The sequence below is a fragment of the Elaeis guineensis genome, chromosome 6 (assembly GCF_000442705.2).
Source record: "Elaeis guineensis isolate ETL-2024a chromosome 6, EG11, whole genome shotgun sequence".
NCBI classification, from domain to species: domain Eukaryota; kingdom Viridiplantae; phylum Streptophyta; class Magnoliopsida; order Arecales; family Arecaceae; genus Elaeis; species Elaeis guineensis.
The window spans coordinates 103309603-103381691 of NC_025998.2; the positions used below are offsets into that span (position 1 = coordinate 103309603).

The 72089-nt window shown below is 37.0% G+C and overlaps 1 protein-coding gene and 1 long non-coding RNA gene across 2 annotated transcripts; both read left to right on the plus strand.

The window, feature by feature from the left end:
- Window positions 1-19956: 19956 nt before the first annotated feature.
- Window positions 19957-21555, plus strand: LOC105032298 (uncharacterized). The gene is made up of 2 exons (XR_829782.4): window positions 19957-20240; window positions 21079-21555. It is a non-coding gene; the product is annotated as an uncharacterized lncRNA (long non-coding RNA).
- A 7455-nt stretch (window positions 21556-29010) lies between these two features.
- Window positions 29011-34692, plus strand: LOC140858872 (uncharacterized). Its single transcript, XM_073260151.1, has 2 exons — window positions 29011-32915; window positions 33003-34692. Exons 1-2 carry the CDS (start codon window positions 32445-32447, stop codon window positions 33168-33170), a joined length of 639 nt encoding a protein of 212 aa, XP_073116252.1. The 5' UTR covers window positions 29011-32444; the 3' UTR covers window positions 33171-34692.
- Window positions 34693-72089: the final 37397 nt, after the last annotated feature.

Sequence of the window (72089 nt, forward strand, 5' to 3'; positions counted from 1 at the left end):
ACATTACTCTAGAATAAAAATAATTATCTATTTTAATAATTTTAATTAATCAAGTATAAAAATATATCTTGAAATTAATACAATGTGTCAGTCAATAATTAACTTTTTAGATCATACATCCAATAGTTCCTACCACACCGTATGAGATATGGCATGGTAAGAAACTGAGTCTTGATTATCTCAAGGTCTAAGGATGTCTAGCCCATGTCAAACGATAGCAGTCCGACAAATTAGAGGCTAAGTCCTTTAAAGCTTATTTTTTAAGATATCCTAAGAAATCTATGGGATACTATTTTTATCTTCCAAAGGATCACAATATGATTGTGAACTGTCATACTATTTTTTAAAAAAAATATTATATCCAAGATGGAGGTGGTAAGAGAAAAGTTGAGCTCGAAGAGAAAGTCTCTGAAAAGCAACGAACTGTAGAATCCATCGAACCCACTAACAATGAGTCAGTAGTTCTGCCTCCACCTCATAGATCAAGAAAGGTCTGCCATCCTCCTGAAAGGTACTTGGGTATGCTTGCTAAAGATGTAGAGAAAATATTTTTCATTGGAGATGAGGGTCATGGAGATGATTCCAAAATCTATGATGAGGTGATGTCAGACATCGACTCTGAGAAATGGTTGAGTGCTATGAAGTCAGAAATTGACTTAATATATTCGAACCAAGTATTGATCTTAATAGATCCACCAGAGGATATAGCATCCATTGGATGTAAATGGATCTACAAAAAAAATAGATATAGATGGTAAGGTAGAGACCTATCAAGCTAGGCTCGTGGTAAAAAGTTATAATCAATGCGAATGTATTGACTATCAGGATACCTTTTCACCTATAGCTATGCTTAAATCCATCTGCACACTACTTGTTGTTGCATCTTTTTATGATTATGAGATATGGCAGATGGACGTGAAAAGTATATTTTTGAATGGATATCTTGAGAAAAATATCTATATGGAGTAGAATTGAACCCTGGATTAATTTTGATAATAACAATAGTATTTGAGTATAAATTATTAAGCTACTAATATTATTTATGAGGATATATAGTTTCAAATATTAGATGTATATCCTAAAAGCTAATATGGCTGACACATTGTAATAAATTTAGGATATAATTTTATACTTAATACATTGATTTGATCAATAAAAAAGATAAATTTATTTTTTATTCGAGTGTGATGTGTCTTTGAATCATTCATGAAATTAATTTTTGATACATATTATCATGGAGTTGAGAATTAGAGACATATATTTAATTCCTAAATACTTCTGATCATAGGATCATCATGAGGATGGTGATCGATCTAAATAGACTGGCGCATAGATCACTTCTTTCGGGATAGATGGGTCTCTAGTTTACAGTGTAGAGATACTAGACGATGAGTGTAGATAGTTGTTAGAAAACAACTAGTACTGAGCATGACAATATGAGAAATTACTTGAATTTCTACTCGATCGTCAATGATCATCTCGATGCTATAGTTGTGTGACTGATCCTTTGATCTGAGATAGTACTGCTGCTCGTAGTGAGACTGTTGGAGTTTAATTGATATATAAACATAAGTCTCAATGAGCCTTTGTAGTAGATGTTGACGACAGTTGATCCACTGTAAGAGTAGGGTGCGTATCAAGATGAGATCTATCGATCTTGATAGAAAAGAGTAGTCTTATAAAATTTGAGAGGCTAAGTTCGAAAATTTGTGGTCACAGTAGTGTGATTGATAGAAAAGAGTTTTCATAAGAATCATATTTGGACTTGAGCTAATCGAATCTATCATATGACTGATGTTGAGGTTTGACGATTTATCCATGACCTGCCAGCTAGTTGAAACTTACGATAGAGAGACTGAATCACATGTTAACTATATCTAGAAGTTCATTTCAGTTCTACTAGATTGTCACTACATACTACTAGGTGTCACTGATAGATTGTGAGAGCTCACTAAGATTGTTATGGATCAACAATCTGTGATGAGTTAGAGTAGAATTATTCTAATATATTGAAAAGAGTTTCAATGATACTTTGATAGAGATCATTGTATATCTCACTACCAGATAAAATTGAACCTATGGGGTTACACAATAAAGAGATTAGACCTAAAATTAGCAATTAAGCTTACGAAGTGTCAATTAGATTTAGAGAAACCTGATTGGATTCAAGGTAACCTTGCTAGCACATGGTTGATCCAATTTCTTTTTTCGTTTGAATTTTTTATTTGATAAGATAATTCAAACTTAATTATCTACTAATAATCTAAATAAATAAGATTTATTAGACTCAAATTATTGGGCATCTAAGATTTTGGATCAATTGAATTAAGGGTGCAAGTCTCTAATTAATATTCCTTGATAGTTATTATAGGGTGCCACCTTGATTGGATCAAGCTGGATGTGTCCCATGATTAGAGGGTCTTTTGATTTTATAAGAGGCATCTCTTGGGTGCAAAAGAGGGTGTGAATAATTGGGTGCAAGGGCTCCAAGTGTTGGAGCACGATCTCAGCTCCTCCCACAGATCTTGGGTGCAGCAGAATCAGCAACGAACAAATCTGGAGACTTCTGGACTCGATTGAAGGCCCTTGACAAAATCAGCCTGGTTGTTGTCTTCTTCGTCAGCCTTTCATTTTAGATGAAGAATGCCTCTAAGATCACCTCTAAAAAATTCAAGATCTGGTACCCAACTATATCAGGCCTAGATTGAGGTCTTCCAATTTATAGATCTCAAATCGGGGTATTCTATATAGGGAAGAAGATAGATAGAACCAGACCTTATAGATCTGTCCTGCTGCAGCCTTTCCTGTAGATCTATTGATGGAGATCTCACCCGTACCTCAAACGATCTCAGATTAACTCCAGATCTGAGAGAAACTTGTACCAACCTCATAGCAAGAGATTTCAAGTCTTGGACCTGATGTTTGGATGGCTGCAAGAGAGGGAGAAGAGAGAGAGTTGGTGGCACAAAGGGGGAGGGGCTAGCGCCTCCCCTTGCTTCTCCTGCCTTTTTGGGACCTGGCGACAAGAAACCCTAGGGTTTCTTGCTCCTGGGGTATGGAGACTAGTTGGAGAGAGAGGGAAAAGAGAGAGAGAGACTTGGGAGAAAGAGTTTTCGTATTCCTTGGCTTCATCAAACCTATACAATGCATGTATATATAAACACAGGGTCAAGTGACCCAAACCCAAAACTCCCTTGACCAACTCTATGGGAGATCAGGTTAATCCAAGCCCATGTACACCCATGACTCGACCTAATCTCACCTATCCTGGGCCTAGACCTGGTCCATAAAGAGTTGGTCCCTTAAGGCCCACATAACCTAGACCTCAAGAACCCGAAAGGCCCACAACTTTTCAACCTAGGGCCCAACTAGCCCTAGAGCCTCTATGAAGCCCTCATGAATGATGGACCTTGGCCTTAGCCTTGGTCCCCTGGGCCTTGGGCACACCACCTGGGTCACAACAACTTGGTGTCCCAAGGCCTCAACCAGCTCCACTCTGTCCATCAGCCGAATTAGCTCAACACATCTCTGAAAGCTGTCCCGTGGAAGTACCTTCGTAAGTGCATCAGCTGGGTTCTCCTTGGTGTGTACCTTTATCAGCTCCACCTTGCCATCCTCTACAAGCTCTCTAATCCGATGATACCGAATATCGATGTGCTTTGTCCTTGCATGATAGACTGAGTTCTGTGCTAATAGAAGTGCACTCTGGCTGTCACAGTGCACTCTAATGGCCTCCTGAGTAAGGCCCATCTCCGTCAACAAACCCATTAGCCAAATTGCCTCCTTAGCTACTTTTGTCAGCCCAATGTACTCTACCTCTGTAGTGGATAGGACCGTGATAGGCTGCAGACTCGATCTCCAAGAAATAGGACCTCCATACAGGCTAAAGATAAAGCCTGTCGTAGACCTCCGGGTATCCACATCTCCACCAAAGTCTGCATCTACATAACCGTCAATCAGTCTCTGAGCCTCTCTGGACATGTCAGAGTATCCCACTGCACCTCCTCGCTGTCCGTAGCAGATGCCAACTCCAACTGAACCTGCCAGGTATCTGAATATCCACTTCAGAGCTCTCCAGTGCTCCTTGCCAGGCTGCATCATGAACCTGCTAACCTGACTCATTGCATGAGCGATGTCTGGCCTACAACAGACCATCGCATACATCAAGCTCCCAATTCCTGAAGCATAAGAAACTGTCTCCATCTCCTGAGCCTCCACCTCAGTCTGTGGCGCCATAGTCTTCGAGAGTCTGAAGTGACCGACAAGTGGCAACTCCATCAGCTTTGCTCCCTTCATCCTGAACCTCTCTAAGACCTTCTGTATGTAGCCCCCCTGAGATAGATGCAGCACCCTCCGGGCTTGATCTCTGAAAATCTCCATGCCTAGGATCTTCCTTGCACAACCTTCCTACTCTTGCATGCTATAAGCATGTCATCCACATACAAGAGTAGGAACATCCTAGAACCATCCTCAAGAGACTGAACATAAACACAGGGATCAAACTCGCACTTGGAAAGTCCAATGCTGTGCATATAGGAGTCGAATCGCTTGTACCATTGCCTCGGTGACTGCTTCAGCCCGTACAGTGACTTCTGCAACAAACAAACCTTTTCCTCTGATCCTGGATCCCTGAAATCGGGTGGCTGCTCCATGTAAATCCTCTCCTCCAAATGCCCATGGAGGAATGCCGTCTTGACATCCATCTGCTCCAGCTCTAAATCCTGAGCTGCTACAATGCTCAGCAATACTCTGATGGAAGTATGTCTGATGATGGGAGAGAAGACCTCGTTGAAGTCGATGCCTTCCTTCTGAGAGTATCCCTTTGCCACTAACCTCGCCTTGAATCTGATACCTCCCTGCTCTGAAGGCCCTTCCTTACGACTGTAGACCCATTTGCAGCCAATGGGCCTCTTCTCCTGTGGCAACTGCACCAATCGCCACGTCTGGTTCTGATGGAGAGACTGCATCTCCTCGGACATCGCCTGGATCCACCGCTCTCTATCCTGGCTCTCAATAGCCTCTTGATACATATATGGGTCTCCATTCACTGACACCAAGGCATATGATAGCATCTCCTCGAAGTCATATCGGTCCGGTTGTCTGATGGTCCTCTTGGGCTTGTGTAGGACAACACCGATATCAGTCCTCGATCCAGCTCGCTCCTGTTGGACCTCTCCACCTCGATCATCCGTCTGAGTCCTCTCCACCTGTGGAGACACCTTAGGTAGGTGTTCCACCTGAATGTCATATCCTCCAGTAGTACCTGCAAGAGGTAAAATCAAAGAGGTAAGCTGTCCAGCAGCATCCTGCTGGACCTCCTCCTGCTCCTGCTGCTCCTCCATGTCTGCTCGCCTCCGTAGGACTGACTCCTCATCAAAAGTCACATCCCGACTAATGATGATCTTCTTTTCCAAGGGATCCCACAGCCTGTATCCCTTAACTCCTCGCGGATAGTCTAGAAACACCATCTTGCGTGATCTGACGTCTAGCTTGCTTCGCTCACTAGCTCCAATGTGCACATAGGCCGTGCACCCAAATACCCGTAGATGGCCCAGCCCAATTGTCCTCCCAGACCACACCTCCTATGAAAGCCTACCATCCAATCTGGTGTGAAGTGATCGATTGACCAAGTAACCCGCTGCGTCAACTGTGTCAACCCAGAACATTTTTGGAAGCCCTACCTACAGCCTCATGCATCGTGCCTTTTTTAGAAGTGTTCTGTTCATCCTCTCGGCCACCCCATTCTGCTGTGGAGTCTCCTTAATTGAGAAGTGTCTCCTGATCCCACACTCCTCACAGTAGTCCTGGAACTCTCTGCTGGTGTACTCCCCACTATTGTCTGACCTCAGACACTTCACGCTCCTCCCCAGTTCCTTCTCCACCTCAGCTCTCCAGATCTTGAACTTGGTGAAGACCTCTGACTTCTCTCTCATGAAGTAAATCCAGAGTTTTCTTGAGAAATCGTCAATCAGGGTCATGAAGTATCTGGCCCCATTCCTAGCTGAAACTGGGGCTGGTCCCCACACATCCGTGTGTACTAACTCCAGAGGGGCTGCACTGTGGGTTGTACTGATGTTGAACTGAACTCTCCTCTGCTTTCCTATCTAGCAAGGCTCACAGATCTCTCCTGTAGCACCATCCTTCAGATCAGAGATGAGTCCTCTCCTTCTCAACTCCCTCAGCCCCTTGTCACCCATGTGGCCTAGGCGGTAGTGCCACATCCTGTAAGCCCCCTGTTGGTCCTGTGCTGCAGCTGCTGCATCAGACTCTCCAATCACCACAGATCCCTCCATGCGATAGAGGTTATTGTCCAACCTCCTACCTCTCATCACCACCATAGCTCCATTGGAGATATTTAATACTCCGCTTCTAGCCCTACTGCTGAAGCTGTATCCACTGCACTCCAAGTAGCCTAGTGACACCAGATTCTTTTCCAGCTCCAGGACATACTTTACATTTGTCAATGTCCTCACAATCCCATCAAACATCCTCACCCTGACTGTCCCTATCCCAGCCACCTTGCAAGGATGATTGTCGCCTAGAGTCACTGATCCCTCATCTGTCTTGGTGTATGTCGCAAACCAAGACCTGTGTGGTGTGTAGTGATGTGAGCACGCAGAGTCTAGTGTCCACTCCTCTGTGTAATGCCTGTGACCATCTGATACCACAAGTAGATCATCCTCCACCTGCTGCCCAGCAACTGCACTCACTGATTCTGAGCCACTTCTTTCTCCCTTCTTGCTCTTCCATAGTGGACATTCTCACTTGAAGTGCCCGAACTCGTTGCACTTGAAGCATTTCATCTCTTTCTTTCCCTTCCTGGACTTGGACCGCCCCCTGGACTTGCTTCTGCCTCTGCCTCTACCTGTCCTCTCCCCTACTGCCAAACCCTCCTGGAGAGCCCGATCTCTGGTCAACTTTTTCCTTTGCTCATTAGATCTCAGCACCGAGACCATATCCTCATATTCCAGAGTCTCCTTACCGTAGAGCAGTGTAGTCACCAAAGAGTCATATGATCCTGGCAGCGAACACAAAAGCAACAGGGACTTGTCCTCCTCATCCAGCTTCACCCCGATATTCATCAACTCCATGCATAACTAGTCGAACCTCTGAATATGGCCAATCACATCAGATCCCTCCTGCATCTGAAGACTGTACAACCTCTTCTTCAGCATCAGCTTGTTGCACATATTCTTTCCCAAATACATGGTGTGCAACTTCGACCAAAGGCCCTTCGGGGTCTTTTCTTCCAGCACTAAATACAACACCGCATCCGCCAAACATCCTCTGATCATCGAGCATGCTTTCTTCTCCAATGATGCCCACTGTCTATCTGTCATTCCCTCAGACTTCTCATCCAAAACCTGATCCAGATCTGCTTGCACCAGAAGATCCTCTATCCAGATTTTTCACATGAAAAAATTTTTCTTGCCATCAAACTTCTCAAGATCGACCTTCATATTACTACCCATGACTGGATCCAAGCCAAACAAGCAATATAAAATCAAGAAGTATAGAATATACCTTGATGGTACCTTGCTGAAAATTTTCAGCACTTGGGATCTTCAACTTCTCATGCTTGGAATCGCTTTCTCACAATCGTGGCTTTGATACCAACTATTGGAGCATGATTTTGGCTCCTCCCATGGACCTTGGGTGCACCAAAACTAGCAACAAATAAATTTGGAGACTTCTGGACTCGATTGAAGGCCCTTGACGAAATCAGCCTGGTTGCTGTCTTCTTCGTCAGCCTTTCATTCTAGATGAAGAATGCCTCTAAAATCACCTCTAAAAAATTGAAGATCTAGTACCAAACCAGATCAGGCCTAAACCAAGGTTTTTCAATTCATAGATCTCAAATCAGAGTATTCTAGATAGGGAAAAAGGTAGATAAAACCAGACCTTGCAGACCTGTCCTGCTGCAGCCTTTCCTGTAGATCTGTTGATGGAGATCTCACCCGTGCCTCAAACAACCTCAGATCAACTCCAGATCTGAGAAAAACTTGTACCAACCTCATAGCAAGAGATTCCAAGTCTTGGACCTGATGTTTGGATGGCTGCAAGAGAGGGATAAGAGAGAGAGTTGGCGGCACAAAGGGGGAGGGGCTAGCGCCTCCCCTTGCTTCTCCTGCCTTTTTGGGACCTGGCAGCAAGAAACCCTAGGGTTTCTTGCTTCTGGGGCATGAAGAATAGCTGGAGAGAGAGGGAGAAGAGAGAGAGAGACTTGGAAGAAAGAGTTTTTGTATTCTTTGGTTTCATCAAACCTATACAATGCATGTATATATAAACACAAGTTCAAGTGACCCAAACCCAAAACTCCCTTGACCAACTCTATGGGAGATTAGGTTAACCCAAGCCCATGTACACCCATGACTCAACCTAATCTCATCTATCTTGGGCCCAGACCTGGCCCATAAAGAGTTGGTCCCTTGAGGCCCACATAACCTAGACCTCAAGAATCCGAAAGGCCCACAGCTTTTCAACCTAGGGCCCTACTAGCCCTAGAGCCTCCATGAAGCCCTCATGAATGATGGACCTTGGCTTTAGCCTTGGTCCCCTGGGCCTTGGGCACACCACCTGGATCACAACACCAAGAGTTGGCACCTAATAGGATTCCTAATGTAAGTTTAATAACTTAAGTTTATAGAAAACCCAATACAAGTAGAACTTATATTATGAGATTGAATAGGATTTAATCCTCATATCTATTTAAATGGACCTCCCCTAAGGTTCCTATAACATCCAACCAGCAAGCCCCACACCACAAAGAGATCCCCCCATGCCCTCTCTTCCTCTCCCTTCTCCTTCTCCCTTGGCGTCCCACACACCCCACCCTTTGGGGCGTCCTACTTCTCTATCACCCCCAAGCTGTTGGGCATTCCCTCCTTGCTGGTTTCTAGTGTTTGGTAGTAGCACAAAGCAAGAGAGAAAGGCAAGAGAAAAAGAGAAGAAGAAGATCAAGAAAAGAGATCAAGTGTTGATCACGATCCAAGCTTCGTTCAGATTCAGCAAGCTGAATTTTCTTAGAGAAGAAAATTTAACTTGAAGAGGACTGTTCTAGATTGATCCTGAGTAGATACCCATAGAGACCAGATATTTATTGATAAGTGATATATTTTTACATTTATTATAGATATTTTTGATAATTTATGGTGCTAATATCTTCTTAAAAACCTTAATTTTATGAATTTAATGAATTTTCTTAAAAAATAAGTGATTTTAAAAAAAAATGAAATTAGATATATTTATAAAAAAATAGATGTTAATTTAATTGAGCAATTTAAAAATCAAAATGAAAATTTTTTTTTGAAAAATTTAATGCATATTTTTTTTAATTTTTTAGATAAAAATCAGAGCAAAAATGGAGCTAAAATACTCTAAAAAATAAAGAAAATAGCCTTCGGTGTACGGTGGACCGGCCGCTTGGTCCACAAAGCCAGGGTGCGGTCCACCGAAAATGCTACGCGATCCACAGGCGTGGTCTACGGGTAGCGAAAGCTATTTTGCGCCATCCAATGGTTGAGATTTAATCTGAAGATTGATCCAACGACTGCTGTTCGTTGTTGGTTTATAAGAGAATTTTTTGCGCAATCGGACGGCCAAAAATGAATCCATCATAAGATCCGACAGTTGAGGATGCTCCCGACTGAGAATAAGAGATTATTAGTACGATTCGATGGTCCAAAACCAATCCCAGGTGCGATCGGATGGCTATGGTTCGATCTGACTTTGATAAGGATTAAAATTATGGATTTTGATCAGATCTGGACGGTTCAAGCTCCATCCGACGGTCAGGAATATTCCTAAGGAGATTAATATAATTTCTAAGAGTTTTAAGACTCCTTTCCCTATCAAAAAATTATGAAAAATTTATTTATAAATAGAAGGTCCAAAAATAAGCTTTGTGAGTAGAAAAATTGAGTAGAAAGTATAGAAAAAATAAAAAAAAAAATTAAATAGCTTTAGGGATCCAAGAAAAAGAAGGAGAGAAGTCGATTCGCTCTATAGAGTATGACGGAGAGGTCATCAGCCATCTTTTCAATGAAGCTTGGCTGATCAACTTCAGATCCTTATTATAGTTTTATTTTTATTTTATTTTATTATTTTTTTAAAATTTTTTATACTTAAATTTTAATTTCAATTAATCCAAAATTTATTTTTCTATATTTTAAATTTTTGTCTTTTATTTTTTGCACATAGATGCTAGGATCCAATTAGTAGATCTTAGTACCAATTTATTTTTATACTTTTTAAATTTTTATTATTTATTTTTATTGCAAGTAGATGCTAGGATCTAGTTAGTAGATCTTAGTATCCGATTTATTTTTTGCACTTTTAATTTTTATTTTCTGACTTAAATTACTTTCTTTAAAATTTTATTTTCTTTTTATAAAATTAAAGATTTCAAATCAAAATTCTGCCTTCTCTGTGGATTCGATTAGACTCACTACTTTCTGCATGTTTTTAATTTTTATTGAAGTCAGAATTTGATTGATAATCACAGTGTCCTAACGACAGCATCTTGACCCTATCAAATTTTTGGCACCGTTATCGGAGAAGGCACTAATTTTAATGTTTGATTTCTTTGGTTTTTTTATGACTATTACTTACTAACTTTTTTATATTTTTGCAGAAAAAAATTCAAAAATTTAAAAAAAAAAGGGGAGATAGAAAGCTTCCAAGTTGGTGAGATCAATCCTAACCCTAGCCTTAACTATTTTTTTTAGTATTAATTACTATTTTTTTAATTAACCTAAAATTCATCCACATAAACCTAATAAAAATTGCATGACAAGAGTAGAAACTTAATTTTTAAGAGCATTCATCATTGTAGATTTATTTTTGGTGATCGCTGGAGACAAGGTAAGCTTTCAAGTTTTATTAGTTTCATGCATCTAATTTAGTTACATAGAACCTCTTATTTGAAATTGATTGTGCATATTCATCTCAAATCAATTTAAGGGCAACACCCATAACAAGATAAGATGGAGATTTCATCATCCTCTCTTGGCCCAAAAACAACCCACCAGCATCCCACATTAACCCTAGCCTAACTAAAATCAAGTAGACATTGGCCCCTAGTATTAATCGAGTTAAGTTATGAGTATTGTAGTCAAGTCAAGTGCAAAGTAAGTCCGAACTCACTCCTGAAACTGGTGTCTAAGGCTAAAGGTTATAAAGGCTCAGCCTAAGTAGATTTATGGTTATTTAATTGGTTCCGTTAGCTTATCTAGCCAATTCAATTGGTGTCTAAGACAAGCAACGGAGGGACCCCCACGACCCCACCTCTTACCTGGCTAGTTGAAGGAAGTGAGAACAAACTCAAATTGTATCTAAACTAAGCCACTCTACATCAAACTATTAGGTCTAAAAAATCCATAGGTGTCTAGGTTTAACTGTTTGCTAACTTGATTATAATTAACACTTAACCACAACTAATTCTTCTCATCTTACGTCTTTAAGTCTAAGACTTTTCTTAAGGATCTCACCTTTAAAACTTTTCTCTTCTTTTTCTCCTCCTTCTTCTTAAAAAAAAAAAAAATCTTAACAACACACATAATAGGATTTGCACTAATACATGCATGGTATAATTTTTTCTGATCTAGTTAAACCTAATCCTAAAATTGAACGACTGATCCATGCTAAACATGATAATCAAATAGCTAGAAATTCTAAGAACCACCTAGGCAGATGAAAGAATATTTTATTCTTTCCACCTATAATCCATCGATATTTCCATCATTCTATGGGATCAAATATTCTGACTCTAGTCCTGAGGTCGATTTGAACCTGCTAGTCCAAAAATTAGATAAAGTCGACCTTCTTATAGATAAATACCTAGCCTTAGATCTACAATCTCTTGTGTAATACACACAACCTTCTAATTATCAAGAAATTTATTCCATCTATGCTAGCTCAGTCCATCATGTTAGTGAATATCCTACGACTACACAGTTTTCACCTTTCATCTAAGAATAAGTTCAAACTGCTCCAGGTTACTCTAATCCTGTCAATGACCCATTCTTAAATACATATAACCAAGATTGGAGAAATCACCATAATTTTTTTTGAAGATCCCAACAGACTCAGGCTCAGATCCAAATTTTTTTTGTACAAAATTTTTAAAATAGACCCTCAATACCAAAACTATGCTTATAATAGAGGTCGGCCTACTCAGCCATCCTATTACAATCAACCATCATATTCACCTCCTCAACAGACCAATCTAGCCGATGATAGATTCAACCAACTTCAACAAATGATCATGACCCAACAGCAATCTCTCGTTAGGCTAGAAGTACAAATAGATTAATTAACTGAATCTACCATAAAGAAAGAACTAGGTCAATTGCCAAATGAATCAATATCGAATTTTGAAAATAACCTAACCATCCACCAACTATCTGGACCTAGTCAATAATCCAATGTCCAACCTAAGAATCCTCAATTTGAAAATGACAAAGTAATCTTTGAGCTTAGAAGTAATAGGATTCTTAAGGACCCATATTCAGACCAGGTGAGAGAGGCTAATACTGATGCTAGTCAAAATAAAAATTTAAAAAAAGAAGTTAGTACTGAAGCTAACCCAATAGAAGAATCTGAGCTCAAAATTAATACTGAGAAGAGAGCTGATGAGCTACCCGAGATATATCCACCAAAAATTTCATTTTCTTCAGCCCTAGAAGTTGGTTCTTCTTCTTTAGAATCACCATCCCCTCCAGAATTAAAATTATCCTCAGTCACACTTGAGAATACATATTTAGAATCAAATGATATCCTTCCAATGCCTATTTCTTTAAACTTAGTTCCTAACCTAAAAACTCAATTCATGAGCATTTTAAAAGAACAAATAGAAGAAATTCTCGACAAACAAGGGTTTGTAAATGGATTTGTGAATTATCTTTCTAAAATTAAAAATAGAGATGTGAAATACTTTTTGAAGAATGGTAATAAAATATTAAAATTTATCAAAGGCCATCTTCTTAAGATTGGCAATCCAAAACTATTAGAATTTATCAATCTAATATTCGACACGAGATAGGTGAGAGAATCAGCATGGTTTGGCTGAAGACGGTAAACTTAGTACTTTCTCGGAGGCAACCCAGTTTTTAATTTTTAATTTTGTGCTTTTTGCTATCTTTTATATTTTATTTAGATCAATCAAGTTTTACTTAGTATTTTTTGTAGGGATTTGAAGATAATCTTGGCTAAGTTAAGGGAGAATCAATTTTGAAAAAATTTTTGGATCAGATGACATCTCTCCTTTTCTTTCTTTTTGCATGGACCATTCATTTTTTCTACTCCATTAAGGACAATGTCAATTAAGTTGAGGGGGATAATAAAAATTTTTAAATTTTTAAGTCCTCAAGTAAGTTAGTATTTAGTATTTAAGCATCTGATTATACTTAAGAATCAAGTTAAACCAAGCATTTTTAAAAAAAAATTGATGTACAGATTAGAGAGTTTATGAGATATTGAGGGATCAAGTATTAAGAAAACTCAATAAAGAGTTAAGTTTAGAACTTAAATAGTTTTCTTTGAGCATTTCTAAATTTTTCTAGCAGCATCAAAGAAGAGTTTACTTCTTATGGACTTGTGTAAAGTAACTATATATTTCTTCATATATTCAAAAAAAAAAAATTTCAAGTATTTCATACTGAGTAACCATGCCTCTTTGCCTAAGTAAGTATTGAGTTTTGCATCAAAAGGTATGAAGGACAAAAAAGCTTTATTTTAAAGCTAATTTTAATTCGTAGCCTGTTTGATTCGAGCAAGTAGGTTCAAGAAATATTTTATACCTAGTGCTCTAAAGCCATCTGGTTTGGGAGTCATTGACTGAAAACTTGCTACATTGGTCAAACAGAAAGCTTAAGGGGTTAAGACACTTAATAGCACTACAACATTTAAAAAAAAAAAATCAATCAATAAATGAAGGATGAAAGTAACAATATACTTGTCCATACGAAGGTGAATGATTTGGAGATAAAGATAAGGATAATTTAGAAAAGTTCAGAAAAAGTTTAGTATTCTTAGTTTAACTCTCATATTGACTAGTATTAATACCCCAATGATATACCTCATTTACACTCTACTGAATATCAATGGTCTTTTGAAAATTATTTGGTGAAATTCAAAACTTTAAGTTAAACGGTACTTAATTCTAAATTCTTTCTTTACTCAAGGACGAACAAAGTTCAAGTTGGAGAGTATAATAAGTGATATATTTTTACATTTATTGTACATATTTTTGATAATTTATGGTGCTAACATCTTCTTAAAAATCTTAATTTCATAAATTTATTAAATTTTTTAAAAAAATAAGTGATTTAAAAAAAATAAAATTAGATATATTTATAAAAAAAATATGTTAATTTAATTGAGCAATTTAAATACCAAAATAAAAAAAAAATTTTGAAAAATTTAATACATATTTTTTTAAATTTTTTAGATAAAAATCAAAGTAAAAACGGAGCTAAAATATCCTTAAAAATAAAAAAAATAGCCTTCGATGTACGATGGACTGGCCGCTCGGTCCACAAAGCCAGGGTGCGGTCCACTGAAAATGCTACGCAGTCCATAGACACGGTCTACGGATAGTGGAAGCTATTTTGCACCATCCAATGGTTGAGATTTAATCTAAAGATCGATCCAACGGCTGTTGTTCGTTGCTGGTTTATAAGAGGATTTTTTGTGCGATCGGATGGCCGAAAATGAATCCATCATGAGATCCGACGGCTGAGGATGCTCCCGACTGAGAATAAGAGATTATCAGCATGATCCGACGGTCCAGAACTAATCTCAGACATGATCGGACGGCTGTGGTTCGATCCAACTTTGATAAGGATTAAAACTATGGATTTTGATAAGATCTGGGTGGTTCAAGCTCCATCCAACGGTCAGGAATATTCCTAAAGAGATTAATATGATTTCTAAGGATTTTAGGACTTCTTTTCTTATCAAAAAATTATAAAAAATTTATCTATAAATAGAAGGTCTGAAAATAAACTTTGTGAGTAAAAAAATTGAGTAAAAAATATAGAAAAAAATAGAGAAAAAATTAAATAGCTTTAAGGATCCAATAAAAAGAAGGAGAGAAGTTGGTTTGCTCTACGGAGTACGACGGAAGATGGAGAGATCATCAACCATCTTTCTAACGAAGCTTGACTGATCAACTTCAGATTTTTATTATAATTTTATTTTTATTTTATTTTATTATTTTTTTTAAATTTTTTGTACTTGAATTTTAATTTTAATTAATATAAAATTTATTTTTCTGTACTTTAAATTCTTGTCTTTTATTTTTTACACGTAGATGCTAGGATCTAATTAGTAGATCTTAGTACTAATTTATTTTTATACTTTTTAAATTTTTGTTATTTATTTTTATTATAAGTAGATGCTAGGATCTAGTTAGTAGATCTTAGTATCCGATTTATTTTTCATACTTTTAATTTTTTTTTTCTGACTTAAATTACTTTCTCTAAAATTTTATTTTTTTTTTGTAAAATCAAAGATTTCAAATTAAAATTCTGCCTTCTCTGTGGATTCGACCTGACTTACTATTTTTTACATATTTTTAATTTTTATTGAAGTTAAAATTTGATTAATAATCATAGTGTCCTAACGACAGCATCTTGACCCTATCACTTATGTAGCTAAAAAAAAATCTTTTCTTTTCTAGATCTAGATTTAAAGAAAGATATTGTAAAATAGGTATGCGATTTGATCACAATCTGAATTTCAGCATATGTCAATTTCAGCACATGAACTAGATCCTTGTGGTTTTATATTTTTATACACACATGATTCAGATTAAAAATATTTTAATCTTATATTCTACTGTGGTGTCTAGAAAATAAAATTTTAAAATATACATGCATGCCTCAAACCTCAAATTTCAATAGTGGTATCAGAGCAATAGATTTTATGTTGCTGAAATTGTCATATATATTTTGAAAAAAAATTTAAAATCTGATTTTTTTTTTATACATGAGATATATAAATAAATTTTTAAATCTAAAATTTAATTTTGAATTTGATTTTAGAACATATAGTTGATATGTGAAAGTATGCATAGATCTAAATTTTGATCTAGAATTATTTCTAGTTCGTGTTCACATGATATATAGATGTATGCATAAATTTAAAATTTTTATGATCTGATTTATAATTCATATATGAGATATATGATTGTATATTTAAGTTATAAAATTACTTTTGATATGATCCATGATTAGTATATGAGATATATGATATCATATTTTATATCTAAATTTTACATGCATATATGTGATATATGTTTGTATGTTAAATCTAAAAATTATTTTTATAATTTAAAACTCACTTTCATATAAAAAATTTAGATCTAAAATTTGATTTTAGAATCTAAAATTTGTATTAGTGTATATGAGTTTTGGTTATGGAAAAATAAAAAATTAAATAATGTAATAGGATTGCATCTAAGATTTTTGATTTGAGTCATATGGTTCTAATTTGATTAAGTAATTGATCGAATCGAGTCAAGTATTGATTAGGATTAGATCAATTAAGTTAAATGATCATGCAATTGTTATTGATCAAATCGATTGAGTCTTATATGTAGAATCGATTAACCTATGGACCTAATTTAGCTCGATGATTTGAGCATGATTCGCTTGAGTCAACCTATTTGGATCAATTGATTTATTGATGTCTTAAGCAAGTAATTGAGACATGATTATTTAATTAGTTTCATTCGCTTACCTGATCAATTTATTGATATCTTAAGCAAGTAATTGAGACATGATTATTTAATTAGTTTCGTTCGCTTACTTGATCAATTTATTGATGTCTAAGAAAAGCAGTGAGGGGACCCCCACCGATCTCCACTTACTTAATTAATTTGAAAGATTGGGTCTTGAATAAGGTTGCTCAGCAGTTTGGTTTAGCCTATGCCAATTAGATTGGTCATATGATGACTGATTAGATGAGACCTAAACCTAAACCTCTTCACAAATATTAAGTCCATAAGTCTTTTATCATTGTAGATGTGCAGACGTGCTACCGACGTTGATTGTTCTCGACTGATTACAGTGGTTCAGTTACATCAGAAATACGCAACCACTCTATTAGCAAAGAGTTGCTCCAGAATAAGGATGGGGTTGGGCCCAACAACTGTTAGGTGAGGGATCCAATGATGGCCTTGTACCTACTTGTGAACTGTGAGTCGGGCTTAACTAAAAAATGTGGGCAATAACTGTTAGATGAGCCCACATGACTTAAAGATCAAGTCACTGCAACATGCTTAGAGAAGCATCTGGGTAAAGAGTTACCTACGCATCGGTGTGCATGTTATCAATAACTGTTAGGTGAGGTGCATGGCATCGGTGGGATCGCAGCACCCACTAGGAATCTTTTATTGTATTAGAATTTTTATTTTCTTCTCAGAGAGTGGAGGGATTCAAAAAATTAGTAGGAGTCATTATTTGCATCTTAAAGTTTCTAAAAGCAAATACAATATTAAGTACAAAAATCTAATTTGAATCTTTACTCTCACAGTTAAATAATGTCAGCCTCAAATCCTTTAGCCCGTATCTTTGAAACCAATCGTTTGATCAGTATAAATTACAAAGACTGACTCAAAAACCTCAGAATTATCCTAACCTAAGAAAATACTCGATCAAAAATTCATAGTGCTACCAAACCATCCTATTGCTGAGCAAAGGGTTGCTTATGAAAAGTGGATGAAGGCAGTCTGCTCAAGTGCTATATACTGGCTTCTATGTTAAACGAGTTATAAAGCCAGCATGAGCATATGCCCACAGTCAGGACTACGATCATTTAGCGTACGTGCAAAGTAGAGGGTCTATACTTTTAGACCTCATAAAGCTTTGGATTCAAGCAAAAAAAGCTCAATATTTGATTTCTATTTTGCAGCAATCAAGGTAAATATAAATATTATATTACTATTAGAATAGAAAATTTTTCAGATGTACTCTGACCATCCGATTGGATCGGATAATTTTTTCTTCAGCAAGTGGCACCTTATATAGGGCTCTCTTGGAGAAATCCTAGGCGCCAAACCATATAAGGAAATATAAGGGGTGGCACCTATGGTTGGAGCCTCTATAAAAGGATGGCCGCCTAAAATTTTGTAGAGCTCTCTCACACCTAAATAACCTCCATGCCTAAGCCTCCTCTCCTCCTTCTCCACACCCCAAAGCCCTTCTTCCTTCTCTTTGTGCTGAAATTTCAGCAAGAGAGATCTTGAAGGTACTTTGGTCTTGCTTCAGTTTCCAAAAAGTTGAGAACTTTTTCTCCATCAAGCAAAAGCTTTGCAAAGGAGCTAGTATCCTAGAGTGCCAAGAAGTTGCTGACCAACCATCAATCTCCATGTGGATACCTGTAGAGATCGGGTACTCTTACAGCTTTAAAAGAACTAAAGATTTGAGGATCATATACTGATGAAAGGTATGCAAGAAGATGAGATCTTTTTTTTTTTATTATAAAATTTATTTTAAATCTTTTTTTCTTTTGTAAGTATGTTCTTATTTTGATTTTCTTCAATCATGAACTTCGGAGATCAGATTTTGGAGTATTTTTGATTTTTTTTTTGATTCCGCTATGCATATTGATACCAGGGAGGAAGAATAAATTAGATCTTTTCTTTTCTTCCAATCCCCTTTTTCATATTTATTGATGCATGATTGCTAGAAAATTTCTTTAGATCCAAAAATAGCAATCAAGGATTTTACCAGCAGCCTCAACAGCAATGTTAGAAAATCCCTTAATCAACTTGTATACAAAATCTTTGATTTAAAATTTTATATATACCATATAGTCTTTGATAAACATAAATAAAATCTATCATTTGGATCCAAGATGACATTAAAATTGTTAAAGATTCCATTGAGATGAATACGCTAGGATCTCAAAATAAAATTAATTTATTCCATCAGAAATAAAGTTATTTGCAATATTTTCAACTATACATTCCTCATAAATGCTAGTTTATATATGATCAATATATCAAGTTCAAAAAATAATTCAATCATATATCATAAAAGATTTTCTTAGTCCAACCTTGAACAATATTTTATGAGTGAGATTTTATCTTGCCACTAAATAATCAACTTCAAAACTAAGAGCAATATCATAGTATTACTCCCATATCAAATTTGAACTTGCAATTCACTTAAACAATTAATAATCATAATATATAATAAATTTTCTGTAGATTAAAATCTAACCAATCATATTATGATCTATTATAATGCTGTATCATATATCAAACCCTATGAATCATTATTCTTATGCAAACCTTTCATTCATAATTACAAAATTTAGTAAAAAATCATGAGGATAACTTATATTGCAATCATCATAGATCTATATCCCAATGTTCGTAGTGTCTATCCACTTACACTCATCCGATATTTGATTCTATATGTCATAATTCGTTTACTTATGCTTTGATATCATATTAGTTATCATGCTCACGACCCAAGATCGTAAACTTGGATCCGCAGCAACCATCATATACTTATTGAGAACTCTCTCTAAAGATATGTAAGGCATCTTATCATGCTATTATAAATACTACAAGAAAAAAGATATTTCGTAGTACTTTTTTACCGATGGATATAAAAAAAACACCGATAAAATAGATTTTAGGCGATGGTTTTTCGAATCAATTGGGCAAAATCTTTTTTTTTTTCCTGATGGTAATTGCTAGAAAAAATCTTATTTTTCCGATGATCAAATTAAATTGCTGAGAAATATCTTATTTTTATCGACTGTAATACCATATTATTGAAAAAAATCTTATTTTTACCCGTGATTAAGTGAAACAATTGATAAAAAATCTTATTTTTTTATTAAAATATATCTTATTTTTTCTAGCGATAACATAAAATTATTATAAAAAATATAATTTTTACTAGCATTAAGATCAAACTACTGAAAAAGATCCTATTATCCGGCGATCATCCGGAACCAGTGGAAAAGGTGTGCTAACCGAACTATCGTGTCCAAGGACGAAGCCTCGAGGCGACCCACCGAAGCCGCGTCTCCTCTTCCGTTTTCAAATATCTCCCACCCCCTATTCCCACTTTCCTCCATCCATTGTACTCCCAAGAGGTGGAAGGAGAGCTCAGCCTCTGGCTTTCATTCAATGCCTATCTCCTTGGTCCTCAAAAGAGGTTTTCTAGGGTTTGAAAGGTCGATCTTATTTCCAGCTCTTCCGCCATGAATCTCGAATGGTAAGTTCTTCTTTTCTTAATGAAAGTTCAGTAGATTATGTCTAGGGCTAGCCTTAGCTTGCTGATCTTTACATGTTTCCTTTTCGTTTTAATCGTTCTCGATTGCTTTCTTGATTCATTTTGTTTTAGTTTTCTTTGTTCCTGTTTGGTATCTTGTACTGGATAAAATCGTTAGTGACTTTGATTGAGGGTTGGTTTTGATGCGATTCTAATAGCTTTACTTGCACATGCTTGATGTAATCGATTTTTAGAACGGTGGTGGGTGATTTGATTCCTAAAACTTAGTAGTGGTATTTACAATTGGCAAAAAAAAAAAAAAAAGGAGAAAGAAAAGAAAACATTTTGAAAGGCATGCCGATAAAAAGGACGTCAGTAGTGGCATATAGTTGAATCATGGGTTTGTCTGCCATTTCTACTTCAACACTCGAGAGGAATTCAGCAAGCAGAGTTAAACGCGCATGGAGGGCTCCTCACTTCTTGACAGCCCAAAATGAAAAGCCTATGCTTAGACTGTTATTTGTACCGTAAACTCTGTAACTCCGCAAAACTTTAGAAAAACATCAGGGCATTGAAAGCTATCATGTGTCTTCCACTTGCTTCCTTTTCTTCATTTCCTTTCAGACCTTCCATCATCTCTACAAAGGGAGAAAATGATATGTAATTATGTAATTAACAAGTGAAAGGAAAATCGAGGACATGGATTCAGTTAAACTGTGTTATTGAGGTCATAAAGCTGAGACGAATGTGCAAAACGTTGTTCTACCGTTGATTGTATTACATGTTTTCGACTTGAATAGCAAGTTTATTTGTTATTCATGCTTTCATGATTGTGATGCAGGACTGATGTAGAAGGTTGTGAATGATGTCATTGGAGTTTCTTATTGGCAATTGGTAATAAATGTTTTATCCATGGACTTCTAGTTATCTATTTTGCAAATTTTTTTCTGGCCTATCATTTTTTTGTACACCACAGGTTGGTAACTTTAAAATGCTTCATTGAGATTGGACATCTTGTGGATGATTTGTGAACTCATGGTAATAAATAGGGTGTAAAGTTGTTTGTCACTACAGAGGCATGGAGATATTCAAAACTATGTTCTTCTATCGTGCTGTATCTGTTGTTTTGAGCCTGTTTTTGAGCCGTTATCATGATTCTATCAGATCCAGGTAATGTCATTATTATCAGGTTCTATCAGATCCTAAGGTTGCTTTCTGGCTCATAATGGAAATTTAGTATTTTGAAAGCGTCCTGATGTACCGCATGAAGCTGACTCAAAGTAATGGGATCAGGTTTATCATTTATGTTTTCTGTCTATGTTTTGAGTTATTTGGTTATATCAGCTGTAGTTTTCTAACAATCACAAAGGTGGCGTAAGGCTAGTTCTGTGTTGATTATCTCATGCTTTATGTTGTTATTCTTGTTGATAACCTCATATTTATAATGTCCACCTGATTTAGATGGAATTCTTGAATTATCACTTTTTTTTTTTATTATTAAAAGGAATTATCACTTTGTTACTGTAAACTCGCATCATACAATTTTGGTGCTGGTAAGATGCCAGTTGGTCATACAGTTCCATTCGGCAGTTTTTGAATTGATGGTTCTGTCACTGTTCACATACATCCAACTATTCGTGTGGGTTAAAACAAGAGAACCAAATTTTAGTAGCTACTTATTGAAGTAGCAAACAACCATGTTCCCCATAGGTTAGGTAACAATTGTTTAAGTTCCCCGACAAAAACCTTTCTATTTTTCCCCCTCGTACTTTGTGCTCATTTCCCCCTAGTATATTTGTATTTGTCAAAGCCTTTCTTGGATGACAGCACCTCTCTCATTCAATAGGACTATGGTTGGCATTCCTATCATACCTTTCTATAGTACTTAACGGTTTGATTCTGGTCTTCGATTGATGATTCAAGGTTTCTCTGTTGCCATCATAGCATCTATCCCATTGGTATTGACACCTGGGGCTCCTAACTAGATGTTTGCTCGTTTTAATGTTTCCAAGTTGATTAAATTAGTGTTTAATCAATGTTTTTCATCAAACTTTTACTTTCTCATGTCTTTCTTCTTACATCGACATCAAACGCACGCAATCATTGTTAATGGAAGTCCCTCAGTAGCTCAAATTTCCACCTAGGGTATTATGCCTTTGGTATCTAGCTTCCACTGTCACTCTTGCTTCTTAATGATTTGCCTCAAATACTCCTGAGTTTTTCTTCCATATGAATTGGCTTTTTAGATCCATGCAAACAATCTTTTCTTTCGACAATAGAGTACCCTGCATTTTTTCCTTTCCCTTTGTATGACTCTCCTGTTGCATTGCTCTTCCTTTCCTGAATCACTTCTTGCCTGTGCAATCTTGCTCTGTTGTCAGGTTCACCCCACCATGGGCAGCCCTGAACCCTCCCTGGGGCCTTCATTGTGATGCCTGGACCTTCAGCCACCACTGATCGGCTAGCAGCATCTTCACCATTCCTTGCAGCACCTCAATTGTCCTCCTTTGAACCATGGCAACAGTCCTTCCCTCTGGCCTAAGATGTTATCAACATCCACAAGGTCTAAAAATGCAGTATACGTGTATAAGATATAAATTACTCCAGTTGTTTTGAGCCTGTTTTTGAACCATTATCATGCTGTATCTGTTGCATTTGGGAGTACATCTCATTTGTCATTGAAGTAATGAAATGAGGAAACAGGTACATGGATCCAGTCTAGAAGTCCAACCCAGCATCAAAAATATGGAATCTGGCCAACCTTATTGTTATGGATATAACTCTAGTACCTGATCTGAAGATACCAATGGACTTCGGATGAGCTGATTATCCACCTCGGCCCGCGAGCTTCTTGTTGACTCCGGCCTTTGCACTGGCTACTAATTTACTCATGGATCTTTCAACCCTTCGCCAGCATTACCGTCCTCGGGCTGTCGAACCCTATCCATACTACCAACCTTTTATTTTGGCCGTTGGCCTCGACATCATCTCAACATGGGCATTTGTGCTAGCTTTGTTGCTCGATGGTGTATAATCGGGCTTCAAGGTCCATTTCCTCTGGCTTCTTGGTTCGATCATAGCATTCGATGGTGCCCATCGAAAGCCTCCGTACGATCATCAAATCGAGTCATTAACGATAGCGGCTTGTCATGACAATTGTAGGATCCTTCTATGGCCCGGTCACGTCATCTCATTAAGATGTATGGATGGTCATAAGTGGGATAAGGTCACGTTGACCACAGGCCTCTAGTTGTAATTCTATGTTAGTAATAAGTATGGTTGGCCACTTACCATGTGGTGTGACAACATCCATCAAATCCAAGAAAGTTAGAAGATCCAACAGGATTTCCAAGGATATAATTGGGGACAAAAGGTCTCAGACGGCCTCTTTCCTTCCTACGGCACCAACCTCACCCATAAAAAGAGATAATTCAGGGATCCAGAGGTATGCTTTCTCTCTCTAAAAAAAGTGCTCACTCTTTCCTCCTGTTGCGGAAATCTGATTTGAGCGTCGGAGGGTCTTCTCTAGAGCCTACTCCAATCGGAGACTTATCTTATAGGTCTTGTCACCGTCAATCCGCGGTCATCACCCAGTGTCGGCCAATTCGGTCCAAGATGGATTTCAGATGCAATAGATTAGCGCTAGAGGAAGGATGGCCACTTACCCACTTTGGAGAAAGAGCACGCGACCCATTACCATGCTGCCATGAAGAGCGTTCTTGAGATGTTCTAACTTCACGGCATGCTGATCGGCAGAAACTCTAGTCGAAAACCATTCTCCGTACTAGCTATCGGGGGCATCCCCCACAACCCCCTCTGCTAGTTCTCAAAGAGAGTTAGGACCAGTTCAATGCTCTTGCCACTTAAGTACGGGCATTGACTGCGGTGGTTCACACCATGCGATGAACAAAACTAGTGTAGGAGGCCCATCCCCACCGAGCCTATCTTTGTTAGGCCTAAAAATGGGGGGTAGGCAATCCAAAGTAGAAGGAAAAGTAAGCTTTAAGAGAAACTCTCATAGGTTGATCCGAAGTCAAGATCAAGGCCGATTAGAAGTCAAGGATAAGACTAATCCGAAGTCAAGGTCAAGATCGATCTAAAGTCAAGGTCAAGGTCGATCGAAAGTCAAGATCAAAGCCAATTGGAAGTTAAGGACAAAGTTGATCCGAAGTCAAGATCAAGATCGATCCGAAGTCAAGGGCAAGGCCGATCCAAAGTCAAGGACAAGGTTGATCCGAAGTAAAGATCAGGCCAATCCGAAGTAAAAATCAGGCCAATCCGAAGTAAAGATTGTTGGATTTCGAGGTGTCATGCATGTAGATTTTTTAAATTTTTTTTGAAATACATAGTAAAAAATTAGATTAAAATTATTTTAATCTATGCATGTATAGATTTAATCTAATACTTATAAATCTAGTTTATATGATGAAGATAAGATGAGCATGCATCTGATTTCAAAATAAAATAAATTCTAGTGATCAGATCACCTACCTGTAATGCTAAATTTCTTCTTCAAGATCTAGATCTAAAGATGTCTTCAAGTTTCGATGAAGTCGCACACACGTTTGGCCTCTATAGATTTCCACATAGGACTGATGCAGATCAGAAGCGTCTGAGAACATCAAGGTGCTAGCTCTTTTACAAATCTCACTACTTGTTGGATCTCCTTCTTTGACTCTCGTAGAAGATGATCTAATGATCTACGCGTGAACTCCTTTCGCACAGGATTGGAGGAACAAGATGTAGCAAGAGAACTTCTCTTCCTCTCCTTTTTCTCTGTCTCTCTAATTTTTCTATCTCTCTTAGCGCATCAGGGTGGGTGTTTGGAAATTAGGGCACAAAAAGGAGGGGCGCCACTCACAAATTTCTCCGATGAAAATTCTCGTAGAATTCTAGTATTACCTCTATATGGCACCCTAAAATACTCTCTTATTTAATTCCAATGCCCGAATCTCCTTATCCTATCCATCTAGAGTTTAAATTTAAATTTAAATCAAATTCAAATTTAAATTAATAAATGAGAATAAGAGTTGATGGACAGAGACTCTCAAGAGGGGCTCCAACACATGGATGTGCGACCCTCTCCCTCTTTCTCGTATGCAATGCCAATTTGATATTGGCACCCACTTTAGGCATGAGGGAAGAGAGAGAGTCCCAGTAAATTGGGACTCTAGTATTTAATGCAATTTGGGTTCAATCCAGATTCAATTTGAATCTAATTCATATCCGATTTGAACCCAATCATTCCAGATTCAATCCTACTCTAATTAGGATTCAAATCTAAAATTCAAATACCCAATTAAACTTAATTAGATCAAGTCTAGTCAAATTAAATTAGATTTAATTCAATTAGGAATTGAATCTCAATTTGATCTTATCAAATTGTATTGCAATGATTACAATTAAGTCCTCCTAGCTAATTATTAGCAGATCCTCTACTTGTAACTTTTGCAAATTGATCCAAATCATCAATCATATTAATCATTCGATCATAATCTAACTATTCGATCTAATCAAACTTTTTTTGTGTGTGACCTTATAAGTTCTATTTTTTCTGGTAGTAAGACATATCATGATCTCCATCATAGTATCATCGAAGCACCTTTCAATGGATTGGAATAATTTCAACTCATACACAATAAGGATTATCGATCCAAAATGATCCTAGTGAGCTCTCACAATCTACTAGTGATGCCTAGCAGTATGTGATGGCTTCCTAGCAGAATAGAATAAATAGAACCTTTAGGTGTAGTTACCATATGATTCAGTTTTTTTATCGTGAGTTCCAACAAGATGGAGGTTATGAAAACTCGTCAAACTCCAACATCTGTCTTATGAAAAATTCAATTAGCTCGAGTCCAAATAGCGAAACTCATGGAAACTCCTTTCCATCAATCACCTTGTTGTAGCCACAGATTTAAGGACTTAGCTTCTCAAATCTCATGGAATTACTTATCTACTAAGATCGATAGATCCCATCTAGGTATGCACCCTACTCCTACAATGAATCTACTATAGCCAACATACACTACAAGTACCTAAATAGTTAGGAGACCATGTTTATGTGTAGTCAAACTACAATAACCCCATTGTGAGCAATCAAGGCACCGTAGGTCAAAGAACTATTCACACGACTACAGCATCGAAAAGATCACTGATGAGTAAGTAGACATTCATGTGATCTTTTGTATGGTCATGCTTAGTACTGACATTCTCTAACAACCACCTGCACTCTCGCTCTAATAACCATCCGTACTCTCGTCCAGTGTCCTCACATTGTAGACTAGAGATTTATTTGTTTCGAAGAAAATGATTCGTGCATCGATCTAATCAGATCAGTTATCATTCCCGTTATGATCCATCAATCGAGAATAGTTTAAGAATTAATTATACATATCAATTTTTTGGATGATTCTCAAACACATTATACAAGAATGGATAGAAAATATCAATTTTATTGATAAATCAATAATTTAAGCATAAATATATATCATAGAATAATTATAATGTGTCTGCCATATTAGTTTCTAAGACATACATCTAACAATCTCCTATTTGACCTAAAGTCAATTGACCACTAACCTAAGTCTCATTTTCTCATGGTGGATTTTAGTCTTCTGCTGGTTTAACTACTTTATCAATGGGTCTATCATATTGTCTGTGGAGTCTACTCTTTGCACCTCGACGTATTTCTTTTCGAAGTAGTCATATGTAATGTAAAATCACCACTTGATATGTTTGGACCTTTGATGAGACCTAGGCTCCTTAACAAGTGCTATGGCACCGTTATTGTCACAGTATAGTACCATGGCATCTGATGTCATTACATCAAGTTTCATAATGAATTTTTTATACCAAAAGGCTTCCTTTGCAGCATCTGAGATAGTGATATACTCAGCTTCCATTGTTGAATCCACAATGACAGATTGCTTGGAACTCTTTCAATTAGTAGCACCATCATTGCATATGAACACAGATTCTAATGTAGACCTTTTATCATCAAGATCAGACACAAAGTTTGAATCAGTGTATCCTTTAACACGCAACTCTAATTCTCTCCCAAAGATCAACAATAAATCCTTAGTTTTTCTTAAGTACATAAGAATATTCTTCATAGCTATCTAGTGTTCTTCATTTGGATTCGATTGATATCTGCTCGTGATGCTTACAGCAAGTGTAATATTAGATCGAGAACATAACATAGCATACATAAAGCTCCTTATAGCTAAAGCATAAGAGATCCGGCTCATGCACTCAATCTCCTCAGTTGTAACTGGACACATCTTCTTGGAGAGAGTGATACCATGTCTAAGGGGCAGTAGTCCTCTTTTAGAGTTTTTCATACTGAACATGAAAAATATCTATTTTATTGATAAATTAATAATTTAAGTATAAATATATGCTCTAGAATAATTACAATATATCTGACATATTGGCTTCTATGACATATATCTAACAATCTTCAATTTGACCTAAAACTATTTGGCCACTAATCTAAGTCTCATCTTCTTAAGGTAGACTTCAGTTTTCTACTAGCTTAATTGCTTTGTCAGTAGATCTGTCACGTTGTCTGTAGAGTCTACTCTTTACACCTCGATGTATTTCTTCTCGAGGTAGTCGCGTATAATATGAAACCGTCACTCAATATGCTTAGATCTTTGATGAGATCTGGGCTTCTTAACAAGTACTATAACGTCGTTGTTGTTGTAGTACAGTACGATGGTATCTAATGTCATTACATCAAGTTCTGTGATGAATTTTTTTTGTACCAAAAAGCTTCTTTTGCAGCATCTGAGGCTACGATATACTCAGCTTCCATCGTTGAATTCGTAATGATAGGTTGTTTGAAACTCTTCCAGCTAGTGGCACCACCATTGCATGCGAACAAACTCCCTGATGTAGATCTTTTATCATTAGGATTAGACATAAACTCTGAATCAGTGTATCCTTCAACCCACAACTCCGATCCTCCTTCAAAGATTAAGAACAAATCTTTAGTTCTTCTTAAGTATTTAAGGATGTTCTTCATAGCTATCTAGTGTTCTTTATCTAGATTTGATTGATATCTGTTTGTGCCACTCACAATAAGGATAATATCAGATCGAGTACATAATATGGCATACATAAGGCTTCCTATAGTTAAAATATAAGGAATCCTGCTCATGCGCTCAATCTCCTCAGATATGATTGGATGCATCTTCTTGAAGAGAGTGATACTATGTCTAAAGGGTAGTAGTCTCCTTTTAGATTTCTCTATGTTAAACCTCTTTATCACTTTTTCTATGTATCTTTTCTATGAAAGGTCAAGCATCCTTTTAGATCTATTTCTATAGATCTTTTTTTCTAGAATATAGGATGCCTCTCCCAAATCTTTCATGGAGAATTTCTTGGACAATCATCTTTTGAAAATCGAGATCAGTATAGGAATGCCATTTTCAATAAGGAGGATGTCATCTACATACAGTATGAAAAATTTGATAACTTTCCTATTGATCTTTTTATATACATAAGATTCCTTCTCATTATTGATGAAATCAAATGATTTGATCGTATCATTGAAACGAATGTTCCAACTCTGAGAAGCTTGCTTTAATCTAGATATGGATCTTTGTAGTTTGTAGACTTTGTGATCTCCATCATTGGAAGTGAAATCTATAGGCTGCTCTATATAGATATTTTTCTCAAGATATTCATTAAGGAATGTAATTTTCACGCCCATCTGTCATATCTCATAATCATAAAAGGCTGCAATGCCAAGCAGTGTGTGGATGGATTTAAGCATATACATAGACGAAAAAGTATCCTGATAGTCAATGCCTTTGCACTGACTATAATCTTTCGCCATGGATCTAGCTTTATAGGTCTCTATCTTACCATCTGCATCTATTTTTTTTTTTTGTAGATCTATTTATACCCAATGGATACTATACCTTCGGATGGATCCACTAAGGTTCATACTTAGTTCGAATGTATTAAGTCAATTTCTGACTTTATAGTATTCAACCATTTTTTGGAGTCAATATCTGACATCATCTTATCATAGATTTTGGGATCATCTCTATGACCCATATCTCCTGTTGGTGCAGAATTTCGCTGATGCCGGAGAAGCTGGAGTCGAGGGGATCACGACCGTCGTCGGGACCTGCAAGAAAAGTCTAAACCGGAGTTGGAGGTGCTCCGGCAAGACCCTCCGATGCTCAAGTCAGTACTCTACTTCAACAGAAATGGAGCACTCGAATGGAATTTTAGCAGAGTTTAGAGATAATGCTTAGAGTTTAGAGGAGAATGTATCTGGGGGGTCTCTTTTATAGACGGAGAGCGTAACCGATTGACAGCGACGTCCGTAACTGCTTGGTAGTGGGCCATTCAGGGCCACGTGGAGTTTGTTACGGAGAGTAGTGGTGTCCGTTGTCGCAATTTGTCGGAGAGTGATGGGGCCACGTGGAGTTTGTTACAGAGAGTGGAGTGGTGTCCGTTGTCGCGACTTACCGGAGAGTTCGGGCTGGACGGCTGAAGTTCGGTTAGGACGTCTGGTGGAGCAGAATAGCTCTCTGTCTCAGCAATCTAAGAGAAGCTTGGATGTTTTCGAGGTTACTGACGGGTTAACTGTTGTTGGGTGCCTTAGGCATTGATGCTGTAGACGAAAGTCATCTGCTGTAGAATCAGATGAAAATTTTCTGTTGGAGAAATCCGGCTGGAGTCTGATTGCTAGAGAAGTCCGTCTGGAATTTGTCTGATGTAGAAGCTTGTCTGAAGACTGTTCGCTGGAGAGGTCTGGTTGCATGAGGAATCTGACGGAGGGTCGATCGATAGCGAAATTTGGAAGGTGCTATAGAAGGTCGATCGATAAAAGAGTCTGGAAGACGTTGTGGAAGTTCGTCTGCTGGAGGAGTCTGGAGGACACTGTGGAAGGTCGACCGCTGGAGGGGTCCGGAGGGAATTTATTCGTTGGAGAGGTCTGGTTGGCACTGTTGAAGTCCGGTTGGCACTGTTGAAGGTTGATGGCTGGAGAGGTATAGAAGACATCGAAGACAGTCGGTCACTGTAGAAATCTGACTGCTGGAGCCCGTCCGTTGTAGAAGTTCGTCTGGAATCCATCCGCTGTAGAAGTTCGGACGGAGTCTGATTCTTGCAGAAGTTTGGAAGGAAGCCGTTTACCGTAGAAGCTCGGATGGAGATCGGTTGCCGTGGAAGCCCGGATGGAGATCGCTTATTGTAGAAGCTCGGCTGAAGTCCGCTTGCAATAGAAGTTCGGACGGAATTCGCTTACTGTAGAAGCTCGGATGAAATTTGGAAGGCGGTCGACCACTGTAGAAACTTGGATGGAGTCTGGTTACTGTAGAAGTCCTGCTGCTGGAGAAGTCCGGACATTGATGAAGTCCAGAAGAAGCTCGGAGTAAAGTCGATCGTGACAGGAGGAAGACTGGAAGAGATTCGGAGAGTAGTCGATCACTATAGAAAATTGGCTGATAGTAAAGCCCAAAGAGCATTTGGAGCAGTCCGATAGACGACTGAAGGAGCTCATTATTGGAGAAGTTCGGAGGGTAAGATAGGAGTTCGTCTGTTGGAGGAATCTGGAGGACACTGTGGAAGGTCGACTGCTGGAGGAGTCCGGATGGTACTGTGGAAGCTTGGACGGTCAGGGGAGTTCAGAAAGACGCCATACAAAGTCGGAAGCCGGAAGAGTCCTGGGAGGGTTGGCCTCTTACGAACTTCAGCTGGGGTTATTTTATACCCAACACTAGTCTTCCTACTTCCGAGTTCGAGTTTTGAATGAAGTACAGAGAAATTTTCACAGTCGAAGTTGTCCCCCTTGATTTCCGTACTCGATTGTTTTCAGATATTTTGGCGTTTGGCGTGTCAGTGCTGAAGTCTTTTCAAATCGAGGTGATCCAAAATTTTTTTTTTGAAATTTCCACTAGAGCGTCGCTCCAAGTACGGCACAATAATGATTCTATCAGTCGTCAGCCGTCTGCCACGATGAGTGGGACACGCGGCGGTTGTAGGTCAGCCAAAGATGATCTGCAATCATTATTGCATCAGACCCTGAGGTCTATTTAAACCCATCCCCCTCCTTCAGGGGTTTCACCTTGCTTGAGATTTTTCTTCGATCTCCTCTTCTTTTCTGAGAGCTTCATCCTCCTCCAGCGTCCCTCTCGATCTTAGGCGCCCTTCAGGTCGACCTCCATCGCCTTCGCTGCCCTCCTGCACCTTTCGGACCAGCCTAGGTTAGTTATGGAATCTTTCTTTTTCTTGCTGTTCTTCCATTTTTTCTCCTCTGCATTCCGTCCGTTCGGTTTCTCCGCGAGTGCCTTGTTCCCTATTTTTTTCAATTTTTTTGAGATTTTTATTTGATTCAAAATGTCCTCCAACACTTTCTTCTCTAGCAGTTCTAAAAATTCGTCAGCTCCAGGCCCCCAAAATCCTAATACTGTAGATGAACCCATACTTAGGATCGGATCTCGTCCGATCTTTGTACCAAACACCATTCTCAGCTCTTTAATCTCGGACGAACTCTCGCTGATTAGGATTCAGTACGGGATTCCTCTGGAGTATGAGCTTGAGCTTCCCGGGCCAATTGACCGGGCTAGCGCCCCTCCCCCTGGCCGCTTTTGTTTATATACCAGGAAGCCTTCCGCGTCGGGCTTCGACTTTCACTCCCATCTTTTGTTGTTGTTCTTTTTCGCTTTTTAAATATTTCTCTAGTTTCTGTAGTGCCGAACTCCTTTAGATTTCTGATAGGATTTCTTTCTCTCTGTCATTTAGCTGAAGTTCGGCCAACTCTTCCCTTGTTTAGAAACTTTTATACCTTTAAGCGTCACCCTTCGGCAAAGGACTGGTGGTACTTCTCCTCCCAGTTCGATAAAAAGGGGTTACTGAAAGGTGTCCCCTCTTCTATCCACAACTGGAAGGAGAGGTACTTCTACGTCCGATGCCTGACCTTGATGCTGGGGTTGCCCCCTGGGGCTCCCTGAGGGACTCCGTCCGTTGGGCTTCTAGCCTGGGAAAGGATGACCTTGAAGCCTCCAATAAACTTAAGACTTATCTAGCTTCTCTGCTCTCCGACCTTCTGAAGGAGTAACTTTTATTCAATGTCGGCCTGAGCCGTCTCAACCCTGTCGATATTTTTTCTTTCTCAAGTCATTCGCTGCTTCCTCTTTCACTTATTCTATTTCTAAGCTGTGTCGATCTTTTTTCATTGCAGATATGGACGCAAATGCAGTTCAGATACTAGCCAAGGGTCTCAAGGCCTACAAGAGAAAAGACGCCGCAACTTCTGGGTCGGCGAAGAAGGCGAGGGTAGAGGAGACAAGCTTAGTCGTGCTTGCCCAGGCGGCCATTGTCGTTGATGCCCCCTCCGACGTCGAGCCCGCAGTCCCTCGAGCTTCTTCAAGAAGCCCTCTGACCGAGGTTCCCGCTCCAGAGTCTCGTCCCGAGGAGGCGTCAGGGGTCGAAAGGAAGAGAAGGAAGAAGACGGTGGCCCGCAAGATCAGCAGTAGCAGGGCTGCCATCGAAGGGTCCAACGGCTCCGAAGAGGATCTGGGGGAGAATCCCTTCAACAATAGGGATTTAATAAAAAGGTTGGTCGATGGGTACGTTTTGCCTGAGATCGTCCATAGGATCGTCTATGCCGATCCTGAACAACGGGTTTGGGACTCTCTGGGATCCTTTCTTGAGGTAGGTCGATTTACTTTTTTCTTCTTTTCGCTTCTTCATTTAGTTCATTTCTTAGCTTTCATATTGACTTCCTGGCCGCTCTTGTAGATTGGACACCAGCTCATCGCCAACATCGAGGCGATGAAAAATACAAAGAAGCAGCCCAGGCAGAGGAAGGTCGCCAGGCTGAGGCTGCTCATCTTAAGGAGAAGGTCGTCGAAGTCACGAATCTCCAAGAGGCGCTCCAGAAGGAGGAACAAACTTCGACAGATCTGAAGGCTGCTTTGGAGGAGGAAAGAAGGAAGGTAGAGGCCGAGGTCTCCAAGCTGAAGGAGCAGATCCCGACCCTAGTCTCGGAGGCAAGGGCCCAAGCAGTGGAGGAGTTCAAGACCTCCTCCGAGATAAGGGATCTGAATATCAAGTTTGGCCAGACCGCCTTTATCAAAGTCTTCGAGCTTTGCCAGGAGGTGGTCGAAAAGTTTTTCGAACTCGACCTCAGCTTCCTGGATGAAGCATTCGACGATGAAGCCAGACCTTTCGAAGCTGCTGCCGGTCTCCATCCAGTCGGAACCTCTTCAACTGCCGCAGCTGCTGTGACCGACCTTCCAGGGGCGTCGAGCTCCTCCACTTCTGCTCCAGAGGTCCGAGACCTCTAATTTTGTATTTTTCCTTTGTTACAACTTTTTTTCTCTTTCTCTTGTACTTAAGAATTATTCAATCAATGAAATCAGATTCCTCTTTACAGGGAGCTCCTTTTTCTCCTTCTACTTTTTCCTCCTTTTTTTTTTCTTACAATGATTTGCATTGTGACACTTTTGTTTCCCGACAACAGTGCCCTGCCGAAGCTCTTCTCCTACCGCAGGGGATTCCTTTGAAGTCTATAATCCGGGATCTAAGAAGAAAAGTTCGTTACCTAACGAAGAAATCAAAGAAGATGGATGACGAACTTCACAGGCTGAGAAAGAGCCATTCGGAAGCCACCGTGGAGATTACTCGCCTTCAGAACCTCCACAAAAAGGACTTCATGGACTACAGCCGGAAGAAGGCCAACTTCGAGAAGGAGCTTGAGGAACTCTAGAAATGCGCCAGTGATCGATCTTGGACTCAGGCCTCCAAGATCAGCTCCCTCGAGGTCGAGTTGGCGGCCGCATGGGAGAAGATCGGCCAATTGGAAGGGAGCTCGTCCTGGCTTCCAACTCAGGCTGACTATGGTTGGGACTGGTCGAAAAAATTCTCCGACCTCCAGAAGCAGCTACAGGACATCGAGACGAATTACAACACTCACCGAGTCGGCTGTTGCGGGTAAATAGACAACTACAGAAGGAGGCTCAAGATGGCAACCGACGAGGTTGCTCGCCTTCAGAAGCAGTTGTCCGAAAGAGCCCGGGTCGTTTCGGTTCAAGGCTCCGACGAGCTCCGATCCTTGAGGGAGACCATGGAAGAACTGTCCGTAGCCCTTGGGAAGGAGAAGGCCGAACTACAGCGGCTGAAAATTCAGCTGGCCTATGAGCAGTAGGCGGTCAAGGATGCAGAAGCGGAGTCCGAAGTTCTGAGGAAGAGGCTTCAAAAATCGGAGGGCAAAAGCCGGCGGTTTCACCAAATGTATCGGGAGATACTGTTAAGAAAGAAGGAACTGAAAGAAGAAGTTGAGAACTTAAAGCAATCCCTGATAATGGCTGGAACCGAGAGTTCGAAGTCAGAAGAAGCTGAGCTTTCTTAGAGCTTCTTTTACCTTTTGTTCTATGTATTCTTTTCTTTTCTTGTTGTTATTTTTTTTGGCCTTCAAAGGCTTTTGTAATGCTCTCTTACTAATGAAATGAAAAAGAATTTTCTCATTACATTGTCTATTCTTGCTCTGAGTTGTCGTTTACTGAGCTTCTCTTGTCTTTTGTCCTATTCGATGTCGACGTTGTTTGAAGGTTCCTGACATCACCGCATTGATTCGTTCTTTTTGTTCATGATCGAAGGTCTTTTTGAGGTCATTCGAATTTGACGCTTTCTCCTGATATTCGAGCTTGGGGTCCGAACTTCTCGTTATTTTGAGGAAGTCTATTTTCTCCTGCTAGTGTTGGGTTCCCCATTAGAGACTGAAGATTTTTGATAAGAGTTTTTTTCCTCGTTGAGATGAAGTCCCTTGTGTCTTAGATGTAGTTCATTTTTTTCTTATCTCTGGCGTAGCTCGTCGCTTTCTCTTTTTCTCTCTCTTTTTTTTTTATGTTTGGGCGAGGATTTTTTTCTCTGCTCCTAACGGGGTTGTAGGAGTGTAGAGGAGCCGTTGAGGAGGTTTTTTCTCTCATCCGATCTTAAACGATCAGGTCTTCGTTTGTGTTAGGATGAGATTCTCCTCCTGTTTCCGACACAGTCAATTTCAGCTCATGTTAGGATGAGATTTTCCTCCTGTTCCTAACAAGGCTGTGGGGGGCACATAAGGGTCGTTGCGAGGGCCTCTCTCCCCATCCGATCTTTTAATAACCAGGTCTTCGACTTTGCTCATGTTACGATGAGGTTCTCCTCCTGTTCCTAATATGGCTGTGGGGGTGCATAAGGACCGTTGTGAGGGCCTCTCCTCTCATCCGATCTCTTAATAATCGGATCTTTGACTTTGCTCATGTTAGGACGAGGTTCTCCTCCTATTCCTAATATGGCTGTGGGGGCGCATAAGGACCGTTGCGAGGGCCTCTCCCCCCATCCGATCTCTCAATAACTGGGTCTTCGACTTTGCTCATGTTAGGATGAGGTTCTCCTCCTGTTCCTAACATGGCTGTGGGAGCGCATAAGAACCGTTGCGAGGGCCTCTCCCCCCATCTGGTCTCTTAATAACCGGGTCTTCGACTTTGCTCATGTTATGGGGGTGCATAAGGGTCGTTGCGAGGGCTTCTCCCCCCATCTGGTCTCTCAATAATCGGATCTTCGACTTTGCTCATGTTAGGATGAGGTTCTCCTCCTGTTCCTAACATGGCTATGGGGGCGCGTAAGGGCCGTTGCGAGGGCCTCTCCCCCCATCCGATCTCTCAATAATCGGGTCTTCGACTTTGCTCATGTTAGGACGAGGTTCTCCTCCTGTTCCTAACATGGCTGTCGGGGCGCATAAGGGCAGTTGCGAGGACCTCTCTCCCCATCCGGTCTCTCAATAACTGGGTCTTCGACTTTGCTCATGTTAGGATGAGGTTCTCCTCCTATTCCTAACATGGCTGTGGGGGCGTATAAGGACCGTTGCGAGGGCCTCTCCCCCCATCCGATCTCTCAATAACTGGGTCTTCGACTTTGCTCATGTTAGGATAAGGTTCTCCTCCTGTTCCTAATATGGCTGTGGGGGCGCATAAGGGCCGTTGCGAGGGCTTCTCCCCCCATTCGGTCTCTCAATAATCAGGTCTTCGATTTTTCTCATGTTAGGACGAGGTTCTCCTCCTGTTCTTAACATGGCTGTGGGGGCGCGTAAGGGCCGTTACGAGGACCTCTCTCCCCATCCGGTCTCTTAATAATTGGGTCTTCAACTTTGCTCATGTTAGGACGAGGTTCTCTCCTATTTCTAACATGGCTGTGGGGGCGCATAAGGACCGTTGCGAGGGCCTCTCCCTCCATCCGGTCTCTCAATAATCGGATCTTTGATTTTGCTCATGTTAGGACAAGGTTCTCCTCCTGTTCCTAACATGGTTGTGGGGGCACATAAGAGCCGTTGCGAGGGCCTCTCCCCTCATCCGATCTTTCAATAATCGGGTCTTCGACTTTGCTCATGTTAGGACGAGGTTCTCCTCCTGTTTTTGACATGCTTAGTTTCGATTGTCTGAAGGAGCTACTCCCTGTCGTTATAAGCTCATGCCAAAAGAAAAGATATGCGAATATGAAACTTTTATTTAATGCAAAGTTATCGGTAATACATTCATAAATTTTTTGAATTCCATGGTCGCAGAAGGTCCGCTCCTCCGAGCTCTTTTAGATAGTATGTTTCGAGCTGGACTACCTCCCTGACTTCATACGGGCCTTCCCAGTTTGGGGCAAGTTTTCCTTGGTTCTGAGGTTGTGAAACAGTGGCTCGCTGAAGTACTAAGTTCTCCACTCTGAAGGCTTTGCTCTTGACCCAGGAGTTGTAGTAGCGGGCTGCTTTTTGCTTGTAGGCTGCCATCCGAACTTGAGTTGTCTCTCGTTTTTCTTTTAACAAGTCGAGATTGGCCTTGAGATCCTGTGAGTTGCGCTGCTCGTCGAATGCCACGACTCGCACCGACGGAAGCTTGAGTTCAATCGGGATAACGATTTTTGTTTCGAAGGCTAAGGCAAAGGGGGTCTCTCCCGTGGGCAGTCTTTGGGTAGTTCGGTATGTCCATAACGCATGATAAAGCTCGTCTGCCCAAGTTCGCTTTGCTTTTTCAAGTCTTGTCTTGATTCCTTACAACAGAGTTCTGTTAGTTACCTCGGCTTCGTCGTTTGCCTGTGGATGGGCTATTGATGTAAAGTTATGGGAGATGTTTAAGTCCTTACAAAATTCAGCAAATCTTGCTCCAGCAAATTGTCGCCCATTATCAGTAATGAGAGTTCTGAGGGGGAGTTCGGATACGCTTGTATCCGAGGGGAGTTCGAGAACATGGCCGAGCTTCACTCGGCCCTTTTTCAGCTGCGGGCTTACTGGAGTCACCGACCTGCCACTCCTTCGCGACCTCCTCGTCCTTCAGCTTGAAGGCTTCCTCTGCTCGGGCATATCCTTCGGTCCGAGCCAGCAAATCAGCGAAGTTCCTGGGATATTTTTTTTTCAAAAAAAACAGAAAGTCATTCTTTTGAAGACCGCTCTTCAGGGTTGCCATTGCAACTGATTGGTCCAAGTTCCGGACCTCCAATGCGGCGGCGTAAAAATGGTTGACATAAGTTCGGATGGATTCTCCCTCCTTTTGCTTGATGTTGATGAGGGGCTCCGAACCTCTCCGGGAATGTCGGCTGCTAACGAAATGAGCCACAAACTGATGGCTCATTTGATCAAAGGAGAAGATAGTATCCGATTTCAGTGTCGAGTACCAATTTCTTGCTGCTCCCTTCAAGGTAGATGGGAAAGCTCGACACAGGATGTCGTCTGGCGCGTCATGGAGCAGCATCATTGTCCGGAAGGCCTCCAGGTGGTCAACCGGATCCGAGGTCCCATCGTAGCTTTCAAGTTGGGGGAGCTTGAAGTTCGATGGGGTCGGTTCCTGCATAATCCTTTGAGAAAAGGAGGATCAGTACAGATATCCTCACTGTAAGCAGGAGGAGCATGGTGGAGCTCTTCGATCTGCCGGTTCATTTCTTGGAACCTTTGATCTAGGAGATCCTCTCGATCGTGAATCTTGAGGGTCTTCTGGTAGAATGGAGGTAGGGACCCTCCAGGGGTGGAATCGTGATCGGATAGAGGGCTCTCCGTCCTTTGCTTCCCCTCTTCGGAGGATACAGGGCGACTGGCCCAAGTGGGCCGCCCAATCATCGGATTTTGAAACTCCAGCGATGCTCTTTCCAGCCGCGCAGATGCCTGCTGCTGCTGCTGCTGCTGCATGGCCTGCACCGCTTCGGATTTTTGAATTCTTTATGTCATACCTAAATTCTTTGAATTTTTCAAAAGCTTCAGATTTATATCTCACACATATACCTTTACCGTGAAAGATCATCGATAAAGGTATCGAAGAAAAGATAGCCACCTCTGACTGCACATCAAATGAGTTACACATATTAGTGTGTAGCAGGTCAAGTATCTCAGTGGTCCTCATCCTATGTTCTATAAAGGATAGTTTGGCCATTTATCTCTAAAGGTAAAATTTATAAACCGAAAATGACTCAAAAGTCGATGAGCCTAAAGGCTTATGCCATTCTTTTTTGTCTATTCTGTCCTCTCTAATGTGACCAAATCTAAGGTTTCATATATACTTTAGATTCATCTCATTTTTGGATCTCTCAGATCCTACGATACTCACTATCTGCTCAGATACCGATATCGAGTAGACCAAACATATCTATTGAAGGCATATCTCTTTTCTTTTCTTTAGGCTTTCCAAGTATGCAGGACAATTTCTTCTTTGGCTTGCTCTTGGACTTATATTTCTTTACGGACTTCTTCTTCTTCTTCCAAGTAGATCTTCTCTTGGAAGTAAAAGTTCGCTTTATAGTGAGAACCCTCCTCTTTGAACTCTTTAAGATCCCTTCAATAGTCACCAAGATGTTCAATATTTTAACCAAGTGCAATCGATTTGATTCATGTGGTAATTTACTATAAACTATCTATTAGAATTTTGTGTTGAGACATGCATGTGCGTTTTAAAATTTTTTTTCTAAACAATATAGTGAAATAGAAGATTAAAATATTTTTTAATCTAAATCATATATATATAAAATATAGAACATACAAATCTACTTCATATGCTGAAATTGAACATATGTTGAATTTTATGCTGAAATAAAATATGTGATCGAATTACATACCTATTTTATAATTTTTTTTCTTCGAATCTAGATCTGAAAGAGATTAGGTTCTCCCTTAGCCGTGCAAGTGTCCGATCTCAATGAGTATTCACTCAAGATCAGTCTGAAACAGTCTTCTTTAGTGTCGATCTTTCTTCTTCAAGAATAATCATCCTGTGAATCTGAATGAAGCTGGATCGTGATCAACTCTTTGATCCTTTCTGTGATCATTTTTTCCCTTCTTTTCTTGCTTTTTTTTCTTTGATTATGTAGCAATCAAGATCTAGAAACCAGCAAGCAAAGAGGGACACCCAAGCTCCTCTTGGGCGTGGAGATGGAGGATGCTCAAGCTCCTTTGGGCATTGGATCCAAAGGGAGAAGAGAGGGAGGCATGGGGTGATCTTATGGGAGGCATGGACTACTAAAAATTAGATGTAAAAAGCCTTAGAGATGGTCCTTTTAAATAGGCAAAATGTTTAAATCCTATTCAAAGCCAAATTAAGTCCTATTTGTATTAGAAATCCTTATAGCCTTAGATATTTGGCTCCCTTTAGGAGATCCATTAAGCACCATCTATTGGAGCTTTTTCGGCCACTTTTTCACATGTCAGATGGGGCTTAGGGGATGCCCCATGCTGGTCCTTCATGCCTTCTTTTAAGTGGGCATATCTAACTTGATCAAATCAAGTGGTGTCCCATGCAAACAATCAAAAAAATTGATTAAGGGGTTGAACCCTTAATGTATATGATCTATAATCCTAGGCATCCAACAATTGGAGCCCAATAAATCTAATTCATTAAGATTATTAGTAGGTAATAAACTTGAATTAATCGTATCAAATAAGTAATTCAAGTGCAAAGAAAAAATTAGATTTAACCATGTGCTAGTAAGGTTATCCTGAACTCCATAGGATTTCTCTAAATCCAATTGAGACTTCATAAGCTTAATTACTTATTCCAGATCTAATCTCTTTATTGTGTAACCCCATAGGTTCAATTTTATCTGATAATGAGATATACAATGATCTCTATCATTGTGTCATTGAAACTCTTTTCAATGGATCGTAATGATTTCACTCTAACTCATCAAAGATTGTCGATCTTGAGCAACCCTAGTGAGCTCTCACAATCCACCAGTAACACCTTACAGTTGTTAGGTGAGTGTCCTAGAAGCCAAATGTTGGCTGACACATTTTATATTTCCAAGGCTTACCTTTGTACTTATATATTTTTATATAAATAAAGGGCTTTTTATTCCAATCATGCTTATGTGTCCATGATTTGTCCTAAAAATTAACAAAGATGATTTTGTGTATTCTCAAAGGTATTGAGAATTTGAGACATACATTATTAGTGATTAGTTTCTAAATACTTCCGATCAAAGAATTATCATGAAGGATAGTGATCAATCCATCTAACATCGGTGTATTGTTCACCTCTCTATGGACAGATGAGTCTCGAATTTGCAGTGTAGGGATGCTGGGATGAGAGTACGGATGGTTATTAGAGAACAACTTGCACTAAGCGTGACCAACACGAAAAATCACTTGGATGTCTACTCACTCGTCAGTGGTTATCTCGATACTGTGGTGGTATGAGCGGTCTTTTGTCCTACGGTGTCATCAGTTATTTACAGTGAAATTACTGAGTTTGACTGCATATTTTCTGGGTCCTTAGCTATTCGGATTCTTAATGTGTATGTTGGCTACAGTAGGTTCAGATTCACTGTTAGGAGTAGAATGTATCTAAAAAGAATCTATCGATCTTGGTAGAAAAGAAGAAGTCCTATATGATTTGCGAGACTGAGTTTAGAAAATTTTTGACCAAAGCAAGTGTGAATACTGAAAAAGAGTTTTCACAAGATTCACAAGTGAACTCGAGTCGAGTCAATCTAACATATGACTGACGATGGAGTCTGACGAATTTTTCATAACCTCCGTCAAGTCAAAACTAATAATAAAAAGACTGAATCATATGATAATTGCACCTAGGGATTCACATTTTCATTTTACTGGATTGCCACTACATATTGTTAGGTATCACTGATGGATTGTGGGACTCATCGGGTATCATCTTGATAATCGATGATCCTCGAAGGATAGAGCTAGAATTGTTCCAACCCATCGAAAAGAGTTTTGATGATATTGTAATGGAGATCACAATATATCTTACTACCAGATAGAATAAAATCTATGAGATCACATATTAAGGGATTAATTTTGAATTAACTAATTGAACTTATGAAGTTTTAATTAGGTTAGGATTATTGAAATTTGGTGAGGGGCACGCATGTATATTTTTAAAAAAATTTTTCTGAACAACATAGCGGAATAGAAGATTAAAATATCTTTTAATCTTAATCATGCATGCATAAAATATAGAACATAAGGATCTATTTCATATGCTGAAATTGAATATATGTTGAATTTTATGCTAAAATTGAATATGTGATCGAATCACATATCTGTTTCATAGTTTTTTTCTTCAAATTTAGATTTAGAAGAGAGTAAGTTCTCTCTTAGTCATGCAAATATTTGGCTTCTATAGGTATCCACTCAGGATCAATCTAGAAGAGCCCTCTTTAGTCTTGATCTTTCTTCTTTAAAAACAATCAGTCTGCGAATATGAATGAAGTCTGGATTGCGATCAATTTTTTGATCCTTTTCTTTTTTTTTTCTCTTGCTTTTCTTTTCTTTATTATGAAGCAATCAAAGACTGAAAAATTAGTAAGCAAAGGGATGCCCAATCTCCTCTTGGATGTGGAGAAGTGGGACGCCCAACACCTTGGGCATTAGACTTCAAGGGGAGAAGAGAGATGGGCCGTGGGGAGCTTCTAAGGGAGGTGTGGGCTGTTGGAATTCAGAGCTAAGGAGTCTTAGGGAAAACCCCTTTAAATAGGCATAAGGTTTATATTCTATTCAAAATCAAACAATCACTTAATACAAGTCTTACTTGCATTAGGAATTCTTATTCCTTTAGTTATTTAATCTCATTTAGGAGATCTTTTAGGCACTAACTTTTGGAGCCCTTGCACCAAAAATACACACGCCACATGGCTGCCATGGGATGCCCCAGTCAGATCCACACGCCCTCTCTAGTGTGTGCATGTCCAACTTGATCAAATCAGGTGGCATCCAATCAAAACTATAAAGAAATTGATTAACGATTTGAACCCTTAATTCATTTGATCCAAAACTCTAGGCACCCAACAATTAGAGAGTAATGAATCTAATTCATTTAGGTTATTAGTAGGTAATTAAACTTGAATTAATCTTATCAAATAAGAAATTCAAACACAAAGAGAAAATTGGGTTCAACCATGTGCCAGTAAGGTTACTTCGAATCCAATAGGATTTCTCTAAACCCAATTGAGACTTCATAAGTCTAATTACTTATTCCAGGTCTAATCCTTTTGTTGCATGACTCTATAGATTTAATTCTATCTGATAGTAAGATATACGATGATCTTTAATTAGTATCATTAAAACTCCTTTCAATTGGTTAGAACAGTTCCACTCTAACTCATCAAGGATTATGATCCTGAGCAATCCTAAAGAGCTCTCACTATCCATCAATAATATTTAGTAGTTTGTAGTGAAAATCCAGCAGAATCGAAAAAGAATCTCAAGATGTAGTTCACATGTGATTTAGTTCCTCTATCGTGAGTCCTGACTATATGGCAAGTCATGGATAAATCATCAAACCTCATCATCAATCTTATGATAGCTTCGATTAGCTCAAGTCCAATTGCGATCCTTATGAAAATTTTTTTTCCACCAATCACACTGTTGTGACTACGGACTCTCGGACTTAGCCTCTCAAATCTCATAGGACTACTCTCTATCAAGGTCGATAGATTTCATCTAGATGCGTACCTCACTCCTATAGTAGACCAACTGTCATCAACATCTACTATAAGGACTCATTGAGATCATGTTTATGTGTCAGTCAAACTCCAGTGGCCTCACTATGAGTAGTTATACTATCGTAGATCAAAAGATCATTCATACAACTACAGTATCGAGATAATCACTGATGATCGAGTAGAAATTCAAATGATCTCTCATATGGTCACGCTCAGTACTAGTTATTCTCTAACAACTATCCGCACTCGTCATTCAGTGTCTCTACACTATAAATCAGAGACTCATCTATCCCGAAGGAAGTGATCTGTGCATCGATCTATCTGGATCGATTACTGTTTTTATGATGATACTATAACCGAGGGCATTTAGAAATTATATACATATCTTTAATTCTCAACATCTTGAGAATATATATCGAAATATTAATTCCATGGACGATTCAAGGATACATCACACTTGAATGAAAATCAAACTTGCCTTTTATTGATCAAATCAATGAATTAAGTATAAAATTGTGTCCTACATTTATTATAATGTGTCAGCCATATTGGCTTCTAAGATATATATATCTAATAATTTTTCACTTGGACTAAAGTCAATTGGCCACTAATCTAAGTCCTATCTTCTCAAGATGGACTTCTATCTTTGGCTGGCTTAATTGCTTTATCAGTAGGTCTGCTACATTGTCCATGGAGTCTATTCTTCGCACCTCAACATATTTCTTTTTGAGATAGCTACGTATACCGCTGCTCTATATGCTTAGATTTCTGATGAGACCTAGACTCCTTAGTAAATGTTATGGTACCATTTTCTTTACATTATATTGTCATAGTATCTAATGATATGACATTTAGTTCTGCAACTAACATTAAAACTAGATTTCATCTAATACATCTACAACGTACTCAGCTTCCATTAATCGATTGTTTGGAATCTTTTCAATATACCGAACCAACATTGCATAAGAATATACTCTGATATAGACATTCTATCATCAACATTCGTGTATCCTCTCACTTCTAATTCTGTCCATTCTCTAAAGATCAAGAATAAATCTTTAGTGCTTCTCAAGTACTTAAGGATGTATTCACAGCAATCTAGCACTCTTAGCCTGGATTTGATTGATATCTGCTCATGATACTCACAGTAATGACTATATCTGATCAAGTACATGGCAAGACAAACTCCTATACCCAAGAGGTAGAAGTTTTCTTTTAGAGTTTTCTATGCTGAACCCTTTTAACATCTCCTCTTTGTATTGCTTTTGTGATAGACCTAGCATTTTTTTAGATCTATTTCTATACATCTTTATTCCAAGAATATAAGATGCTTCCTTTAGATCTTTTATAGAGAATTTCTTAGACAACCATTTTTTGATCGAAGTCAGCATGGAAATATTATTTTCAATGAAGAGAATATCATCCACATACAATATGATGAATGTTATTACACTCTCATTGAACTTTTTGTATACATAAAGTTCTCTTTCGTTCTTGATCAAACTAAATAATTTGATCGTATCATCAAAATGAGGATTCTAACTTCGAGATGCTTGCTTTAATCTATATATGGACCTTTGTAGTTTGTAGACTCTGTGATTACCATCATTAAATATGAAATTCAAAGACTGTTCTATATAGATATCTTCCTTAAGATATCCATTGAGAAAATCAGTTTTTACATCCATTTGTCAGATTTCATAATCATAATAAGCTGCAACAGCAAGCATAGTGTGGATGAATTTTAGCATGACTACAGGTGAAAAAGTTTCCTGATGTCAATGCCCTCGCACTGACTATAACCTTTTACTATGAGTTTGGCTTTATAGGTCTCTACCTTACGATTGATATTTATTTTTCTTTTATAGATCCATTTATACCTAATGGGTACTATATCCTCAAGTGGATTTATTAAGGTCTATACTTGGTTCGAGTGTATCGAGTCAATCTCTGACTTCATTGCATCTAATCATTTCTCGAAATAGATGTCAGACATCACTTCATTAAAGATATTAGGATCATCACCATGATCCTTATCTCCCATAAAGAATATTTTCTTTACTTCCTCCCTAAACATACTCATATATCTTTCGGGAGGTTGGGAGATCCTGCTAAATCTACAAGATGGAACATCAACTACTGGCTCAAGAATAATGGGTTTTTGAGGATCCATAGCTCTTTGCTCTTCAGAGACCTTCTCTTTAAGCTCAACTAATCTCCCACCACCACCATCTTAGATAAACTATTTTTCTAAGAATATAGCATTCCGACTCATAATCACATTGTGATCTTGTGAAATATAGAAGTAGTATCCCATTGATTCTTTTGGATACCTTATAGAATGAGCTAATACAGATCTATTCTCTAATTTATTAGCCATCTATCTCTTGACATAGGTTGGATATCTCTAAGTCTTAAGATAATCTAGACTTGATTTCTTAATGTACTATATCTCATATGGGGTGGTAGGAATAGATTTTGATGGAACCCTATTCAATAGGTGAATTATAGTTAATAAGGCATGTCTCCAAAGAAATAAGAGTAAATCAGTGAAGCTCATCATGGATCTGACCATATCTAATAAGATTCTATTCTTCCTTTCGGATATCCTATTGAGCTGAGGTGTTTCGAGAGGAGTCCATTAAGAGACCATGTCATTATCTTTAAGATATTTCAAAAATTTTCGATTAAGATATTCACCTCCTCGATCAAAGTGAAGAACATTAATGGGTTTGTCTGTTTATTTTTTTACTTCATTTCTGAATTTCTTAAATTTTTCAAAGGCTTTAGATTTGTGTTTCATTAGATACACATATTCGTATCGAGATAAATTATCGGTAAAGATGATAAAGTAGCTATAATCATCTCTAGCCTGCATATCAAATGGCCCACACACATTGGTGTGTACCAGGGCAAGTAACTCGATGGCCCTTTTTCCATGTCCTACAAAAGATAACTTGATTATTTTTTCTCTAAGACAAAATTTACAAGTTGGTTATGACTCTGGATCAAGAGAGATATGGATCCCATCCTTTTTCAGTTTGTTTATTCTGTCCTCTCTAATATGGTCTAATCTATGATGCCACAAGTACTTCTGATTAATTTCATCTTTGGATCTCTTTTGACCTACGATACCCATTATTTACTCGTTCAAATTCACATTCGCATCAATATGCAAGTGATATAGACTATCAATTAAAAGACTACGTGCAATCAATTTATTTCATAAATAAATAGAATAAAAATTTTTATTAAAATTAAATTCAAAATCATTTTGTGCTAGCATAGATATAAAAATCAAATTTCGACTAGCTACAGAAACAAAATAATAGTCTTTTAAATCTAATCTAAATCTTGATGGTAATCGAAGAGGATATATGCCTACGGCTTCTGCAGTAATTTTTATTCTATTACTGATCCGAAGGATCATGTTATCTTCTCTCAACTTCTTACTTTCTATTAGACCCTGTATTGAGGTACATATATAAGTACTCAAATCAGAGTTCAATATCTAGCTAGAAGTAGAAGAAACCATAAGGTTAGATTCAATTACGAGTATATCTTCTGAATGTTTATCATCCTTTTTAATCTTTAGGCTCTCCAAGTAGAGTAGACAGTTTCTTCTCCAGTGGCCGTCAGCATCACAATGGAAACACTTTTCTTTTGCTTCAGTCTTCTTTGTAACGTCCTTCGGCTTGCTCTTTTTTTTTACTTTTTAGCGAATTTATTCTTCTTCTTCCAACCAGAATTTCTTTTGATTGAAGAAGTTTACTCTACAGTGAGAACAGTGCCCCTTGAACTCTTCAAGGTTCCCTTCGTAGTGATCAATATATTGACCAGTTTGAGTATAGTGCAATCAAGTTTGTTCATATAAAAATTTACAATAAATTGACTATATAAACTAGTGAGGGATTGAAGGATCAAATTCATCTGCAATTCTTTTTGCATATCAAGCTTGAGCTTCCCAAGCTCCTCAATGTCCTTGATCACTATCATACAATGATCATGGACTGACTGTCCTTCATACATCTTCATATTAAAGAGTCTCTTGGATACTTCAAAGTATGCTATATAGCTCTGCTCACCATATAACTTTTGTAGGTGAGTGATCATAGTCTTGACAGTGGACATATACTCATGCTGGCTCTACAACTCATTTGTTATGGATGCCAGGCACTTGATCCAATTATTTTCATCCATCCACTTTTTATAAGCAGTTCTTTGCTTTACAATAGGATGGTTTGGTAATACTAAGGGTTCCTAGTCGAGTACATGACCTAATTTTTCAAAAGTCAGGACAATCTTGAGGTTTCTTCGCTAGTCTTTATAGTTTGTTCCAGTCAAACAATTGGGATTCAAGGATGCAGGCTAGAGGGTTTTAAGCTGACATGGTTTAACTACGAGAGTAGAGATTCAAGTTAGATTTTTACACTTTAAATTTATATTTATTTCTAGAGATTTTAAGATGCAAACAATAACTCTCACTAATTTTTTGGATCTCTCCACTCTCCGGATGGGAAACAAAAATTCTGACACGATAACTGAATTTCTAGTGGGTGCTGTGGTCCCACCGATGCCATGTACCTCACCTAATACTTATTGGTAACATGCACATCAATGCATGGATAATTTTTTATCCAGATGCTTCTCTAAGCATGTTGCAGTAACTCAGTCTCTAAGTCATGTAGGCTCACCTAACAGTTATTGATCACACTCCTTAGTTAAGCCCGATCCATTATTAACAAGCAGGTGTAAGGCCATCATTGAAACCATCACCTAACAGTTATTAGGTCCAATCCCATCCTTTTTCTAGAGCAACTCTTTGCTAATAGAGTGGTTGTATATTTTCGGTATAACTGAACCACTGTGACCAGTCGAAAACAATCAACACTAGTAGCATGCCTGCACATCTATAATGGTGGAAGACATATGGACTTAATATTTATAGAGAGGTTTAGGTTTAGATTTAGGTCTCATCTAATCAGTCATCATATGATCAATCTAATTGGCATGGACTAAACCAAACTATCAAGCAATCTTATTCAGGATTCAATCTTCCAAATTGACTAGGTAAGTGGAGATTGGTGGGGGTCCCTCCATTGCTTTTTTTAGATCAATAAATTATCAGGTTAGTGAATGGAACCAATTAAATAACCACCTTTCAATTATTTATCTAGACACCAATAGGTCAATTGATCCAAATAGATTAGCTTAAGTGAATTAGGCTCAAGCCATTGAGCCAAATTAGGTCCTTAGGTTAATTGATTCTATATATGAGATTCAATCGATTTGATCAATAACAATTGCTTGATCTTATAACTTAATTGATCTAACTTTAATCAATATTTGACTCGATTTGATCAATTATTTAATCGAATTAGATTCATTGTGTTCAAATAAAAAATTCTAGATGTAATCTGATTACATGACTTAATTTTTGATTTTTTCATGATCAAAATTCTCATACATAAACATAAATTTTAGATTCCAAAACTAAATTTTAAATCTAAATTCTTGTATGAAAGGTAAGTTTTAAATTATGAAACTAATTTTTAGATTTAACATACAAGCATATATCTCATATATGTATATAAAATTCAAATCTAAATAAAATTCAAATCATAACATGATATCATATATCTCATATACAAATCATGAATTATATTGAAAATAATTTTTAGACCTAAATATTTAATCACATATCTCATATATAAATCATAAATCAGGTCAAATTAATTTTTAGATTTATGCATGCATCTATATATCGCATAAATATGAACTAGAAATTATTCTAGAATAAAATTCAGATCTATGCATGCTAATACATATCAACTATATGATTTGAAGGTTAAATCTAATATAAATTTTAGATTCAAAGCAATCATCTATACATCTCATGCATTAAAGAAAATCAGATTTTGAAATTCTTTTTAAAATATGAATATCAATTTCATGCATAAGAAATCTGTGGCTTTGATACCACTGTTGAAATTTTATGATGGAGCATGCATGTATATTTTAAAATTTTTATTTTTAAATAATATAATAAAATAGAAGATTAAAATATTTTTTAATTTTAATCATGCATGCATAAAATATAAAATACAAGGATCTACTTCATATGCTGAAATTAAATATATGCTAAATTTTTTGCTGAATTGAATATGTGATCGAATCACATACTTATTTCATAATTTTTTTCTTCAAATCTGGATCTGAAAGAGAATAGGTTTTTTCTTAGTTGTGCAAGTACTCGACTTCTATGGGTATCTACTCAAAATCAATCTGGAATAGCCCTTTTTAGTTTTGATCCTTCTTCTCTAAGAACAATCAGCCTGCGAATCTGAATGACGTTTGGATCGCGATCAATTCTTTGATCTTTTTCTTGATCTTTTTTTCTCTTCTTCTCTTACTTTTTCTTCCTTGATTATGAAGCAATCAAGGATTAAAAAATTAGCAAACAAAGGGACGCTCAATTTTCTCTTAGGCATGGAGAAGTGGGCTGCCTAACACCTTGGGTATTGGACTTCAAGGGGAGAAGAGAGAGAGAAGAGAGAGAGGGCGTGGGGAGCTTCTAAGAGAGGTATGGGCTGCTGAAATTCAGAGTTAAGGAGTCTCAGGGAAGGCCCCTTTAAATAGGAATAAGGTTTGAATCTTATTCAAAAACAAACAACTACTTAATACAAGTCCTATTTGTATTAGGAATCTTTTTGCCTTTAGTTATTTGACTCCCTTTAGAAGATCTTTTAGGTGCCAAATTTTGGAGCCCTTGCACCCACAAATATACACGCTACATGATTGCCATGAGACACCCCAATTAGGTCTATATGCCCTCTCTAGTATGTGCATGCCCAACTTGATCAAATCAAGTGGCGCACAATCAAAATTATCAAGAAAATTTATTAAGGGTTTGAATCCTTAATTCATTTGATCAAAAATCCTAGGCACTCAACAATTGGAGTCCAATGAATCTAATTCATTTAAATTATTAGTAGATAATTAAACTTGAATTAATCTTATTAAATAAAAAATTCAAACGTAAAGAGAAAATTAGGTTCAACCATGTGCTAGCAAGGTTATTCTGAACCCAATAGGATTTCTCTAAATCCAATTGAGACTTCATAAGTCCAATTGCTTATTTCAAATCTAATCTCTTTGTTGTGTGACCCCATAGATTCAATTCTATCTAGTATTGAGATATATAATGATTTTTATCATAGTATCATTGAAACTCTTTTCAATGGGTCAGAACAGTTTCACTCTAACTCATCAAGGATTATCGATGTGAGTAACCCTAAGGAGTTCTCACCATCCATCAGTGATACCTAGCAGTATGTAGTTGCAATCCAGTAGAACAAAAAAAGAACCTCAAGGTGTAGTTTACATATGATTTAATTTTTTTATCGTGAGTTCTGACTAGATGGTAGGTTATTGATAAATCGTCAAACCTTATTATCAGTCATATGATAAATTCAATCAGCTCAAGTCCAATTGTGATCTTTATGAAGATTTTTTTCATCAATCATATTGCTGTGGCCATAGACTCTCAAACTTAACCTTTCAAATTTCATAGAACTACTCTTCTCTATCAAGATCGATAGATTTCATTTAGATGCGCACTCTACTCTTACAGTAGACCAACTATCATCAACATCCACTATCAAAACTCATTGAGATTATGTTTATATGTCAGTTAAACTCTAGTAGTCTTACTATCATAGATGAAAAGATCATTCACACAACTATAGCATCGAGATAATCACGGACGATCGAGTAGAAATTCAAATAATCTTTCGTATGGTCATGCTCAATACTAGTTCTCTAACAACTACCCATACTCGTCACTTAGTCTCTACACTATAGATCAGAGATTCATCTACTTCGAAGGAAGCGATCTGTGTGTCAGTCTATCCAGATCGATCACCATCCTTATGATAATACTATGGTCGAAAGTATTTAAGAATTATATACATGTCTCTAATTCTTAACATCTTAAGAATACGTATCGAAATGTTAATTTCATAGATGATTCAAGGACACATCATACTTGAATGAAAATTAAGCTTTTTTTTTATTAATCAAATTAATGAATTAAGTATAAAATTGTATCTTAGATTTATTATAATGTATCAGCCATATTAGCTTCTAAGACGTACATCTAACAAGGATTTTGTGAAATCCTATTGAGTTTAAGAGAATCATGCTAGCACATGGTTAAACTCAATTCTTCTTTGGACTTCGATTTCTTATTAGATAAGGATTGGATCAAATCTATAGCCTTAAACCTAATCTAAATCTATTTTGATTTGGGGTTAGCTGGGCACTTATTTGTGGGCCCAAAAAGATTGGATCAAGCTAATTAGTTGGCAAACAAATCTCTTTATCTTTTTCCTTGATTTTTTTTTGTGGTAAGGATTAATTCGAAAGAAAGAGGAAGCGCATGTCTCCTTTTTTGGAAAGACCAAGGGCGCATACCTTGGAGTGGGCGGATGAAAGAAAGAAGGGCCCACCCCTCTTTTGTTTAGGCATAAAAGGAGAGAGAGAGGGGCCATGCCTCCTCTCTTGAGCACTTAAAATTCTAAGAGGGCATCAAGAGCTGGCGTCCCAACTACCTGCCTTATAAATCAAGTGGCACTCCTCATATTGCCTTATAAGATGAGGGCGCCACATCCACTTGACATTTGAGGCAAGGGCCTTTCCAATTATGTCTGATTTCTTAGGAAGAAAATCAGATTAAAAGGTAAGTGACCTTATGAGATAAGGACTAACCTTTTTAGTCTAATTAGATAATGATTTGGAATCAAGAAAAGGCCTATTTAAAGTGATAGTCTCGTAGGGTTTAAAAAAAAGAATTGAATTTTTGAGTTTCAAACCTCTTTCTCCTTCTCCACACCATCTCCCCTTCTTCCTCTCTTTCCAATGCCCAAGAGTTGGGCATCCCATCTTCTCACATGCCCAAGTTGAAGAGGGTGATTGCTTCTACATCAAGAACGAGAAGAAAGGTTACTATTCAAGTGTTGAGTTTGCGGTCAAAGATCAAAGGTTGATCAAAAGTTCAAAAGATTGAGATTCTACTTGAAGAAGAAGAATTACAACGAGAAAAAAGGTTCAAGATTGATCCCAGTAGATATTTATGGAGGTCGGATGCATGTGTGGCTCAAGAATTTTTAGATTCAAGATTATCAGTTATGGTGTATTTCAACCCATACAAGGTATTGAGATCCGATCTCAATTTTAATTTTTAATTTTTAGATTATATACATGTCTTAGATTCAGGGCTCGACTATATGTAGATTAGATCTATAACATGTAGGGTTAAAGGATTTAACCTAGATCTATTTCTGCTGCTGTTTCAAAATATTTTGAAACTATGCATGCTAGTCTACTCAGTTTTTTAACCATGGTATCAGTGCTATAGGTTCTTTAAGACATGTATAATCTGATTTTTATATTAGATCTAAAAATTTAGATGACTTAATATTGATCTTGTGCTGGTATAAGATTATCCTGGTATAGTGTTTACCCCTTATATTAAAAAGATTATCCCAATATAAGATTGATCAATTTTGAGAACTATTTTCAAAATATTTAAATTAATTTTTTAGATCTAAAAATTGATGTGTATGATATGTCTTTATTCATATTAGATATGAAATTAGAGTGATTAAATGTTCGCTTCAGACTGGTATAAGGTTGTCTTGGTATAGAGTTTATCCTCTATATTGAAAAGGTTGTCCTAGTTTGATGTGAATCGATTTTTAAAAAAATATTTTAAAAATATTTTAATCATTATTTTAGATTTGGTTATGCATATATTTGATATGTATAAATTTAGTTTTAGATCTAAAAAATTAATATATATGTGATATATGTTTATAGTTTAGATCTAAAACTTCATATATATGATATATGACATTAGTTTAGATCTAAAATTATTTCAAGATCATAAGCCACTAATGCATGTAGTGAAACATAATTTAAAAATATTTTTAAAATCTAAAAATTATATTATTATATATGGGTATGGGTTAAACAAAATAGGTTGAGTGATCTAACTACAATTATGGTCAATTGATTAGATCAGGCTAGAATTCGTTGTCAATTTTAAGCAATTGATTGAACCTAATCAATTATTGGTTAAGATTAGGTTAAAAGGGCTCAAAGTCGGTTTTAATTATAGTTAGTCGTATCGATTTATATTTTGATGTGAATTGATTAACTTAAGATCTAATTTGTCACAGTGGTTAGGGTCCATTTTAATAGATTAACCTGATCGATTCTAATCGACTAATTTGGTGTCTCAAACAAGTATTTAGATGGTGGTTATTTAATTGATGCTGTTGTTTGATCTGATCAATTCGTTGGTGTCTAAGAAAAGCAATGGGGGATCCCCATTTATTTTAACTTATCTGGCTATTTTAGGATATTTAGTTTCGTACTAGGTTACTTGTTGACCCGAGTTCACCTATACCGACTAGGATCATCAAACATATGGATGAGCTGACCTGAACTTGATCAGTTGGATATCTTATCTGTTGATTTAGAAGATATCTAAATCTAAATCTCTTCACTAAATATTAAGTCTAGAGATTTTCTATCGTTGTAGAGATGCAGGTGCCTTCTTGATGTTGATCGTTCTCGACTGGTTACAGTGGTTTGGTTGTATCGAAAAGGTACAATTACTCTATTGGCATTTAATGTCCGGGATAGAGATGGAGTTGGGCCCAATAACTGTTAGGTGAGGGTCTCAATGATAGCTTTGTGTCTACTAATGAACGATAGGTCTGACTTAACTAAAAAATGTGCCAATAACTGTTAGGTGAGGTCATAGGACTTAGAGATCAAACCCGCTACATCTTGCTTAGTGAAGCAATGGATAAGATGTTGTCCACTCATTGGTTTATGCTCACCAATAACTATTAGGTGAGGTGCATATGGATCAGTAGAACCATATTACCCACTAGAAATCGATCGTATATAGGTTTTCATTTCTCCACTCGAGGAGTGTAGGAGATTCGAAAAAATAGTGAAAACCTTATTTATTTTTTAAAATTTTATTATAAATATTTAATAAGTATAAATATCTAACTAGAAACTTATCTTTACAGATTATCATGTCGAGTTTCAATCCTTTAGCTTGTATTTTTGATACAAATAGGTTGACCAGAAAGAACTACAAAGACTGGCTTCGGGATTTGAGAATCGTTCTCAATTTTGAGAAACTAATCCATGTCCTATACCAGGATATACTTGTGTTACCAGCTCGTCCATCTCCTAATCAATGAGTCGCACTTGAAAAGTGGGTAGATGAGGATAACAAGATGAAGTGTTATATTATAACGTCCATGTCCAATGATCTTTAGCGACAGCAAGAAGACATGAGGACTACCAAAGAGATGTTGACTCATTTGCAAGAGTTATACGGTAAGTAGAGTCGCACAGCTCGCTTTGAGATCTCTCGGAGACTATTCAGAGTGAAAATATATGATGGGCAGTTCATCAATGATCATTGTTTGACAATGATCAAGAACATCAAAATGCTTCAAAAGCGGAGGATGAACATGGACAAGAATTTGCAGGTGGATTTAATCCTCCAGTCTCTTCTTGATTCGTATGGGTAGTTTATTATGAACTGCCATATAAATAAGATTGATAGTATTTTACTCGAATTACTGAACATGTTGGTAACAGTTGAGGGCACCTTGAAAGGTTCAAGGGGTACGGTTCTGACTGCAGAATGGGCTTTCCCTAAGAAAAAGTCTTCTTTTAAGAAAAAGAAGCCTACGAAAAAGCATCAGAACAAGGCCAAGCCTAAGAAGTAGGTTCCAAAGAAGGCTAACGACGAAGAAAAGTGTTTCCATTGTAATGTCGAAGGCCACTGGAGAAGGAACTGTCTAACATATCTGGTGACTGTGAAGAGTAGGAAGAGGGATGGGCCTTCTGAAGGTATGTCTGACTTACTCGTAATTAAAATTAATCTAATGATTTTTTCTTCTTCAGTTGGATTCTAGATTCTGGTTCAAGTACTCATTTGTGTACTTCTATGTAGAATTTTGAAGAAGTTAGAGGGCTAAGAAGTGCTCATTTGTGTACTTCTATGCGGAATTTTAAAAAAGTTAGAGGGCTGAGAAAAGGTGAGATCACTCTCTAGATCGGCAATAGAACAAGGATTGCTGCTGTGGCCGTCGAGACCTATCCTTTACAATTACAATTAGAAATTAGTTTAATTTTGAAAGATCGCTATTATGTATCTGTAGCCAATAAAAATTTAATTTTTATATCTATACTGACATAGGATAACTATAATTTTTATTTTAATAAATATATATGTGTAATTTATTTTGAAAATAAAATTATTGCACGTGCTTTCTTGATTGACGGTCTTTATCATTTGCATATAGATGCAAGTATTAATATTAACGATCAAACTGTGAATGCCGTAGGGTCTAAGAGATTTAGAAATAGGATTCGTCAAAAGTATCTATGGCACCTTACGTTAGGCCATATAGGAGAAGACAGACTCAACAAACTAGAGAAAGATGATTTTTTCGGATCATTGACTTTTGAGTTTTATCCAGTTTGTGAGTCCTGTCTTCAAGAAAATATGGCCAAGCTGTCTTTTGTGGCACAAGGGGAAAGGGCCATTGAGATATTAGTCCTGGTACATACTGACGTGTGCGGTTCATTCGATGTATAAGTTAGGGGTGGCTGTCTACTTCATAACTTTTATCGATGATTATTCATGGTATGGACTTGTGTATTTGATGCATTATAAGTTTGAAGCTTTTGAAAAGTTTATAAAGTTCAGACATAAAATAGAAAAATAGATCAAAAAATTCATAAAGGTTCTTCAATCAGATTGAGGAGAATACCTTAGTGGAGAATTTTGGATCTATCTTAAGAATAATGGCATAGTCTCATAGTGGACACTTCTAGAGATGCCTCAGCTCAATGGGGTATCCGAAAAGAGGAATCGAATCCTATTAGATATAGTCCGATCCATGATGAGTTTTACAAACCTTTCTGTCTTTTTTCTAGAGACATGCATTATTTTATACAATTCATCTTTTGAATTTGGTTTCCTTTAAATCTGTTCCTACCACTCCATATGAGTTATGGCATGATAAGAAGCTTACTCTTGGATACCTCAAGATTTGGAAATGTCTGGCTCATGTCAAGCGACAGTAGGCATACAAGTTAGAGGCTAGATCTTTTAGGACTCACTTTATAGGGTATCCTAGAAAAACTATGGGATACTACTTCTATTTTTTTGAGGATCACAATGTGATTGTGAGCCGTCATATCGTCTTCTTAGAAAAAAAATTATCCAAGATGGAGACAGTGGTAGAAGGATTGTGCTTGAAGAGAAGGTCTTTGAAGAGCATCGAGTTCAAGAACCTGAACCCAATAGTGAGCCAGTAGATGTATACCTCCTTCACCTCGTAGATCAAGTAGGATCTCCTGTCATCCTGAAAAGTATTTGGGTATTCTTATAGAAGATCTAGAGGAAGTGTTTCTTGTGGGAGATAGGGATATTAGAAATGATCTCAAGACCTACGATGAGACAATATTAGATATTGACTTTGAGAAATAGATGGAAGCGATGAAGTCAAAAATTGACTCCATGCATTCCAATCAAGTTTGATCCTTAGTAGATCCACCTGAAGGTATTGTACCTATTGAATGTAAATGGATTTATAAAAAAAAATTGGATTAGATGGTAAGGTAGAGACCTATAAGGCAAGACTGGTTGCGAAAGGGTATAGTCAATGCGAAGGCATTGGCTATCATAAAATCTTTTTGTCCATAGCCATATTAAAATCTGTCCACACTCTGCTTGCGATTACAACTTTTCATAATTATAAAATTTGATAGATGGATGTAAAAACTGCCTTCCTAAATGGATATTTTGAAAAAAATATCTATATGGAGCAGTCTTTGGGTTTCATATTCAGTGATAGTGATCATATGGTCTGCAAGCTGTAAAAGTCAATATCTGGACTCAAGCAAGCATCTTAAAGTTGGAATACTTGCTGTAATGATATGGTCAAAATATTTGATTTCATTAAAAATGAAGAACCATGTATACAAAAAAAAGTCAGTGGGAGCATTGTCACATTTTTCGTATTGTACATAGATGACATTCTCCTGATTGAAAATGATATTCTCATGTTGACATCGATTAAAATATAGTTGTCAAAAGAATTCACCATGAAAGATCTAGAAGAAGCTTCCTACATTCTTGGTATAAAGGTCTATAGGGATAGATCTAAGAGAATGATATGACTCTTACAACAAATGTACATAGAGGAGGTGCTGAAAAGATTTCGTATGAAAAAATTCAAGAGGGTCTCTTGTCCCTTGGGCATGGTATTCATCTCTCCAAGAAGATGTGTTCTGACACACTTGAGAAAATCTAGCGCATGAGCAATATCACTTATGCTTTGACAATAGGGAGCCTCATGTATGTCATGTTATGTATACGATCTGATATAGTTCTTGCCATGAGTGTCACGAGCAGGTATCAGACAAATCGAGATGAAGAACATTGGATTATAGTGAAAAACATCCTTAAGTACTTGAGAAGGACTAAGAATTTGTTCTTGATCTTTGATGGAGGATCAGAACTGAAAGTGGAGGGATACATCGATTCAGACTTCATGACTGATGTCGATGATAGAATATCTACATCGGAGTTTATTTTTTTGTATAATGATGGTGCAGTTAGTTGGAAGAGTTTCAAGTAGTCGATCATTGCAGATTCGATCATGGAAGTTGAGTACATCGCCGCCTCTGAAGCTGCTAAGGAAGCTTTTTGGTTCAAGAAGTTTATTACGGAGCTGAGTGTGATGCGATCAAATGCTATTGCACTGCACTGTGACAATAACGGTACCATAGCCCTAGCTAAGAAGCTCAGATCTCACCAGAAGTTCAAGCATATAGAGCGGCGGTTCCACATCATATGTAAATACCTCGAGAAAAGTTCATCAAGGTACAGAGTCGACTCCATGCAAAAAAGTGACAGATCTGCTGACTAAACCTTTCAGCCAGCAGAAGATCGAAGCTCATCTTGAGAAGATGAGTCTTAAGTATATGGCTAATTGACTTTAGGTCAAGTGGGAGTTTGTTAGATGAGTACCCTAGAAGCTAATTGTTGGCTGGCACATTTTGTATTTTTAGGGCTTATCTTTGTACTGGTAATATTTTTATTTAAATAATTTTTTTTTTATTTCAATTATATTTATGTGTCCATTAATTATCTTAGAAATTAATAAAGATGATTTTGTATGTTCTCAAAGGTATGAGAATCTGAGACATTATTATTAGTGGTTAGTTTTTAAATGCTCCCGATCAAAAGATCGTCATGAAAGACAGTGATCAATTCATTTAAGATCGGTACACTGTTTACCTCTCTTATGGACAGATGAGTCTCAGATCTGCAATGTAAGGATATTGGGGTGAGAGTGCGAGTGGTTGTTAGAGAACAACTTACACTGAGCATGACCAACATAAGAAATCATTTGGATATTTACTACTCGTCAATGGTTATCTCGATGCTGCAGTGGTATGAGTGGTCCTTTGATCGATGATATTATTGGCTATTCGCAGCGAGGCTACAGAGTTTGACTGCATATTTTCTTGATCCTTAACCATTCAGATCCTTGCTGTATATGTTAGCTATAGTAGGTTTAGGTTCCCTGTTAGGAGTAGGATGTACCTAGAAGGAATCTATCGACCTTAATAAAAAAGGAGAAGTCTTATATGATTTACAAAACTGAGTTCAGAAAGTCTTTGGCCAAAGCAAATATGAATACTGAAAAAGAATTTCTACGAGATTCACAAGTGAACTCGAGTCGAGCCAATCTAGCATATGACTGATGATGGGGTTTGACGAGTTCTCCATGACCTCCGTCAAGTCAGGACATATGATAGAAAGACTGAATCATATGATAACTACACCTAGGAGTTCACACTTTCATTCTACTAGGTTGCCACTACATACTGCTAAATGTCACTAGTGGATTGTGGGACTCATCGAGTGTCATCTTAATGATTGATGATCCTCGAAGGATAGAGCTGGAGTTGTTCCAACTTATCAAAAAGAGTTTCGATGATATTATGATGGAGATCATAATATATCTCAATACCAGATAGAATGAAACTTGTGGGGTCACACATTAAGGGATTAATCTTGAATTAACCAATTGAACTTATGAAGTTCTAATTAGGCTAGAATTTAGTAAAATCTTATTGGGGTTAAGAGAACCATGCTAGCATATGGTTAAACTCAATTCTTCTTTGGACTTCGATTCCTTATTAGATAAGAATTGGATCAAGTCCATAGCCTTGAACCTAATCTAAATTTATTTTAATTTGGGGTTAGCTGGGCACCTATTTGTGGGCCCAAAAGGATTGGATCAAGCCAATTAGTTGGCAAATAAATTTTTTTTCTTTTCTCTTGATTTTTCTTTTGTGGCAAGGATTAATTGGAAAGAAAGAGGAAGCACATACCTCTCTTTTTGGAAAGATCAAAGGTGCATACCTTGGAGTAGACGAATGAAAGAAAGAGGGGCCCACTCCTCTTTTGTTTAGGCATAAAAGGAGAGTGAGAGGGGCCATGCCTTCTCTCCTGAGCACTTAAAATCTTAAGGAGACATCAAGAGTTGGCACCTCAAGTACCTGCCTATAAATCAAGTAGCAGCCCTCATCTTGTCTTATAAGATGAGGGTGCCACATCCACTTGACATTTAAAGCAAGGGCCTTTCCAATTGGATCTAATTTTTTTGAAAATAAAGTCAAATTAAAAGGCAAGTGATCTTATAAGATAAGGATTAACTTTTTTAGCCTGATTGGATAACAATTTGAAATTAAAAAAAAAACCTATTTAAGGAGATAGTCTCTTAGATTTTTTTTTTTAAAAAGAATTAAATTTTTGAGATTTCAAACCTCTCTCTCCTTCTCCATGCCATCTCTTCTTCTTCCTCTCTTTCCAATGCCTAAGAGTTGGGCATCCCATCTTCTCACACGCCCAAGTTGAAGAAGGTGATTGCTTCTACATCAAAAATGAGGAGAAAAGCTGCTGTTCAAGTGTTGAATTCGCAGTCAAAGATCAAAGGTTGATCAAAGATTCAAAAGACTGAGATCTTACTTGGAGAAGAAGGATCTACAATGAGAAGAAAGATTCAAGGTTAATCCCGATGGATATCTGTAGAGGTCGGACATGTGTGTGGCTTAAGAACCTTCAGATCCAAGATCATCGGTTGTGGTGTATTTCAACCTGCACAAGGTATTGAGATCTGATCTCAATTTTAATTTTTAATTTTTAAATTATATACATATCTTAGATCCAGGATTCGGATAGATGTAGATTAGATCTACTGCATGTGGGGTTAAAAGGTTTAACCTAGATTTATTTCTACTGCTGTTTAAAAATATTTTAAAATCTATGCATGCTAGTTTATCTGATTTTCTAACAGCAGTATTGTTGCTCTATGAATTGATTTTGATGATTACAAAATATTTGAGGGGGTTACTAATGATTTTGACTTGGAAAAAGATTTATTGTATTTTAGAGGCAAAATTATAATTTTATCAAGTTCTGATTCGAAAGCCTCAAGAGCAAGAATAGAAGATTTATGATCTATTGGAGGTAATTTTATATTTTTTGGATGTATATTTTAAGAAAAAATTAAGTTTAAAGAAAAAGATCGACCCTTAGGTTGACCTCTGTCAAAAGAAGCTGAACGACATACTATTTTTGGCTGGTACACTCTAAGGGGACGACCCTATGAGTCGATCTCTATTGTCTGTGCAAGCCAAAGATACAGAACAGTCACTTTCTGTTCTGTGCCATAGAGGTCGATCCCTGGAGTCGACCCCTGTGCAGAGGACGACCCTATGAGTCGACCCCTGCGACGAAATTTTTTTGTAACAGCTAATTTTTCAGCTCGTTTTGACCGCATTTAATACTCATTTAAAGCTCTCCAACAGCTCTAAACTTGCCTAGATTTCTTTCCACCATCTATTAAAGATATAAATGTACTTAAAGGAGGAAAAAAGAGAAGAGATTCAAGCATTCATTTCAGTCCTAAGCAAAAAGCCCTCTTCAAGCAAAAGAAACTTTCATTTCAAGTTTACCAACCCCTCAAGAGCTCATTCAAGTCTTCAACAACTTTGAGAAAAATTAGAAAAGCTTCTTCCTTGTTGTGTAAAGTGTACTTAAAATTTTATTTGCTCATTAAAGGAGCTAAACTTGTATTTCTTTGGCATTAGCTCTTATACTTTATTTTTATCTTGATCTTTAGTTTTGGAAGGGTTCCAAAACTTGGATAGGTTGATCCAAACTTTGAATCGGATGGTATGGATTGGCTTGTATCTGAAAAATAAGTGTTCTAGCTTGGGATAGCTAGAGTCAGAGGTACCGACGTTGTATTCTTGTTGAATATATTTTAGTGGATTTAAATTTCTAAGAAGAGCTTGGGGAGTGGATGTAGGTACAAGGTTGGCGTCAAACTACTATAAATCTTGATTATTTGTGTTGTACTTACTTGCTCTCTTTCTAAATTTTTTTATTTTTTTACATTCTTGCATCTCATTTCTCCACCTTGCTAAATCACTTACTACATATAACTTGCTTATTATTATTATTTAATCTTTGTGGTTCTAAATTAACTTTAAAATTTTAAAAATCTAATTCACCCTCCCTCTTGGGTTGCATAGCTGGACAACAAGTGGTATCAGTGCTCAGTGCTCTAGCCCTATTTTGATTTAACCATCAAAGAGCTAAAGATCTATGACAACTCAAGTTGGTGCTTCACTAGCCAAGGGGCAGTCCACAAATCGACCTCCACTTTTTAATGGGTCAAACTACACCTATTGGAAAGCTCGGATGAAAATTTTTATTCAAGCACTTGACTATGATATGTGGAGTATTATAGTTAATGGACCACACACACCCACTAAAATAATTGATGGTGTAGAATTAACCAAATCTAAAAGAGAATGGGATGAGATTAACAAGAAAATGACTCAACTCAATGCTAAAGTCATGAATATTTTATATTATACTTTAGATGTTAATGAATTTAATCACATTTCAACATGCATGTCGGCTAAAAAAATATGGGATAGGTTAGAAGTAACACATGAAGACAATAATCAAGTTAAGGAATCAAAAATTAACATGCTTGTGCACAAATATGAACTCTTTAAAATAGAGCATGATGAATCAATAATTGAAATATTTATTCATTTTATGGATATTATTAATGGTCTAAAAAATCTTGATAAGTCTTATTCTAACAGCGATCTTGTGAGAAAGATTCTTAGATCTTTACCAAGGACTTGGGAGGTCAAAGTGATCGCAATCCAAGAAGCCAAAGATTTGAATATTTTATCCTTGGAGGAGCTTCTAAGATCGCTAATGATACACGAACTAAGCATGAAACAACATCAAGAAGAAGTTGTCAAGAAGAAGAGGACAATCGTCCTCAAATCTACTGCTCAACTCGATGAGAAATCCGATGAAACATAAAATGAAAAGCAAGATGAAGAAATAGCCCTCGTCACTAGAAAGTTTAAAAGATTTTTGAAGAAAAAAAAAATAATGGATGAGGAAGAGGTCACCTACAAAAGGGAAGCATAACAAGGAGAAGGATAAGGAGCAGCTCTTTATTTGTTATGAATGTAAGAAGCTGAGGTACTTTAGGTCTAAATGTCTACAACTTAAGAAGGGCCCCAAGAAGTACAAGAAAAAGACTATGGTGGTTACTGGAGTGATAGTGATGAGTCAAGCTCCGAAGAAGAAGAGTCTCATGAACAAGCCAAATTGTGCCTTATGGCACATAAAAATGAGGTAAATGCTGAAACTCTTAATGACTTTACTTTTGAAGAACTTCAAAAAGTATTTTATGATCTAGTTGATGATATAAAGAAGTTAGGGGTAAAGAATAAAGAATTGAAAACAAATAATTAATCTTTACTAAAAAAAAATGAGATTATTTCAAATGAAAAATTAGTCTTGACACAAAAAAATTTAAACTTGAAAAATGAAATTGCTAAGTTAAAATCTATGGTAGAAAAGTTCACTCTAAGTTCAAATAAACTTCAAATGATACTTAATAATTAAAAGATCGTTTATGATAAAGTCCGTCTTGGCTACAACCCTTTAAAGAAATAAAAATTTCTAAAAAATATTTTTGTGAACTCATCAAGCAACAAGTTTTCAAATATTACTTGCTTTAGACGTGGTAAAGTAGGATACAAATCCTATACATGTTTCGTTAGCAAATCTAAAAATTTTAATGTGAAGAAAATATGGGTTTCAAAAGGAATCATTGTGACTAACCAAAAAGGATCCAAAAAAATTTGGGTACCTAAAGTCAAAATTTAATTTTTATATGTAGGTGTATCTTGCATCCCAAGGAATAAATCGAAAATGGTATCTTGATAGCGGATGCTCAAGACATATGACCGATGAGGAATCCCAATTCATCACACTTGATGCAAAAGATGGAGGGATGGTCACTTTTGGAGATAATAGCAAAGGAAAGATCATCGATATAGATAACATTGGTATCACTTTCTTCAAGTATATTGAAAATATTTTATTAGTAGATAGTTTGAAACATAATCTATTAAGCATTAATTAATTCTGTGACAAAGGGTACAAAATTATTTTTGAATCTTCATTATGCATAGTAACTAATCCCAACGATGAAAGTATTAAATTTATTGGGCATAGACATAACAATATTTATATGATAGATTTGAATGATCTTTTCAAGATAAACATGTAATGCCTAGTAGCCTTGAATGTTAAAATTAATGAGACTAGTTGGCTTTAGCACCGTAGGCTTGTACATATTAGCATGTATTCACTTTCAAAACTTATTAAAAAGAAATTGGTTATCGATTTATCTAAATTAAATTTTGAAAAGGATAGAATTTGTGATGCATGCCAACTAAGTAAACAAACAAAAATCTCATTCAAATATAAAAATATTATTTCAACTTCTAGGCCATTAGAATTATTGCACATAGATTTATTTGGACCCACTAGAACTACTAGTTTAGGTGAAAAATGATATGGCTTTGTAATTATTGATGATTTTTCTCGTTTTACATGGGTTTTCTTTTTAGCACATAAGGATGAAATTTTTCATGTATTCTCAAAATTTTATCGAAAAGTTACTAATGAAAAAAGTTTTTCAATTCAAAATATTCAAAGTGATCATGGAACCGAATTTGAAAATCAAGATTTTGAAAAGTTTTGTAATGAAAAAGGTATTAACTATAACTTTTCAACATCTAGGACATCCCAATAAAATGAGATAGTAGAAAGAAAAAATAAAACTCTTGAAGAAATAATCCGTACTATGCTATGTGAAAGCAACCTCCCAAGATACTTTTGGGCAGAAACAATTAACATGGCATGTTACATTTTAAATCGTGCTTTAATTAGATCAATTCTAAAGAAAACACCCTATGAGCTTTGGAAAGGAAGAAAATCAAACATTGTATTCTTTCATATTTTTGGTTATCGATGTTTTGTTTTGAACAATGGTAAAGAAAGATTAGGAAAATTTGATGCAAAATCTGATGAAACTATTTTTCTTGGTTACTCTTCTTCTAACAAAGCTTTTAGAGTTTTCAACAAAAGAACTTTAGTAGTAGAGGAGTCAATACATGTTATTTTTAATGAGACTAATGATCTTCCTTCAAGGAAGAGTGAAGGTATTGATAATGCAGATCCTCTTATAGAAGAGACGAAGAAGTTCACTCTAAAAGACTCAACAATTCAAAATGAAGAAGAACATGAAAACAAACAAGAGGATGAAGGTGAAGAACAACAAGAACAATCTCAAGATACAAATGATCTACCCAAAGAATGAAGGTATGATCACAATCATCCCAAAGAATTGATCATTGGTGATCTTACACATGGAGTGAGAACTCGTTCTTCACTTAGAGATGCATACAATCATTTTGCATTTGTTTCTCATTTTGAACCTAAAACCATAGATGAAGTTGAAAAAGATTATAATTGGATAAATACAATGCAAGAGGAACTTAATCAATTCGAAAGAAATAATGTATGGACTTTAGTATCAAGACCAAAAAATTATCCAGTAATTGGCACAAAATAGGTATACAGGAATAAATTGGATGAACATGAAAATATAATTAGGAATAAAGCAAGATTGGTTGCAAAGGGTTATAATCAAGAAGAAGGAATTTATTTTGATAAGACCTTTGCACCTGTTGCTAGATTAGAAGCAATTAGATTTTTATTTGCATATGCATGCTTTATAAATTTTAAGTTATTTCAAATGGATGTCAAAAGTACTTTTCTAAATGGTTATATGGCTGAAGAAGTATATGTAGAACAACCCTCTGATTTTGAAAATCATGCTTTTTCTAATCATGTTTTCAAATTAAACAAAGCATTATATGATTTAAAACAAGCACCTAGGGCTTGGTATGAAAGGTTAAGTAAATTCTTGCTTAATAATGATTTTTCAAGAGAAAATGTAGACACAACTCTTTTCATTAAAAGGAATCATGATGATATCTTAGTTATACAAATATACGTTGATAACATTATATTTGGATTTACTAATGAAACTCTTTATCAAGATTTTTACTAAGTTCATGCAGAGGGAGTTCGAGATGAGCATGATGGGAGAACTTATATTCTTCCTTGGACTCCAAATCAAACAAACAAAGGAAGGGATCTCCATCACCCAAAGCAAGTACATAAGAGAACTACTCAAAAGATTTGGAATGGAGGGCTCCATAGCAATTGGTACCCCTATGAGCCCATCATGTAAGCTTGACAAGGATGAAGGAGGTAAAAATATAGACTCAAAACTTTATAGAGGCATGATTGATTTTTTATTGTATTTAACTGCTAGTAGATCAGATATTATGTTTAGTGTTTGTCTATATGTATACTTTCAATCAAATCCAAAAGAATCACATTTAAATACAGTTAAATTTTTTTTTAAATATTTAAAAGATATACAAACTCTAGGATTATAGTATTCTAAGGATTCATCAATTGACTTAATAGGATATTCAGATGTCGATTTTGCTGGATGTAAATTAGATAGAAAAAGTACTAGTAGAACTTGTCAATTTTTAGGAGTTAACTTAATCTTTTGGTTTAGTAAGAAGCAAAATTTGGTGGCACTGTTTATGGTCGAGACTGAATATATTGCAGTTGGAAGTTGCTGTGCTCAAATCTTATGGATTAAGCAACAACTTGAAGACTTTGGCATCAAACTCAATGAAACTTCCATAAGATGTGATAACACTAGTGCTATTAATCTAACTAAAAATCTAATTTAGCATTCTAGATCAAAGTATATTGAAATTAGACATCATTTCATAAGAGAACATGTTCAAAATAATGATATAATTTTTGATTATGTATGTACTAAAAAATAATTAACTGACATCTTTACTAAGGTCTTAAGTGAAGATAGATTCTGTGAAACTAAGAGAGAACTAAGAATCCTTGATTCATCAACTTAAGTATTTTTTTGATTTCATGTTCTTTTTGCCAAAAGTTTATTGAACCAAATTTTGAGCTTAATTCTCATCTCTTCTTTCTTAAAAGCTTAAGACTATCCTTCATATGATCAATCTCTTAAATAGACACCCTTCCCTCAAGTTTCAATTTTTTTGAAATTTTCTAGCCATGAGTCGATCCTAGGGTAAACTTGTAATTTTCATTAAAACCCATCGGGCGCTCTGTTTTATTGAAAAATCTCTATTAGTTAAGGGGCCGACCCTTTGCCTTTCATCTTCCTCATCCCATCGAATAAAAATCTCCTCCCTCTCTACTCTCTCAACCACAAAATAAAATCCCTCTTCCCATCGGGTTTCTCTCTTCAAATCGCCCTTTTAGGAACTAAATTCTTTTTCTTTTTCTTCTTCGTTTGGATGGATCAAACTTACCCTAGCTTCAAACCCTCTTCTCCAAACCGACGGTCTATCTCTCCAAAATCTTTATTTTTTCTCTAAAATCCTTTCCACTCTATCTCTCATTAGGTCTTCTAGACTGTTTGCAAGTCTCTCTTGTCTGAAATGGCTCCCAAAATGAAGCTACCACAGAGAAGAAAGTCTGCTTATGGGTTAGAGGAAGATGTGTGTAGAAAAAAAATGGCAGCCGAGCCCTCTCCTATTCCAACCCCAGTTCCAGATCCTGCTCCAGCTTCTTCACAGTCCCCACTTAGTCCAAACAAGGTACCTCTCTCCAATTGAAAAGTAAAACCCAGGAAGAACATTGATTTTAAGTTTTTTGAAAAAGAGAGATTCTCAATTGGATCAAAAATTAAAAGTCAAAGATGGAAGTTTTATTGTCTATTGAAAGAAAATACCTATGTTGATTTGGTCGGAGAATTTTATTTAAATTTAAGTTACTACAATGGAATAATAAAGTCTTCAGTGAAAGGTGTTAACATTGTTCTTGATCTATTGCATTTGAGATAAATTTTACACTTGTCTTGTGAAGGTTATACTCATATGGAGCTCCCAATTAAATAAGAAGAGGGACTAAGTATTATTTTAGGTAGAGTATTTACTGAAAATTTAAATAAATAAGAAGCAAGGATACTTTCAGTAGAGATGAGACTTTTGCATCACATGGTGACCAAGCTTTTTGTCCCTACAAGTGGCAGACATGACCTCTTATTTGGTAGGGATATATGCATCATATACCATGTGATCATCGAGACCCCTTTGAACCTTCCTACTTTGATGATTGAGGCCATGAGAGAGATCCTAAATAGGTCTAAGGCTCACCTGCCTTATGGTATGACGCTCAACCTGGTCTTTAGGAGATTCAGAGTCTGTTTTGAGGGGGAGGCAGTCACTAGATTATCACATTCTGACACCATCAACTGCCACACACTGCACCGCATGGGTTTTTCAAAGATTGATGGTGGTTGGTCGAAGGGTGTTGAGGAGAGAGCAGAGGAGAGAGCAGAGGAGGGACCATCTTCACCTCCACGTGATCACAGAGCATCTCCTGATATTCAGATCGTGTCTGATCATGAGGTTGGTCCCTCAGAGTCAGTGAGGAGGGATGCTTTTGTACCACAGTCAGGGAGCAAAGTAGATCCTTCAGTGATCAGACTTGCAGACGATTAGATTCAGTTGATTTTTCAACAGGTTGCTTCTATCTTATCCCAGCAGTTTGCCATCTCAGATTTTACTCAGAGGATGATATCTCAGGCTGTTTCAGACTAGACTATGATCTCCCATGTCTCTATTATCTTTCAGATGCTTACAGCTCAGTCCGCACGACTTGAGAAGCTTGAGGGATGTATTCTGAGACTGACGGACAGAGTTTCAGGTTTGCAAAGGTAGGTATTAGCCTTAGCCCATCTCTAGCCGCAAGAGGACATCACAGAGGTCTCCAACCTGTCTGCAGAGGTGGCTAGGCTTCGAGGCATTTTCGAGAGTGGCTTTGATTTTTTGAGGAGAGATCAGGGACTCCAGTGAGGCTGTCTCTACTCAGATTGGTATCCTGATGCAGTCCATGTCGAGAGCTTTAGAATAATTGGATACCATCAGACTTGTTCTCCTAGCTGAGTACATATCTTTCCAGGCTCCAAGACCTTCTCGCCCTTCTACTTGTGTCGGTACTTCTACCCGTGGTTGAGGCAGATGTGGTCGAAGACGTGCCCGTGACTTTGATCCTGAGTCTCTTCATCATATCTCTGACTCTTCTGATTCTGATGCTTCCAGTCATGATATTTATTAGATCTAGCATAGTTAGTCTTTTATGTCTAGGATCTAACTTATGGCCTTTGTATTTGTTGGCTGATTGACTCATGGATAGTTGTATTTTTTTGTTACCCATGATTTTTGTATGGCCTATGTATTTTGACTTGACTCTTATGTATTGTGATATTTATGTATCTGATAACTCTTCAGTCATATTTTGGATATATATATATATATATGCTTTTAACTTCTATGAATGTCATTTGGATTAATTTTTATGAATGACATCAATTGAAATGTCTTAATTATGTGATATGAAAAATATCTCATATATGTACTATGAAATATTATAAATAGTAATATCTTCTATATGAGCAAATTGAAATGTCCTTTATAATTGTTATAGTGAGAGAGAGTCTTTTTCATTTTTCTTTAAAAACTCCTTAAGATCTTAATTGATGTTGTCAAAAAGGAGTAGAGAAATAAAATCAGACAATAAGTAAATTTATCAAAGAAAATAATTTTATAAGTAATTTTCAAACTAATCTTCAAACTACTCATGATGCATTTTATTCAAATAATTAGTTATAATGTTTAAGTGATGTATCTTCATAAATTTAAAATTCTTAATCAATGCTTTATATATGTTATATTTTGCTTTTGCTCAAGTATTTTGTCATCATTAAAAAGGAAAAGATTGTTGCTCTATGAATTGATTTTGATGATTACAAAATATTTGAGGAGGTTATTAATAATTTTGGCTTGAAAAAAGATTTATTATATTTCAGGGGCAAAATCATAATTTTATCAAATTTTGATTCGAAAGCCTCAAGAGCAAGAACAGAAGATTTGTGATCTATTGGAGATAATTTTATTTTTTTTGGATGTATATTTTGAGAGAAAATCAAATTTAAAGAAAAGGGTCGACCCCTTGGTCGCCCCTATCAAAAGGGGCTGAACGACATGCTATTTTTGGCTGGCATATCTAAAGAGGATGACCCTATGAGTCGATCCCTATGTCAGGGGTCGACTCCAGGATCGACCTCTGTTGTCTGTGTAAGTCAAAGATACAAAACAGTCATTTTCTATTTTGCGCCACAGAGGTCGACCCCTTGTGTAGGGGACGACCCTATGAGTCGACCCCTGCGACGAAAAATCTCCATAATGGCTAGCTTTTTAGCTCGTTTTGATTATATTTAATGTTCATTTAAAGCTCTCCAATGGCTCTAAACTTGCCTAGATTTTTTTTCACCATCTATTGAAGATATAAAAACACTTAAAGGAGGAAAAAAGAGAAGAGATTCAAGCATTCATTTCAGTCCTAAGCAAAAAGTCCTCTTCAAGCAAAAGAAGCTTTCATTTCAAGTTTACCAACCCCTCAAGAGCTCATTCAAGTCTTCAACAACTTTGAGAAAAATCAAAAAATCTTCTTTCTTGTTGTGTAAAGTGTACTTAAAATTTTATTTGCTCATTAAAGGAGCTAAATTTGTATTTCTTTAGCATTAACTCTTATACTCTATTTTTGTCTTGATTTTTAGTTTTGGAAAGGTTCTAAAACTTAGATAGGTTGATCCGAACCTTGAATTGGATGGTATTGGGTTGGCTTGTATCCGAAAAATAAGTGTTCTAGCTTGGGATAGCTAGAATTAGAGGTATCGATGTTGTATTCTTGTTGAATATGGTTCAGTAGATTTAAATTCTCAAGTAGGAGCTTGGGGAGTGGATGTAGGTGCAAGGTTGGCACCGAACCACTATAAATCTTAATTGTTTGTGTTGTCCTTACTTGCTCTCTTTCTAAATTTCTTTATTTTCTTACATTCTTGTATCTCATTTCTACACCTTGCTTAAATCACTTACTACATATAACTTGCTTATTATTATTTAATCCTTGTGGTTCTAAATTAACTTTAAAATTTTAAAAATTCAATTCACCCCCCCTCTTGGGTTGCATAGCTAGGCAACAAGTATATAATGGTAACCTAGTAGAACCGAAAAAAAATCTCAAGATGTAGTTCACAAGTGATTCGGTCCCTCTATCGTGAGTTTCGATTAGATGACAGATAATGGATAAATTGTCAAACCTCATCATCAGTTATATGATGGATTCGATTAACTCAAGTCTAATTATGATTCTTATAGAAATTTTTTTCCATCGATCACACAGTTATGGCCACAGATTCTTAGACTTAGCTTCTCAAATTCTATAGGACTACTCTTTTTTATCAAGATCAATAGATTTCATCTAGATGTGTACCCTATTTTTACTGTGGATCAACTATTGCCAACATCCATTACAAAGTCTCAATGAGGCCATATTTATATGTCAGTCAAACTCCAGCAGCTTCACCATGAGTAGTCATACTATCGTAGGTCAAAAGATCATTGACATAACTATAGCATTGAGACAATCACTGATGATTGATTAAAAATCCATGTGATCTCTTATATGGTCATACTCAGTACTAGCTGTTCTCTAATAACTATCCGCACTTGTCACTCAGTATTTCTATACTGTAGATCAGAGATTCATCTATCCCCAAGAAAGCGATTTGTGCGTCGGTTTATTCGGATCGATCACCATCTGTATGATAATACTATGATCGAAAGTATTTCAAAATTAATTATACATGTTTCAAATTCTTAACATTTTAAGAATATATATCAAAGTATTAATTTTATAGATGATTCAAGGATACATCACTCTTGAATGAAAATCAAACTTGCCCTTTAATTGATCCAATCAATATTTTAATATATAAAATTATACCCAAGATTTATTACAATGTGTAGCCATATTGACTTCTAGTACATACATCTAACAATCTCCCACTTCGACTAAAGTCAATTGGCTATTAATCTAAGTCCCATCTTTTCAAGATGGACTTTCATCTTTGGGCTAGCTCAATTACTTTGTCAGTGGATCTACCACGTTGTCTGCGGAGTCTACTTTTAATACTTTGATATATTTCTTTTCGAGATAGTCGCATATGATATGAAATCATCACTCGATGTACTTTGATTTTTGATGAGATCTCAATTCCTTAGCAAGTGCTATAACTCTATTATTGTCGTAATAAAATGGTATGGCATCTGATGTCATTATCTCAAGCTCCATGATGAATTTCTTGAATTAGAAGCCTTCTTTTGTAGCATTCGAAGCAGTGACATATTCAGCTTCTGTGG

What these genes read in the sequence shown, in the direction of transcription:
- LOC140858872 (XM_073260151.1), top strand. Translation starts at nt 32,445, where the DNA reads ATGGACGCAAATGCAGTTCAGATACTAGCCAAGGGTCTCAAGGCCTAC. An exon ending in CTCTGGGATCCTTTCTTGAG is followed by an intron (nt 32,916 to 33,002) that starts GTAGGTCGATTT and finishes CCGCTCTTGTAG; the next exon opens with ATTGGACACCAGCTCATCGC.